The sequence below is a fragment of the Bidens hawaiensis genome, unplaced genomic scaffold (genome assembly GCF_021521415.1).
Source record: "Bidens hawaiensis isolate Kalapana, Puna unplaced genomic scaffold, B.hawaiensis_p1.1 tig00068460_1, whole genome shotgun sequence".
Taxonomy (NCBI): domain Eukaryota; kingdom Viridiplantae; phylum Streptophyta; class Magnoliopsida; order Asterales; family Asteraceae; genus Bidens; species Bidens hawaiensis.
In genome coordinates, this window is record NW_027502086.1 from 1 (window position 1) to 60,342 (window position 60,342).

Consider the following 60,342-nt stretch of genomic DNA (forward strand, 5'->3'; position numbering starts at 1 on the left):
GATGATTGATAATAACAAATACACGATTAAACTTAAAACAATGTAACCAAATGTATATGAATCCTTCTTCTTAATGGTGGTAATGATTGTTGATGATGATGATTAGTGGTGATGACCTCCAAACCTTCAAACTCTTCACTAGATCTTCAAAGTGAGTGTTAGTGTGTGTTTTTATAAGTGAAAATCGGAGAGAATTCTTTTCAAGGCACACTCTTCAAATGGCACAAGAGCCACTATTTATAGGCAATCTGGAGTGTGAAGCACGGCCCCGTGCTTGATGAGCACGCCCCGTGCATTTTTATGACGTGCCAGATTTGTTTTGTCTTTGTGTGAGCTGCAACGGCCCCGTGGTTGGAAGGCACGCCCCGTTATTTTAGTGACATGTGCTCAATTCTTCTTTGTCTTTTCTGTGTTCCCGTCCACTGCCCCATGCATGATGAGCACGACCCCGTGCTTTTGTTTCCTGATTTGTCATTTTCTTATTTCAGAAGCATGGGGCGGTTTATTGAGGCATGGGGGCGTGTTCCTTTGTTTTCTTGTGTTTTCTTCTGTTTTTCTTCGTCTTTTTGCTTGTTTCTTCGTTTGAGGCTTGGTTTCACCTGAATTTATGTTTTACTATGATAAGTAGTCTTTTATGCTATGTTATTGGATGGAAATTGCACTTTTTAGAGATTATTTGATGTCGAAAAGATGTATATTTATATGTACATCACATGGGACTACTCTGAGTATGAAAGATTACTGGAGACGTATGGCATTCCACCGGAGTGGGAGCCGGAGTTTCCTTCACCGGGCTCTATAGCCAGTTTATCTCCACCCGGTAAAATGGCAGTTTATGCCGATTACTTTTCCTGTGGGAATTTCCGTCTTCCTTTGACGAAATTCTTATGAATTTGTTGACCGCCTATGGAATTAATTTGTCTCAACTGCATCCACGTGCTGTGATGCGAATTCGACATTATGAATTCGTATGTATAGCACGTGACCTGGTGCCGCATGTCGATCGATTTCTGGTTTTCTACCGTCTTTCCATCTTGATGGTTGGTGTTCCTGCCAGGGATTCTACGACCGAAGTATTGGATACGAGGTCGAGAAGGTGTCCGCCGACAGGCGTAGCAAGTTCTTTTAGATTTCTGAGGATGTGGTACCTGTTGCCATGGTCTGCCGTCCGGTTAACTCTCGTCTTCCGGACGTTGTCACAGCTGCCCATGAAGGGCGTGATTGGTTCCGTATTCTAATGGCGGAACCAACACCGATGCGGGCGTTACCGGAGGAAGCCCTGGTGTGGGCAGGCATGAGCGTTTATGGGCCTCAGAGTTTATGGAGCCCATTTTTGTTGACTTGTATGAACGTAAGTTACCCTGCTGTTCTCCTCTTCTTTAAAGTATTTCATGATTAAACTTTTTATTCTTTCAGGTCGAGGTTCTATGTTCAATGTCCTTTTTGAGGATAGAGGTTGTGTCCGACATGGCATTCGAGATGCCGGGGACCTACCTATTCTTGAGAAGACCAAGTCTCGTTTCCTTTTTCCAAAAAAGGTGCGAGCTGAACCTATGTCTCTAACGCCACCTTTGAGACAGGTGCGTATGTTCTAACCCTCATCCGCTTATTGCTATTACTTCTGATGGGACGATCACCACTTTATTATCGAGTGATGATGATGGCGATGGTTCCGATTGTTCCTCCTCTCCAGAGGAGAAAGAGCCTTCTTCTATCTCCCAATTATTGGCAGAATTAGAGAAGAAGAGGGATTTTATGGCTTTTCAAGCAGGTCAAGCGGGTGCCAAGACTGCAGGTGCTGAGGCGGGACCTTCGAAGAAAAAACGAAAGACCCATCGTCCTAAGAAGCCACAACACTGTCTTGCTGATCGTATTGACACGGTAGAAGGTACATATTGCTTTTAAAATATTTTGCCGTTTTGGACTGTTTAGGTGAACGTGACTTTTGTGTAGATCCGTCAATCTTGCCGGAAAATGTGTCTGAGAGGTTGCCTACTCAAACCCCTCAAATGGAAAAGCAACCTTCTCCTCTTCCGAAAAAAGGAGGTAGAAGATCGACCTTCTACTCCGCCGAGTACTACCAACGCGGAAGATCAACCGACCTCTCCTCCAACTGATACTATTATAGAAGGGAGAGTGTCAACTCCTCCCGTTGACACTGCAGCGGAAGATCCAACTACCAATATGGAATGATAATCGTTTTGACTATATTTTCCAGGCTGGGGGTGGTACAGGTTTTCAGGGGGATGACCCGCCTGTTGATGTAGGAGGTTTTAGGAGTAATGAGACTCCTCCGCGCCCTCCTCCTCAATAGTCATCACCTTTCCCAACTCGCCTAGAGCATTCAGGTTCCCGCTATTGTAGGGATGCGAACTTGGGTGACAGCACGACTTGTTTGTCCCCCCTTGGGACATTACCAACGGATCCCGGTTCACTGACCCCAGGGTCTGTATGAGTTTTATGGAGCACTGTGCGCCCCCTGCTGAAATGTCATATCAACGTGATCTTTCCCGCCACGACCTTCATACAAACGTGGCCTATCATTTGGCAAATGCCTTAGCTGGTAGCCAAGAGGTTTTATGCGAATGGCGCACTCTAGGCGGGAAAGTGGGGGAGGCTCGCCGAGTTGCTGAAGCTGCAAAGAAGGAGGCTGGGGAGCACCGTGTCGCGGCTCAAACTGCTAAATGGAAGCAGGTCGACGCAGAGATGCCCTCAAGAGCGAACAAGATCGTAATGCTGCAGCTGCTCGCCATGGAAGGAAGCTTGTGAGAAGCAAAATTCCCTTCTTGAGGCTGCTCGGGCAAAAACTCAAAAGGAGAAAGATGATTTGGCCCTGGCGCAAGAAGCAAACTCGGCCCTAGAAAATCAAGTGTCTCTACAAGGTACTCGAATTCAGGAACTTGAGGTCGAGTTAAAGTTGTAGAGGGAGCGGAACGATCTTAAAGAAAAAAGTGCCCTTGAGGTTCAAACCGCTTACGACTCCATTCTGCAAGCTCATGAGAAAATGTCCGCGGAATCTCGGGTGCTTTAAGAACGAGTCGAATGTGCGGAACGAGATCGTCAGTGGTTTCTCACCCAGGGGATTAATGCTGTAAGTTATTTCCCCTTTGGATCTTCGTTGCTTACTTCTTATTCTTGATACTGAAACTTTTGTATTTTTATTCTTGCAAGTCGTCCGCCATATCAAGGGAAGCAAGGAGCTTACTGACAGCTTTGCTAATGTAATGACTGCTTCTTCTTCCCTTGTACGTGTGATAGGATTTCATGAAGGGATGAACTACGCTCAAAGTAATCGCTCATTCAAAGATTATCCTCTTCATGGCCTTGATGTTAAACAGGAGCGGAAAATACGGGTCGAGGAACACGATGATCTGCGCTTCCCGCTTCAGGACATGCTTCCGGAATTTGCTTCCGCTCATGACGGTGTGCAACAATTGAAGGTCTACTTGGACGAGGAGTCTGAGGATGACTCTTCGGGAGACACGTCATTGAAGGATCCGGAAGACAAAGCCACCTCGAACCCTTAGAATAGGTTTAGATGTTGTGACTTGTAACTTTTCTTTCTATATTTGTAATATTTTCTTTTGAATATTTAATGAAAAAGAACTTTTCATTTTTTGTAAGTGTCCAACTGTTTTGAAGGAAATATCCTTAGAAGATATTTTTGAATTTTGAAAGTCGAACAACTTGGATGACGTGGCAGGGAGAGAAACTTTTTTTTTCTTTTTTTTAGGGGCAAATGACAAGACGTGCATGACGTCTTTGACAGTCTGTCTATAGTTTCTTGAGTATCCCGCCTAACGTGTCACCATCTGGTGGTCCGTATTTTCTCTCACTCCTGGCACGCCATCAGTCGCATTAATTGCGATGAGTATAAATATATCGCCTCAGATGCCATATGGTTCTTATTGTTTTCCTACTCTTTTTCTTTCAATCCTTCAAAGCAAAAGAGTTTTCTGAAATTTCTTTCTTCTTCATATTCAATGGCTGGAGAAAATAAAGGGACTCCTACTATTACCGATGTCGTTGTGGCTCTTTAAAGGAAAGACTATGACGACGTTGTAAACGTTTATGGTTTGGCACCGGAGTGGGAGCCGGAACGTCCGGCTAACGGTTCCGTTGCCACTAGTCCTCCTCCGAACAAGATGGCTGTATATATAGACCACTTTACGACCGGGAATTTCCGTATTCCGGTAACGAAGTTTGTCCAGTCGATCTTGATAACCTATGGAATTCATATCTCACAGATCCATCCCTTCGGGATGCTGAGGATTCGACATTTCGAATTCTGTTGCCAAGCTCGTGACCTTGAACCCTCCGTTGGCATGTCTGCCGTTTTCTATAAAATGACCTTCCGCGATGGGTGGTACAGTTTTGCATCCATATAAAAGAGGGTTATAGGTACGGAATGGATCCGTAGCCTCCATGGTTGGAAACCAAAATTTTTCTGGATTCGAGAGGATGTTATTCCTTTCGCGATGACCAAGCGTAAGGCGGAGGAGGCCATGCTTGTGATTGTGGCCGCTGCTCATGAGGGTCAAGCATGGTTTACGACTCTGACCTCTACACCGACTCCTATGCGCCCCATTCATGAGGAGGCGATGGTGAGTGCGAGGGTGAGTCTGCTATGGCCATTTCCAACCTTGGAACCTTACTACGAGAAAACTGATAAGGGTAAGTTTAGGGAGCATCCCGTCTGTTATTTTAATATTTTTTCGATTTCTGACTGTAATCATTATCCGTGTAGGTGAGGGTTCCGCCTTCAGCACCTTGTTGGATCACGAGGGGGGAATGATGGTGCGCCGCCCTATCGACGAAAGGGATGCTCCTTTCCTTGAGCACACCCGCCCGAATTTTGTGTTTCCCACCGCTTTCCGCCCGGAACCCATAGTCTCCGAGGCGATGTATGCTAAAGGCGAGACATACGTTAAAGATTGCATCCAAAAAGGTGAGGGCATTCTAAAACCCCAACCTGTGACTGCTGTTACTTCTAGCGGGGTGATCGTACTCTTTTCTTCCAGCGAAGAGTCATCACTTTGTGAAGGAAGTTTTCCAGCTGATGTTAATAAAGCTGTGGATTCAACTGCAGGTCTTACCCGGCAGAGAGCTACCGCTAGCCAGGCAGCTGGACCAGATAATGTTGATGCTGCTGCGGTGGAAGGCCGTCCTCAGCCTGATGACGTTACCACTGAAGGTGAACGTCCCGCTGCTGATGCGGACACCTCTAAGGTGGCTGGCAAGCGTAAGGGTAATCCTGCCAAGGCCGTCAATAAGAAGAAGTCCAAGAAGGCGAAGCGTTCCGCTTTGGGGACTCGTTTGGACGAACTTGATGCAAACGATGCTTCGTTAGGTAATCAAGCTTTTTATTTTGCTAAACGTTTTTAATCAGAATGTTTCTAACCCCTTTTTTTTATGTTTTTCAGTGAACCTGGATAACCTTTCTGAAGGTGTTTCCAGACTGAAAAGTTCTACTCCTCTTCCGCCACCACCGCATGATAGTGCTAAGGATCCGATTGAGGTGGCGGATGACTCTCCTCTGAAGAATAAGGAGGTTGACAATACTGAACATATCAGTATGTCGCCTTCTTATAATGTTCATCACTTCAGGGATCAAGGAGGCGTGAACATGTTCCCTCATGCTGCTTAAAGCTCTCCAGCTCCTCAGGAGGAAGATCCGACTCCGCACCAACCACGCTGGTCATTACGTCGGGATTCCACATTCCGTGACGTGGACCTGTGTTTTGAATATTTACGGGAGAGTCTTCCTCCTGGTGAAAGGGAGCGACGTCGCCGTAGTATTCGCCAAGAATTGCTGAACTCCAATTCTTGTATGATCCCAGCGTGAAGAAGGTCTTGTACTTATCCGTAACTTCGCCTGAAACTTAAATTCGCCTGAAGCTTAACTTCGCCTGAGGCGAAGTTATCCGTAACTTCGCCTGAAACTTAAATTTGCCTGAAGCGATGTTGTGGTGAGGCGAAGTTATCATTAACTTCGCCTGGACCTTTTTAACTTAATAATTATTAGACGAACTTAAAGCTGAAGCGAAGTTGTTCCCAACTTCACCCCAACTTTAACTTCGCCTATACAGTCTTTATCACAACTTCGCTCATGGTAATAAGCGAACTTATGTTATGCTTTAATGTTCATCTAACTTGGTTCGCTTGTTGCAGAGATGGCTGCTGTTGCCGGTGCTGGAGGTGCAGGAGGAGACGATGGTGATAACCAACGGTAATTTTTCCCGGGTCACAATATGTACATCACCCTTGACCCGGAAGCAAGCGGCGTTGAGGATTACTTCGAGATTATTACTTTCCTCATACGCTCGAGGATTTTTCATGCTATCACGACGACTCTGCCGATATCCTTACCAAATATCGAAGACTTTTGGCAGACGGTAGAATACGATTGTCGTGTTGAGCCCCCGGTCATGCGAGCGACTGTGAACAATCAACAGGTTCAGTTCAATTCTGAACAGATTCGGGTGGCGTTACGGTTTGGAGAAGAGACGAGGGACAACCCAACTGAGTTTGTGGCTCCGTTTTGTGATGGAGCGTTTCTCCGAATGGGCTATTCTGGTCCATTAGGCGATACACAGAGACGGAAGGGTTTTCTGCTTGATCAGTGGCGCTTCCTCATGCACGTTATGATAGTTTGCATGTCTGGGAGGAAGGCGGGCACTGACGGTATGGGTGCGACCATGCAGTCCGCAATGACTGCACTTACTTACAATAAACGCTATAGTTTTAGTCAGATGGTCTTTTACGAGATCGATAGACAGAGAAGGGCGATGGCTCGAGAGCGGTTCATTATGTATCCACGTTTCATCCAGATGATATTGAACCATGTGGCTCCGAATCTACCTCAACGACGCCCGATCAGATACGTGGAATCTGTGAGCAAGCGTATCTTCGCTCAATGCCGCACTTCGAGTGCGAGGAGCAAGCCTGAGCGGCGTCCAAGGCATACTCCACTGTTTGGGTTTTTAATCAACCCAGAGTATGTTCCTGCTGCTGAGGACGAGTTCAGAGATCCTCAACCACGACAGGCAAGAGCAACTCAAGCTGCCCCTGCTGTGCCTGTTGTGTCGGCTGCAGAGGATATAGATCTTGACGCTGTCTTTGGAGGTCAAGGTTATTTCGATATGGATCAAGTTGATACACATGAAGAGGTGCAGGTCTCTGCTGCACAGGGTTCGGGTGTGAGTGTTACTAGAGCAGCAACGTCGATGGCTGACTCAGATTTGGATGAGATCATGAATGAAGAGAGACGGTTGATGGTGTCTCGAGAGAGAACGTTTGGGAAGAGAAAGAGAATGGAGGATGATGATGAGTCAGAAGAGGAAGAAGATATACATAAGCTGATACGACGTTCAAGACGGGAAAGGACAGGTGCAGGTATGGGAGCTGGAGAGACTTCAAGGATGGTACGTTTCGCTCCGGCTGCATTGTCTGGTATGTCTATCGTTCCTACTTCTGTACAGGTTACAAGTACAAGCGCTGCGGATGTTCCCGTGGTGGCTACATCATCTGCTGGCATTCCATCTACCACTACTATCCAGATGTCGACTCCGGAGATTGTGTCTCTACCACCTCCAACGCTTACTCAGTCGGTAGTAGCTGCACGATTTGTAGAGTCAACGGTCGTCACTACTGCAGGGTTATCAGGTATGGTACCACCTGCGGTTACGCCTGCTTCTGATTTCTCGCCTACGCCTACTTCAGACTCAGAGAGAATAGCTTCACTAGAGCGGATCGTGGCAGAGCAATCTAAGACTATTCAACGCCTAGTAGAAGCAAATTAACTACAGTCATCCCTCCTGGTTGAGCATGGGAAAATTATAGATGCATTGATGGAGTTCTTGGCATCTCAGGGGGAGATGAGCTGTAAAGGCGACGAGCTCAGGACGAAGAAGAGAAACGACAGAGACGATGATCCCAATGCATCGAAAGATGCAGGTGGTGAGCTGCCAAGAACTTCTCAAGCACTTGGTACTTCCACAGCTGAGGGGGAGTCTGCCGACGCGGCTAGTGGTTCTGGTGGTGATGATGTGGTGTTGGTTGATAATGAGAATATAGGTGATGACGTGATTGATGCGTTGAGGGAACTAGATGATGATATGTTCAGCGATGATGTGTTGTTTGATGAAGATGTGCTGCCGAGTGATGTGATTGAGAAGATCGGTGAGCAGATTGAGATTGAGAATGAGATTGAGGAAGGAGAGATAGTAGAGGAAAATGTCGAACATGACATTCCAGAGGTTGAGAAGGCCGATATGGGTGATCAGACGGCAGTTGAAGATACTGAATGGGAAGAGCAGCCGAGGTGGAAGGAAGGATACGCTCAATGGTTCGTCAAAACGAAGAAACCGGCAGTCCCTACCATGTTCAAAAAGAGTTACAACATTAAGGGCTATGCTGAAGCAAAGAAAGGGATTATATGCTGGATTTATGATGAGCAGTTGCGGCTCTTCGTGATTAAACGATATGATGGAGTTCAGTACCTTAGAAGAATGTTGAGATCGTTAAACACACTGCCTGAATGTGAGGTTAAAGACTTAGCCAGATTGGGGTTGATCAATCGAAGTGATGATAATATGGCTAGAGTCATAGGGAAAATCGTATGGAAAGAGAGCATAAAGGAAAAGAAGTTTGAGCTATTGAAACCACAGAAAGGGAAACTTGTTGAAGACAAGGATAGAGGTTTGAGAGCTGATGGAAAGCCTTGGATGGTTAAGAAGTATAAACCAATCCGGTGCCTTAAAGAAGTACCGATGAAGCTTATGCCCAAGGATGTGCTCAAAGACCTAAAGTGGTGGTTCGTTGATTGTGAGACAGCGGAGGCAGTGATGGAAGATGAGGATGAACAAGAGATTCTTAGAGTTTACGATCCGATGCATCTTGTTAACTTATCGCAAGCTGATCTGAAGGTGCTTAACGAGAAGAAAATCTTTTATATTCCAGCTTGGAAGGACGAAGCAAGAAAGTATCAACGAGTTGTGTCGGTGTGTGTTAGAGAAGGAGTGCACGCGTGAAGATACAGGATTACGAGACAAGAGCTGAAAGATCAAGATATGAAGCTACTGCCAAGGGGGAGTCTGTTGGTGCATAAATGTCAGTAGTTCATATGTCTAATGTTTGTAATCAACTATGTAATATTGTTTATGTATTTGTTTGTTTAAAGCGAAGTTGTTGACAAGTTCGCTTAGGCGAACTTGTTAACCAAGCGAAGTTGTTGACAAGTTCGCTTAGGCGAACTTGTTAACCAAGCGAAGTTATGGACAACTTCGCCTGAGGCGAAGTTGTCGTGTATTTATATAGGTTACGGCTTAGTAGTTCAAGAGTGAAGTGTAAATCAGTGAGTCAAGTGACGTGAGGTCGAGAGTCTGTAACTGTGATTATATCACGTGTTGAGTTATTAATATAACGTGTGTTTGTTCGTATCGTATTCGTGTGTTCGTGTGTTTGTGTTCTACGTCCGTAACGATCTACACAGGGATTCCGCACCTGTGTATATCGGGATATCTCGTGTGATCCGTCTAGGGAACCTACAGTTTGTTCTGGACCCATCTTTCGTTTCTTCTGTACAATTGGGGTGATTAACGGAATCACCCTTAACTTGTGTTCCGAAATGCTCCACGGGACACCGGTCATGTCCGTGGGTTGCCAAGCAAAAATGTCAATGTTCTTGATCAATAATTGCTTTAAAAAGGTTCTCACTATTTCCGAGATAGCGGGTCCTATTGTAACTGTCTGGTCTGGAAAATTTTTGTTCAAAACCCATTTTTTGGATTCGGTCCTCTTAGCTTGTCTTGGAACCTTGCTTGGTCTTGAACTTTCGGTTGTAATACAATGTCGGTTTACATGAATTATTGCCACACCAGTGCGAGTTGGAACTCCTACTGCACCATGTGCTATAGACGGGTGGGCATTGAAATCTCCAATTGCTTCTCGTCCCAAGATAACGTCATGTTTAGAAGTTGCTGGTAAGACCAAAAATTCTACTTCCTCTGTTATTGAATGTACTCTGTCACTTAGTGTGACCGGGAAAGTGATGACACCCCGCGGGTGCATTATCTCTCCCCCGAAACCAGAAACAGGAGCATGAATTGGCTGTAATATTTCTTTGTCTTCCTCATCCAGTTGTTCAAAACATTGTTCGTACATAATATCGGACGTACTACCTGTGTCAAAGAACACATATTGTGACCGATAATGACCAAACTCGGCAGTAATTATCAGTGGGTTTTTGTTGCACGGGCCCCCTTTAATCTGAGGAAAAATAACGGGCTCGTTTTTCCATTCTTCGTCCAAATATTCCCTCTTTTTTCCTTTACCCAAGTGTCCCCCTTGAATCATGTGGACATTCAAATCTTTGATTTGCCTTTTGGCCGGGCCCTGGCTATCCTTTGCGGGAGGTTTGCCAGTCCCTCCTCGTACGCCTTTGACCAAATGTTCAAGTTTACCATTTTTAACAGCTGCTTCAATTTCATTTCTGAGAGCCACACACTCATTCGTGTTGTGTCCAACATCATTATGATATGAGAAATGTTTTTTTGGTATCAAGGAATGACTTCCGCGGTATTGGTTGAGGTTTCCGGAAAATCAGATTTTCAGTAGTGAGAATTTCTGAGGGAGTCTTTGATAGCTGGGTCCAACTGTTAGTGGAGCGAGTTGAAAAATTACGTTTACCCTTGTTGCCGATCAAAGATCTTGCATCAAAAGGTTTAGGTGTTTCCGCACTAGGCTGAAGTCTTGACCATATTGGTCCCTTAGCTTGTCTGTTTGGTCTCGGAGTTTGAAACTCGACCCTTGGGGACTGCTTTTGACTACTGGAACTTAGAGTTTTTTCAGTTCTTGCGAACAATTTTGATGCCTTCATGATTTCATCCCATGACTCAGGCATTCCGTCCTTTCCCGTTAGGGTACGGATTAAGGCATCACTGTGGACGTTCTTACAAAATGCTCTGCGCAGCATATCTTCACTCACTCCTCCGATATTAAGGCTCTCGTTAGTAAAACGAGTAATGAAGACCTCAATAGACTCATTATTTCGTCTTGTAACATCTAGTATTTCTGAAGGATCACGGGTATGTTTCTTTTGTTGACTAAAATGCTGAGAGAATTTTGCTACAAAGTCTTTCCAACTTGTAATCTTTCCGCATGGCAATTTCTCAAACCATTCTCGTGCCGCCCCGGTGAATGTTAGTGCGAACATGTGACACCAGTATGGAAGAGTCCAACCGCTGACTCCTCCAACTGCTTCAAACCTTAACAGATGATCGCTAGGATCAGTCATTCCATTATATGTTCCCACAGATGTTGGAATTTTTGCATTAATCGGGAATGGAGCTGTCGCGATGCTCGGAATGAATTTTGATTTTTCCGCGAAGGACTTCGGATGATATGGTTTGGAAAAATCATATTCAGCATTGCTATGATACTCCGCATGGCGGACAACTGGGCGCGGATAGCTAGCTCCTCCGTACGAAGGGAGACGGCTATCTCCGCTATAAAAACTACCATCCGGTCGATAAGATGAGTCGTACCCGTCCAGTTCGTCCTCATAAGATGGCACCCGCATATCTACGCGGGGACGAGGACGTAACCTTCGGGTTTCGCTCGTGTTCCGCTCCGGTGGCAAACTGTACTGGATGTGGCTTCCCCCTTATGGGAGGAGAAATAGATCTCCTGGGAGGCTCGTCATACGTCAGGGTCCGGCTATGGAAACGCTCATTCCGGACCCGACGTTCATACTCTGCTTTCAAACTTTCTTGTTGAATACGAAGCCACTCGTCTGGAGATAAGGTTTCTTCAGTCCTGAGGTTATGACGGTGAGCTCTTCTTGGATTAGAGTCATCGGAATCTTCTTCCAAACCTAACTCCGACTGATTTCGATGGACTTCTCTTGGAACAAGCTCTAGATTCCTTATATTAGAACCTCCTGGGGCTGTGACGTACCCCAAGTCAGTAGTTGGTGTAACAATGTTTCCGGTGTCTACCGGGGTAACACTCTCTTGTTGAGTAAACAACCCCCGTGCCGTCGAACCATCCAAGGAAAAGATTCCTGGATTGACGGTTTCAGCTCTTGCAACAGGGGTCGAAATTCAGCAAACACAGACGTTGCTCCTTCACGTGTTTCAAGGTTGAGATCACGCAGAGGTTGTGCTTGATTCTCCGTCGGCCCTTTAGGTAACTGACTCATATCGTAAAGAGAACGGAAAACTTTTTAGTTGTTCTAACAAAAGCACGGATGGCGCCAATGAAGAAACATGGATCTATTCCCCACTAATGGGTCCTAGATCCAATGAGTCCACAAGGTAGGATACGGGTACTGCCAACACGATATGAATACAATTCCTAAAGTCCAGTGACGTGAATCCCGCAAAACAGAACACCGTGAGCTCATTACGGGAAGGACAGGGGGGGGGGGGTCTTCCCATAACCACCCTCCGGCGTGAGAATAAGTACCGTTCTTACGAAGAGATAAAGTACTTAGTAAATCGAGAGAGTACAGTGATGGTCGATAAATACCTCATGATGATTGAGAGGGTATTTATAGCCGGAGGATGTAAGGAAGTGATTGGGCCAGCTGTCCCTTTAGAAGATACCTTATAACCATCTGGACGCGTGTCCTCACATGATAGGTTTAGCTTACACGCTGCATGTGCATGTATAACAACCTGGAAACCTGTCACTTTATTATTGGTTGATGAGGTAACATTGGCCATGTGCACGGTTATAACGACCTTGTCACGTGTCACTAGCTAATTGGCTAAAGGGTCACGTATTGCCCAAGAAAGCATCTTGGCAAGTCTTCTAGAAGGTAATTGGTTATTGACAGCTGTCCTGAAGCATTACCTTGTAGTTATTTACGTGGAAGGGTATTCCTTCATGCGGGTGATTTTTGAGGTTGCTGTGAGGCTTCCGCATATGTTATGAGGGTGTTTCTTCCTCAGATGTTTATGCGGATGGTTTATATGTCCGGCGGGTGCCTTATGAGGGACTTCCGATTGACCCGCGGGTATTTCTTACGGGTAATTGGGTCCCTTTGGTACCCTTCCTCTATAATATCCCTTAATTCAACATGTATTTTTGAAAGAGGGGTGGTACACGTGGAAACGATAAATAAGACATGTGTTTTTGAAAGAAGTGACACGTGGTACTGGGCCTCGGATGACAAAGAAACTTAATTCAACATGAAGAGTGTGAGATTGGATTTGGAAACATTTAATGATGGTACATGTCCACAATGGTTGTTTCCTTGGAATAGTTGGGTTCCGCTCAAAGTCAATTATTTCGCATGTAAATTAGAGTTAGATAGAATGCCGACTAAAGAAGTCGTGGTGTTCCGAGGGGTGGAGATGGTGGATATGAATTGCGTTAATTGTGAGCTCTAGGTGGAATCAACGTCTGATCGTCTTTTTTCAAATGGCCTTAGACTGTGATGATTTCGGACCAGGCAGGGCATTGGCTAAGATCCCATCACCAGTGGACGTTGACATGGTGAAAGATTTGTTTGAATTTGTAAACAATTAAACGGGTAAAGACAAGATGAAACTGGTGCAGGCGATTTTTTTGATAACGATATGGATAATTTGAAGGTATAGAAACGAGACGATCTTCAAGAAATGTCGGGTACGTGATATTAACGTGGTGGAATGGATCAAGGAAGATGCAATATTATGGTTAAAAACTAAACCTTTGGTTTTTATCTCGTTGTAATTATATCCTTGTGTTCGTATTTTCGTTTGTTGTTATTGGTGTCCGGTGGTTTGGCCTATTTAGGTTTTCCTTGTGGGCCGTGTTAACGTAGAGGCAAAAGTTCTAATATACTAAGGTTTGAGGAGGTTGTGGGTTCAAAACTCACTTCCAACAAGGATTAAGAAATTCACCTTTCAAAAAAAATAATATATAGCCTAATAGCCCTTAAAAATAAGGGTATATAAGGGCTTTTCATTTATTCATTAAATAATCATTGCATTTGTCCTTATTTAAAGGATATTACTTTATTTTGCAATTATCCATAAGCCAACTATCCAATTGTAATTGTTGGTATAAATATTTATTTTGCAATTGTCCTTACGCATAGTTATTTCTTTTTATAAGCCAAGATGCCATGTACCACGCCAATTCTTTCTTTTGTAATTCGAGCATGTGACATACCACTCAACTCTTTCGTAAATGCCTAACTGCTATTTGAGTATCTGGTCAACATCACGAAAATCAATTTAGCAAGGAATCACCCACGTAATCAAATGTATTTTATGTGCAAAATTAATGATTTGCACGTTGCATAAATATGCACAAACGCATGTGAGTGCTTGATACATGATAGTATTTAAAATAGCAAGTATGTGAATATTTGTAGTTACTTAAAAGAGAAAATGAACAAAATAACTATTTTAACCAACAAAATTCAAAGACTAGTCAAGGTTTTGAAGAAATATGTCATAAAATAATAATTAAGTTTCAAAAATATTATAATAAAGTCACTTACGTAAGTTGTCTTTAAATCGGATCAGTAAATCTTCAAATTGAGCATCAACTATATTTTTTTGTGTGTCTAGAAAGCAATGGGGAAGAACACATGGGGTTGATATTTGCAATATAAGTAGTTATATTATAAAAAAATGTTAATTATATTAAAAAAACTAAAATTTACGTTACTACTCCACAACATAAAAAAATAGATAAGATTTCTCATTGGAACAAAAACACAGCATGTTAAAATTTATAAAATTAATAATTGATGACCGTCAAGTCATGCAAAAACATCTATAAAATTCTAGTAATATGTTCCCTTAACTACCGAGGGTATATAAGATGTCGTACCCATAAGAAATCAGTGGAAAGTACTAATCAAGCTAATTGTTTATCAAGTAATTATATTGTGGAGGACAAAAGATGTTAAGCGGTTTAAAATAAGTTTGTTTGTGAAAAAATTAATGAGAAAATAGTAGCAACCTTGGGCTTTAGATTCAATAATGTAATAACCTAGCTTTGTTCATTGAGACTTCCTTAACGGGGACTCTACAGGTGAATTGGTTTTAAGTGATGGTTAAGAAACTAAACTTAACGGGTTCTATTACATAATCAACAATCCAATTAGAATTTGTCAATCTAATACCGGTTATGAAGTACTAACCACGAACGTTATGATATTGTTTAACTTTCAAAACACAAGCTAAGTTTAAGAAAATCACGCGATTATAAAAAAAACGAGTAAAGTGCGAAAATTGTCCTTGAGGTTTGCTCAATTATGCGAATTTAGTCCAAAATATATTTTTTTTTGCAATTGGACCATTGATGTTTCCCACTTCTTGCCAGTTACGTCCAATTTGCTAACTCTGTTAACTTTCTCCGTTAAGCCAAGGGCAATTATGTCCTTTACCTCTTTGTTATTAAAAAAACAAAAAGTGAAAATAAAAAACCCTAAATAACATCTTTTGAGGTTGCAGTGTTGATTAGGGGATCTGGACCATCTTTTCCGACAACCGGCACCTTCTCCGGCCACCACCATCTCTCAGCCTACTCATTTTCTTCGTCTTCAGCCACACACCATCTCGACACCTTGATGGAAACCATATATCTATGCTATGTCGGCTCCACCACCACAACTCTCTCTCTCTCTCTATACCGCCGGTCATGAACCACCGTAGCCTCCTCATATCTGTTCTAGATAAAAATGAAACCGACAAAACGAGATCCTTGATACGATAACCGACCTTTAATCCCAACCCCTTTATACACAAGCCCATCAAACGCTCATGAACCCTAATTGGAAGGCTATTAGATTCTTCTAACTTCTAACTGAAACCCATAAACCGTGGGTGGTACTGCCGACCCCGTCCACTAAAACCGCTGGAAAATCGATGAAATCAAAAACCATTGGGCCATGAACATGAACAATGGAGGAAAGATTATAATGTAGAGAATGTGGGTGACGGTAACGACTATTGGGTGTTTGGCCTAGCTTTTTTAACCAAGCTTATAGTTTTCTTAGCTTTTTTTTAACAAAATAAGCTTAACTTGGTGTTTGGCTTAGCTTTTTAAGCTTATGCTTATTAGCTTATATAAGCCCATTTGAAGAAGCTTATTTAAAGATGGTTTTTTAGCTTATTTGATAAAAGCTTATTTGTTTAAGGGTGTAAATTACTCATTTGTCCTCAAATGGTGGTGGATTAGTAATTATTACTCCAACAAATTAAAGAATGTTGGATTTAACAACCTATTAAGACACATAATTAAATTGTAGAATATAAGTTAATCCAAACACTTAAAAAGAGCTTACCAAATCATAGAAAAAAAACCTATAAGCTAATTTTATATATAAGCATGAGCTTCAAAATAAAAGCTAAGCCAAACACCCATTGAAAAGAGAGAATTGATTTGGGTTAGAATTTTATTTTAGAAATTTGATTGGATTTAGAAATTGAATTCAAAAACATTCGTGGGTATTTGGGATAAAAAAAAAGGAGTAAATTGCATTATTGCCCCTAAAATTAAATAAATTGAAAAGACGGATATACCCCTGACTTAACGTTAAAAAACTAATGGAGTTAATAATTTGGAGGAAAATGGCAAGGAGTTGGAAACGTTAGTGGTCCACTTGCACAAAAGAAACTTTTTGGACGAAATTAACATAATTGAACAAACATCAGGGACGATTTTGGCACTTTACTCTAAAAAAATCTTAATCTCAAACCATGAGTAAAACTGTAATCAAAAGTTTCTCACATGTATCATACATTTGGAGGTAATTATTAAAAAGGGTTTTAGCCTAGAAACATGATGAATACAATAAACTTGATATTGGATTGATTCACAAAGGATGATTGCTTGATTAGAATGTGTTGGATGGGGGTGGATAACCTCTGTAAATCGTCCAAAACGGCTATGGAAAGATGTTTTTTCGATTTAGGGTTAGTTTTCCTATGATGCTGAAAAACGGATTCAGCACAAAAAATTTCGACAAGGGGTAGGGTTACGCCCTTAGTGCATATGGCTACCGAAGTAAAATGACATAAGGTTACTCCCTCGTCCAACCATCTTACGCCCCACATAACTTGAAGTATGTTTGGTTTTTCTAAGTGCAGAGCTGAGTTACGCCCTAGTGGAGTAGGCTTACTTCCCAGACAAAATGCTTGTTTCTTTTCATATTTAATTATATCTTCAATCTAAGCCTACACATATTTCCTCTTTAATAGTAATTGATTATTCTTCATCTACAAGCTTCCAGAATAGCTTGTTTAAGCTCCGATTACCTGCAAACTTAAAAGAACTCAAAGTAATCGTATTCGATATATATAGCATTTAAAATGTACAATCGATATTAAACATTATAAACACATCCTTTTACCCGCTCATCACATCCCCACACTTAACCTTTTTCGTCCCTAATAAAATTGCAACTGAATCATAATCAGAAATCGGTTTTCAAAACATTTAGGTTACTTGATTAATGACATATTAACACAAAAACAGCAATTAACGGTATTTTTCTTTCCAAAACATTTAAATTTCCTAGCTTGCGATATTAATTTGCGAAAATAGACCATCTCAAAACAGCATTTCCGCTACATTTATCCAAATAAAAAGAATATGCCAAGTACTTATGACAGCTTTGGAGTTGGTGGGCCAGTAGTAGAGGCAAAGCCTTTTGCTTCTTAAATACCGAAAGGTTTTGGGTTCAAATCCTAAAAAGTATAAAGAGTTGGCTAGGTAGCTTGGCATCTGGCCTTATAAATTGAATAGTTGTCTTAGAAGCCTTACATATTGGCTTAATATAAAATAAATAAGAGTGAACAAGGTAATTACAGCTCTTCAGCGATAATGAGTTGGTTAGCCTCAGCCCATAAAGCCATCCGACGTTTCGTCAACTGTCAGCAGTATCGTCTTCATGGAGGTTCGAACTCAGGTCGTGGTGCTCATGCTTGGAAGCCACCATCCTCATTTTGTACCTCAACAATAGTAAATTCTGGTGACTACAGGTTGGAACCACCCTTGATCTGTATTAATTTGTTTATTTGATATAACTTGATTCAATATTTTACATGTCATGCATCATTTTCAGATGGAGGAAGAATAAGGTGGTTGTTGATATAACTTCAACAGAAACCATAAAACCAGCTTCTCCAACTCCACATCATCTAAGAACCTACAAGCTATCAGTTATTGACCAATTATATGTTGATTGCTACACCCCTTTGACATTATTTATTCCAAATATGAATATAGCTAGTTCTACGGAGATTGTAAAGCGTCTCAAGAAATCGTTATCTGAGATTCTAAGTTGCTTTTATCCGCTTGCCGGAGAAGTTAAAGATAACTTCCACATCGAGTGTAGCGACAAAGGAGTCATTTTCACCGAGGCTCGAGTCAAGCAGAGCCTCAAAGAATTTCTACACAATCCTAAAGATGACGAAGTGAGAGCCTTGACTCCCAAGAGCCCTAGAACTGGAGAACCTTCAATAGGAAACTACATTGTTGGTGTTCAGGTTAATTGATTGTTTAACATATATGTTATCTAGCTAGCTAGTTGGTCAATAGAATTAGACATACATGCATGCCAAGGAGAAATATAAGATGGGGGCCAAGCCCCTAAAATATTTTTCAGTCTGCACTAAACACCTTAAGGTCGTGGGTCGAGTCTCACGAACTAGAAAGAAATTTGTCCTAAAATAAACAAAAACAGTAAGCTGGCCACACATTAAAATTACAAATTAATTACCATTTTTACAACAATGCAATCTTTACAATAAGCTTCTTTCTTTCATTTTATATAAATTTAATTTTTTTGAAGTATATTATTTCGTTTTGCTTTTTCTGGTTTACTAGATAATTTTTTAAAGATGATATGACACAAATCTGGCACATTTATCACTTCAATTTGCATATGTCATAATTCATCAGGTTAACATTTTCAATTGTGGCGGGATTGGCCTTTCAACGAGCATAACACACAAGCTCTTTGACAGGCATACATATTTCCTATTCATGAAAGCATGGGCTGCAGCTGCTAGAGGTTCACCAGAAAAGGTTGTTCCTAGTTTTATAGCTTCAGAGATCTTTCCAAGCAATCCTTACATAAGCTTTTCTTGGCCTTCCAAGTTTATGGCACACGAATCCGTTTGTACAAAACGATTCGTGTTTAATGCTACAGCTATCGCTACCCTCAAGGACCAAGCGGTTCAAACAAAAAAGGGTCCAACTCGCATGGAGGCCACAACTGCCCTAATTTGGAAGGCGGCAGCCAAAGCATCATCAGCGTTAAGACCCTATGGCCCACAATCACCTCATGCCTTGTTGTCTTATGTGAATCTCCGGGCAAGGGCTTCAACACCTTTGCCCTACGAATCCATAGGAAACATTATTCGCGTAGCCACTGGGATTTGTTTTCCGGAAAGCCAACTAGAATTGTCGAAGCTGATGGTGAAATTCGAGAATCAATTTCCAAAATTAACGCAGATTCCATCGAGTCCATTAAAGGTGAAAAGGGGCATGAGGCATCCAATGAAATAATAAGGAGTTTAATTGATCTGATACGTATAACAGACGAAGGAGATCGCTGTCTATTTGTGACCAGCCTGCTAAATAGTGGAATTTACCACATTGATTTCGGGTGGGGAACGCCTATATGGTTCTATGATATGAATGCAGGATTTAGGAGGATTGTTGCTTTGAATGATACGTTAAAGGGTGGTGGGGTTGAAGCCGCAGTGACACTGAGTTCCGATGAAATGGAGATATTCGAGAGTGATCCCGAGCTTCTTTCTTATGCAACTGTCAACACCAGTCCCCTGGAAAATGTTTAAAAAACAACATATTGAATCATTGATCATCCATTCTCTAAGAGTTCGGTTGTTTTATGAAATTAATGCATGTTTGAAGCTTTTCAAATTTAATAAATGCTAAATTAGTTTATGTTTGTTTTGCTCTTCATTTATTGTTGATAGTTTAAGACGAAATATTGGTAAGAGTTTGTAAGCATTTACTTATCATTCAACAAAACATAAGACAACAAAACCGTGTATACATTTTCGACAGTTTTGTTTAGTTTAGTTAATAGTTTTAGTCGTAAATAATCTTATTTTATGACATTTTTTAAAATAATTAAATTTATGGGGTACTAAAGCTATCAAGAGTAAAAGAATTCCATTCACCAAATACCAATTTGTAATGGGCTAGTGTCGGGTAACGTAGCGTTTCCTTTTAATTGGTCTGGTAGTGATTTGTACCAAACATGCACGTCGAAACCGTCTCCAACGAAAGAATAATCTTTAGGACGAGGTCCTCATTTTATCGAGACCAATTTATTCAGTTCTAAGAAATGAGTTAAAGAGTGTACAATGAAAATTAAGCGAAGTATTAAGCTGATTTTTTTATCCGTTAACATAAAGTAACAAACGATGTTATAGTTGTTAAATGAATAAAAATGGATGTTAACGGAGGTGAAGATAAGGGATAAGACAACTCATAATCGTTGTGAAAGTTGAAGGGCCAAAAACACCATTATTGCAAAGTTAACTTTAGAAATTTAATAAAGATGTTTATGATTTATTTATATATCCAAATGTATACAATATGTTAGACTATGAGTAGTGGGCGATAAGTTGGTTGGTTTTTGGGCGACAATGGGCTACAACACCCCCCCCCCCCCCCCGGCGATAAGTGTGTTGGGGGGGGGGGGGGGGGAGGGAGTGCTATAACACCACTACACCCCTAAAATGAAAATCGTTCATCTAGTGACGTGGCGCCACACGTCAAAAATCTCTTCATTTTGTAGTCCTTCACTAGACATAGCCTTATGGATATGCATGATGATAATTAAATAGCTCAAAAAGGTCGTAAGAAGTTGAGGGGCCAAGACTAGCCAAACTACTAAGGCTTAGTGCATGTCCAACACTACCATTTCATGAAACTTGACCCCACGAGCCACCGAACAACCATATATAGGTCGTTTGACAATTGTTTCACTTATAACACAATTTTAGCAGCATGAGGTTTAGCCCATATGGGTTGTGACACAGGTCGTATGATTGGCATACGTAGTATCATACCTACATGTACATGTCGTATAATCGCATAAACAAACTCAAAGTTTTTATCACTTGTCCTCTTCTAACTATTTGACAATTCCTACAAAAGCAAGGTAAAAATTTCAAATTTATGACACTAATGTGCACTCTCTACATAGAGAATCAAGATAGAGAAAGGACGAGGAAAACCTCCTTGATTGATCATATTGTTTTAACGTCCGTTCGAGTGTTGGAACGACGTTCAAGTTATACTTGGTGTGTCGGGAGTATAATGGGCACATTCGATTGGTAATATGAGGAACATCCAACAATTCATCAAATACTCTCGTATACTAGATTTTTAGAGAGCGAGCAGTTGGTGGAGTCCCACAAAAGACTATAGGAAGGGTAATCAAGAAGACCGGTGTCGAAATAACTTTTAAACCTAAGCCCAATATGTTATGTTTTGTAACATTCCAGGCGAATCCCACATCGGCCGTGGACAAGAAAGATTCTTGGATCATAAGTAAATGTCTCGCCTCTTAAATCACCAACGCATGTTGGGCTTAATGGTAATGGACGAGAGGAGAGCTCCTCAATTAAGCGTGCTCTGGTGGAACTAGTAGCAGGATGGGTGACCTCATGGATCGCCACATGAGTAACTAAAAACAAATTCGTGAGCTCTTCGTGGACAAAACGGACAATATTAATGGTATGAGGGGCCGGATGCTATGTAGTGTCCCAGTATTAGTCTAATATCTAGCTTATGGATACGCTTAATTGTGGAGTTACCCTCTCATCAAAAAAATAATAAGCCTCGAAATCGTGTTGGTGATATTCGAGGCTGGTCATTTCTTATAAAGAAATCATCTCTCCCTTGGACAAAAATATAATAGAATAGAGTATGATTTGTCTAAGGTGTTACAAACACCCCTCTCTCTTGAGACTCAACATTCTCGATGACATTTTCCGTCACAATATAAACTAAACAAAACATAAAAATAGTTACAAACACCCCTCTCTGTTGAGACTCAACATTCTCGATGTCATTTTCCGCCACAATATAAACTAAACAGAACATAAAATAGTGTCATTGATGTCGTTGGTATAATTCTATCCCCCGTTCCAACAATATTGTTCACGTTTTACTAGTACATCACCACTAGTTCAATGACAATTATATCATTTAACCAATAAACTCTACCTAGGCAGTAGTAATTTTTTTTAAGTTTTCTATTATTTTATATTTTACTTTATTGTTATGAACTAGGTTTACAACCCCGTGCTTCGCGACGGGATCGTTAAATTGAACAAATAAAGCATACAACAAATTATCATATGTAGATATGTAGAACAAAAAACCCGAAACGTTACAACTGCGAACCAACAAAAATTCAGTTAGTATCAACGGTACCGACACAAATTTGTAAACATAAATTAGTAAGCCAAAAAAAAATATTTTAAAGGTGATGTATCAAACGTTGAAACGCATATATAAAACCATGCAACAATGATATATTTTTTAATCATGAAAAAATTTTCGATCATTGTAAAGACGAACTATAAAAAATATGAAAGCAAAGTTAAAAAAATCGTTTAACCAACAAACAAAACATGTAAAATCAATACTTGCCCAAGTTTAGTTTTTAAAATTATAATTTGTTAAATATTTTAATTTATTGAAATAAAAAGTAAAATAAAAGAAACAAAATCATCATTTTTATTTATGGAATTATAGCAAGTGATTTAGTGATAATAATTAAAATATTATAATATTGAATAGTAAATGGAATAGTAGCATTGTGAGGAGGATTGAATCCTCCTTTTAATATATATATATTAATTTGTTAAAATTTAGGTGTTACACTATACAACTTTCTTAATCTTCATAATGATCCTATAGAGTCTTCAATTGATTATGGTGTAATTAGTTTGAAATATGATGGGTCATCAAATTGATATATGCTTATACCATATTCATGTACATAGATTATAGAGATAGGGTACCAAAAGACCCAAATACCATTAAATATCACTCGCAGGTCATGGGACCCCCTCATATTCCACCCGCGGGACATATAAATCACCCGCATAACTCAAAGACAAAGGAAGAGTAACAATTCATCCTAGAGACTATGTGTGGGAAGATCCAGACGCCCTCAGAAGTCATCCGCAGGGTTGTGTTCTCACCCGCAAGGAAGGCCAGAAGGAAACGTCATAGGACAGCTGTAATTAACCAACTTCCTTCTAGAAGATTTACCAAAATCATTTTTGGAGAACACGTGACCCATCAGCCAATGAATGGAGGACGGCTGGCCAGGTTGTTACAACCTTGCACATGGCTAGTGTTATCTCGTCCTATCACAGAGAGACACGTGTCCAGGTTGTTATAACCATGCACATGGGACGTATAGCTCAACCTATCACATGAGGACACATGTCTAGGCGGTTACGAGAGTATCTTCTAGACAGGGATAGCTGAGCCAATCATATTCCTACACCCTTCGGCTATAAATATCTTCACAATCTTCATGAGGTATTCATTCACTCTCAACTATCTACTCTAAATACTCTAAGTACTTTATCTTCACCGGAATAGTACTTATTCTCACGCCGGATGGTGGTAACAGGAAGACCCCCCTCTTATCTTTCCTGTAATGAGCTCACGGTGTCTGTTTTGCAGGTTTCTGTCATTGGACTTGGAGAGATCGGACTCGTATCGTTGTTAGTAGTTGTCCGTACCATACCCCGGGGACTCATTGGATCTAAGACATGTGAAGGGATTAGATCCGTATTTCTTCATTTTTATCCATTTACTTTCTCTTTATGGGCAATTTGGTCAATGTGATTCATGTCACCGCAAGCAAATAAATTGGGGTATAGTTCTTTTGCGCATAAGCATATGTTTACTTTCATTTCGTTGCACTAATCTTCTTCAAGAATCATCCAAATTGACTAATCCAACACTCTTGGTTTAATTTGGTGCAGATTGTCTTCTTAGTTAATTAGGACATTCTCTTTTGGTAGCTGTAGCGAGTGATGAACCTGTATCAATACCGCAATGAACTGAACGATACGGACAAGATTCCTGTGGATTTTACTAGGTACAATTTAGGTTCTTCCAAACTTTTAAAAATCTAAATGGTTTTGGTTAATTGTAACAAAATTTCAACTTTTCTATATGAATCATATATGTATACCTAACCATGTACGCCACCAATGACAAGTGAATTCGGTTAACAAACTCTCCAAACGAGCTCTTAATTTGGATTTTGTATAGAGATGCTACGTTGTTGATGGTTGTATATAGTGATGTATCATAAGTTTGGTCTTTATTATGCTTAAATATTCACTCGAACATTCAAAGCTGTTGTCGATTAAATAATTAACAACATATTTTCATCACATTAACAAACAAACATCCAAGATTAGTTAACCTAGTTTCGCGAGAATATCATTAAGACTAGATACAGCTGCAGCGTAACTCTTCTCCGCATCAGCCGGGCTTTTGATCTTTGCCGCGTGGTCCAGCTAATTCCAACAAAACATGTAAACATGTCACTATACAACTTACAGAAATGTGTGTCTTCATATATTTGATTATTATACAAAGCATTATTTGAAAATTTTAATTATTATTGTTAGATTGAGGAGGGTTAAAACTTACATCTGCAACATCTTGGAAAAGCTTTGCGGTGAGATCTTTGAGTTGTTTCTTCTCGTCCTTTGGCTTAGCGGCAATGATGGTATTGAGGTCAAACCGAAGGTATTCTGACTTCAAACGAAGATCGTTCTGGACATAAGGCCATGCCTTTTTGTCAATAAACTCTTTAACATTCACGATCTCTTTTGCTGATTCTTTTGCACGAGCTGCAGCCTCGGTAGGCGACAATGGCTGGAGGAAGAACCGGTTCTTTAACGGCAAGTCAAGGTCCCTTGCCTCATCCGAGTTTAAGGTTCCGGCTGTCAATAAACACATTTTCATTATTAGATCACTAGAGTGAAACTCGTGTATTACACGGGATTTCCACTTAAAAGTTACATATAACAATAAATATGATATGAGGCAATTTCATTCTATTTTTTATATTTGTGAACTCGTACCTCCCAAAATGTATTGGAAGGTATCCAAACAATTTCATTTGTTACTAAATTAATGTAGTCAACACATTACTAAGTTGATATTCCCGTTCACTGGACGGGTCAACTATTAGTTTAATAAGTAGTAATGGTCAATTTAAGTTAGGAAATATGTTATTTAAATAACAAAAAAATAAAGTGTTCTCAAACTTACATAAAGTATGTAATTACTATTAACAATGCATACATATATATAACACTTTATATATATATAAATACTAGTTTTTATCCCCCGTATTACGGGGGTCGTTTTATATTATTTGTTTTTAATATTTATCTATTTTTTGAATTTTATTTTTTTTATTGTATGAAAGTTAATAATATACTTATGGTTTGATATTAAATTGTTTAACAAATAAATGAGATTTTAGAACTCGGTTTAAAAACTATATGAGTTTGATGGGACTCAAGACCCGTTTATTTTTTTACTATAAAATTGGTTTTTTACTTATAAATAAAATATATCTTTTTTTAAATAAATCATATATTAATTTTTAGTATATCCCTACTTTATAGGATTCTCACATCAATAATTTGGTGAGATTAGTTTTTAATTTAATGAGATGTTATAACCCGTTTAAGAAATATCTGGATTTGATTAGACCCATACCCGTGAATTCGGGTCAAATGCATGAGAAGCCTCCATTTAAAAATCAAGCAAATCTGGTGACTCCAAAAAAAGGGGGAGCGGCCACGTTGCGACACATAGGATTTTTAGGTTTTCGTTTTACGGGAGTTGTTTTATATTATTTGTTTTTAATATTTATTTATTTTTTGAATTTTTGTTTTTTTATTGTATGAAAGTTAATAATATACTTATGGTTTGATGATAAATTGTTTCACAAATAAATGAAATGTTATAACCCGGTTTAAAAGCTATTTGGGTTTACAAGACCCATACCCGTGAATTTGGGTCAAATGCATGAGAAGCCTCCATTTAAAAATCAAACAAATATGGTGACTCCAAGAAAAGTGGGAGCTACCACATCACGACACATATGATTTTTATGTTTTCGTTTATATATATTATATATATATATATAATAAAAATCAAAGAGAAAATGAAATTCAAATTGTTGAAATTGGACTTCTATTTTTACTTTATAAATAATTTTTTTTTATTTCAACTCGTTTTATTAACGAAAAAAAAGTAGTGTTTATATATATCGATATAGAAATAGAAGGCAAACGAGCAACAAGTTGTGCCACATGTTGGAAACTTACGAAGTCCGCCAGAGGGTGGTGGTGGTGGGCCAAGTTTGATGGGTTTAGCATCAGCAAGCACGGCCTGAACGAAAGAACCGGAGGCAACTCCAGTGGCAATGAGGCCCAACATAGCTCTACGGCTAGTTTCGGTTTCACCCTGTCCCTGTTGGGCTCTTACAACTAGCCCGGTTCGTGCAACACCAACACGGCTATTCCCAGTTGTGGTAACACGGGTCGAGCCATTGAGCTGGAGACTACCTTCAAAGACGGCTATAGAGGAACCACGTAGTCCGGCCATTGATGCAACAGTTTGAGCCATTTGTTGTGTCTAGTTACTTGTGTTTTTGATACTATTTGTTTGATAATTTTAAATGAAATGAAGAAAAGAATATGTGCCTGTTTATTGGTTAACGCCTTATCTTTGAAATGCATTATTTTGGATATCCTGGATATGCTTTTGACCAATGAAACTTGGAATTTTTGGCAACATGGATGAGGTCTTATATGATTCCATTTGGATTTTGACACGTGGATTTCAAATGAAAGAGTGTTGTTGACAACACACATGCAATTAGTAATACTCTTATTTGCACTAGATAATACTTCCACTTGCAGTTGATAAATACTTCCAGAGTAACAAGATATCTTATTTATTTTTACAAAAGAAAACTTTATAGAAATATAATAAATTTTCGAGATAATACTTATTTACGTCTACGTGGTTTTAGGGTGTGAGTATTTTGTGCTCCTAAAAGTCAAAATGATACAATTGTGTTTGTAGTTTCAAAACATGTTTAAGTTTTTTCGGCTAATGTCCATCCAAAATCAACTAAATGACTAATTTACCCTTCTATAACGTTTATTCAAATATTTCATTAAACTTACTAAATCAAAACTAGATTTCAATTATGTCATATGATTGGTGGCTTAATGGCATAAACAAACCATACACCCAAAGGTCTTGGGTTTAAGTTAGAGAATTAGAAGAGTAGTGTCTTTAAAAAAAATTTATATTATCTTAATTAATATATATAGTTTTTGTAACTTTAAAATTTTTTCTAGTTTTTATAACTTTTAAATATTTTCTATTATTTGTTACTTATAATTCTGAAATCCAAATTATTTCTTATTTCACCAATAACTGATAACATCTAACATATAAATCTTCAGAGAACATGTTGTTGACTATTTCTATTCATTGATTACAACATGCTGAAGTTACTAACCCATGGAATATATAGGTTTCTAATATAGTAGACATAACTACTAAGGGATTTTAATGACTTCGTGAGCACTGTGCTCAACATAAAGACTAAAGATTTCTATTATTATTTTCCCTTGATAACCAACAAAATTAATGATAAACTTTTAATTTTAATAATAAAAAGCAAACAGTTGACAAATTAATTCATTGTTCATACGTGCGTGTGGTTTATTGAATTTACACCACCACCAAAAAGAAGAATGGCCGGACCCTACAAAATTATAACGTTTTCTAGGGAACAATGTTTACAATTATATACGGGGAATTTCTATTTTAAAGAATGGTTAATGTTTCTTTTAAAATTCAAGCAAATCAAATAATGTCAAGTCACAAGTGTCACCGGCACTATTAGCTACCCACAATATCTTTTATATAATATAGGAAAGTAACGTGAATATAAATGTAGCTTATCTATATCTATCTATACTATATATAATGAGTGAAAGATGGGCAAATTAAGACGGTATATTTTAAGGGATTTACTATTGTTTAAACATAAGGTACAACCTAAAATGAGGGTAAAGTGATAATTGAAGCATTAAATCTCACTAGTTTTCCAATTCTCTTAAAAATAATTACAACATTTCTCCCTCAACTTTAATAAACTTTTGTAAATATAAAGAATAGTTATAAATTTGGTCCTTCATTTTTTAACCATCTGTTCTTTATATTTTCATTTTTAACCCAAATACCCCCACGATTTTATCAAAAACACACCTCTTCATGATGGATTCTATAATTCTAGTGTTGGGAATAACTCAGATCAAGTGTATGGTGTCTCCCAATGTAAGCCAAATATATCTTCAATTGTTTGTGCCAACTGTTTAAAATCATCCTTGGTGTCTGATGAATGCTTTGAATCCCCGGAAATAGAAACTATGTCGAGTTTCTGTACTACAAAGATCTCTAATAAGAATATATTTGGAGTATGGAGCAACTCATCAAGTGCTTCGTTTGGAAACAAAGGATTGGACGACCCGGTAGTGTTTTCTAAAGGGTTTTCAATGATGCAAGATTTAGCGAGCACTGTTCCTTATCAACCGTTAATGTATCAAGCCGTTGAAATAGACGTTGGGGCGGATGGGAAAAGGTATGGATTGGCGCAGTGCGGAAGAGATTTGAGTAAGTTAAATTGTCAAAACTGCTTGGAGGATAGATTACTCGGATACAGATCGTATGTGGAAAATAGAACTGGATGGGAGATTCTTGGGAGCAGTTGCAGCATGTGGTATTCTGACGTTTCGGATGCTTACAAGAGTCTAGACGTGAATACGGTTGGGGTGGCCCCTTCGTCCGTGCCAGCAGATAATCAATTTCCTCCTGGAACAACTAGTGTTACCTCAGGTAAGTTGCTCCTATAAAGAATTTGTGTAAAAGGTATTTTGTTTACTTAAAATATATTAAGTTAAGGGGGAAAACCATATTCGGATTGGGCAGTAGGACAAAAATAGCAACTTAGCAAGTATATATAGGTGATCAAATCGGGTTGGTCAAAGGAACCGGAACCGGTTCAGAACCGGTTCCATTAGTCAACATCACTGTTTAAACCGGTTCCATTGTCGAACCGGTTAGGGAACCGAACCGGTTCCCCAACCCTCGGACCCGGACCGGTTCTGACCGGTTCCTAAACCGGTTCTTACACTGTAACCGGTTCCAACCGGTTACAGTGTAAAATATTATTTTTTTTTCGTTTTTCGTTTTCGCTGCTTGTGTAGGTGATGATTTGTGTTCTTCTGATTTCTGAAGAGGCTCATGCTACTTTTGTTGTTCACCCACAGAGCAATGGTAAACAACATATTGAACTTAATGCTATGAGTGTCAGCGTGTTTGAATTGATTAGTCTGTATCGTGTATCGTGTAATGGTGAACTTAAATCTGTATCGTGTTACATTTGTTGAGTTCGCTATGTATTATAGTCTTTTGGCTTACGCAAGTCAAATGCTGAATTATAATCAAGAGCGGTGTTATACGATTCGTATTTGTATAACATGTTAAATAAAAAAAACAATTAACATAAAATTCATTTTATTTACTTTAAGAAGTTCAAAAAAAAAGGTTACATGTTTTAAAATATTCAAAAACAAACTAACAAAACATTAAACTTATAAATATAAAGTTGTGACATATTATTTCTAGAAAAGCCTTCTTGTTCGTCGTAATTATTGAGTGGCGACTTATTCATCAGAATTACTTGTAGAAACGCCTTCTTGTTCGTCGTGCACTCGAACATCAAGTGGTGTTTCGTCTTCCAGAGTGGTTACGTGTTGAACACGATCGATTGAGTCCAAGTGATCCTTCAAGCAAATGCACATCTCCACCGACTCCGAATTCAGTCTTGTTCTTCTCACCGATATTACCCTGCCACTAAGAGAAAAAGCAGATTCCGAAGCTACCGTAGAAGCTTGGGCGGTTAGTAAATCACGGGCCATGGTGGCAAGAATCGGAAACTCGGTTTCCTTTACCTTCCACCAAGCCAAAACATCAAAAGTGCCATATTCCTCTTCGGATAAACCGGTAGAGAAATCATATGCACTATACCTTCCTAGTTCGCTTGAAGGGGTGTTACCCCTTTGTTTTTTAGCCGTTACGTTGCGAACGGTGTTCATAAGGCTAATCATGGGGTCTCGTACTCTAGTAGCATTTGAACTTGATGAAGACCCCCCTGGCGTAGGCATGTGTATGTTTGACCCATATTTATTTATATAAAAGTCATACATAAATTTAAAATTCAAGTTAAAATCATTTTGTGCCTCTGTTGAAAAGTTTGGGTCAACTTCATGCATATCTAAGGCTGACAAAATTTCGTCTATCACACATTCAACCCCCGTAACATTTAACATTGGGTTTAAAGCGGCGGCGCAAGTAAAAATCGGTGGCAATTCAAGAAAGTATTTTTTTAATTTAAACTTCATTGGTAATATGATGTTTGAAAACATTGGACTTTTATTTTCAAATTCTTTAAGATTGTTAACGATTAAAAATAACTCCGAAAGAACCAAGGGACTTGTCGGATAATACGTTCCCGATAGTTTCGTAGTTGATGTTTTAAAAACTTCAAGAAAAGTCGATAAGTCATTGATAATTTCCCATTTCTCATTTGAAAAGGGGATTACCAAATCATTCTCGGCAAGACTAGAATGAAACATTTGTAAAGTTTCTCTTTGTTTCAAAGCACTTTGAAACATTATGCAAGTGGAATTCCATCGATGAGGTACATCCCAATTAGCTCCCAAAGCTTTTCTTCCCGTATCTTTACAAAATTTTCTATAATCCATTTGTCTTTTTTTACTTTTCTTAAAAACTTCATGTAGCATTACTCTAAAATCGTTTATAACCGATGTAACCTCATCCGAAGCAAGTCCGTCTTGCACGATTAAATTAATGATATGTGCAACACACCTTGAGTGAAAAAATACACCATTGCAAATCGGCGTATATTTTAATTTTAATTTATCAACTGCCGATGTATTATTCGACGCGTTATCAAATGCAATTGAAAATATTTTATTTTCTAGTTTATAAGTTTTTATAACATAATCTAAAATTTCAAACAAATTATCTCCCGTATGTGGATACTCAAAGAGTTCGAAAGCAATGGTGCGTTTCATCATTTCCCACGATGACGGGTCTACCCAATGAGCGGTGACACAAAGATAAGATTCGGGTAGACCATGTGGATCCGACCAAACATCACTAGTTAAGTTTATTCCCGTATTTATATTTTCAAAATATGCAGTTAGTACCTCTTTGGCCTTCTTCCACAATTTTAAACAATAACGTTTAAGAGTATGACGACTTACGTGAGTGTATTGTGGTTGAAGCGTATCTCGAATCATGGCGGTTAAGCGAGGGTTGTCGAAGTGGCTAAACGGCAAAGCTTCTTGAATCACAAACTTCGCCATACGATCTTGAACTCGATCAATTTGGTATGTAAATATTCCGCCTTCACTATCCATTTGCGTTTGTTGCGACTCGACGTTCTGTTTCAACGCCCTGCAATACGGTCTTTCGATGTGTTTCTTCAAATTTGAATTCGAAAGTGGGTTTAATAAATCCCACAAAACTTGCACCGAGCCTTCAATGAATGGTCACTCAATTCAACCAAATCCCAATTGCACCAAATCTCTTGATTACGATTATGAGGTACAATACGAACGAAACTTGGTCCGGCGGTGGAAACTTGACCAACCGATGATTGTGAGGCAGCCATAACAACAAATATGAATATAGAAGAAGAGAAAACAAGAGATTAGAGAACTCAGAACGTTGTAATAGCGTTTTTTTGTATTTTTTTGCGTTCGGGTTTGCGTTTTGAGTGTTGTGATGAACCCATTACACCAAATACCTATTTATACTAGTAGTGGGGTGTTTGGGGAGCCAAAAAACGGCCATTTTTGACCCCAACGGTCAAAAAAAGGCCATAAAACCGTTTCCCAGCGGCTAGAACTACTCCAACGGCTAGAACCGGTTCCGAACCGGTTCCGGTCGAACCGGTTCCGGTTCGGTTCCTGTTCCTACCCGGTCCACCTCCAAAAATGTCAAACCGGTCCCGGATCGTCGGGTTGAAACGGAACCGAACCGATTCCTACGAAAAACGGGTAGGAACCGGTTCGGTTCCGGTTCGGTTCCACCGAACCGGTTCCAGGAACCGGTTTTGTTGTCCACTTCTACAAGTATATTTTGTTATGAACCTACATAGGAGCCCAAACAAGCCCAACCAACCAGCCTAGGTTTAAGATGGCCCAATTACAAAATAAAGGAATTATGGGAGTTACATACTTACACATATAAAGAAGGAGGGTAATCGGAAAGAATATGAACGAATCTTGTCAGAATGTTTTGGCTTCTTATTCTCATCTCATACTCTGTTAATCTGTTCTCCCATCTTCTTTCTAGTTCTTTATTAGTTTGGATTTCTATCTTGTAATCGTACAACTGAGAGTTAGTTAATTCAATAGCCGTTTTATATACTAATTCTAGTTGAATATCAGTTCACATCATATTGGACATGCTTTGTAAAAGAAACCCTCATGTTTCATCATATAAGACGTTGAGATGCTTTGAAATTGTATCCTACGATTAGATACTTTGAACTTTCCTGTCAAGGGATGACTTAATAGGCGTATCATTTAGACAAGCTTACATGAAATCTAGGAAACAAATTAGAGCATCTCCAACGCGGGAAGTACGAGGCTATCTGTGTCCCATGAGATTTCTCCGGGTATATGTATGAGGAAAAAAATGAAAAATGTGATAGTGTTGAGGCCTGGTAGTGTAATATTGGTGATCAGTGACATACACCTTTGTTTCAAGTTTTAGACCTCATCGTGAAATAGAAAACACTGGTTCAAGAACCCATGAGATGGAGAACATCTTGATCTCTTGGTTTAGTTAACGTCTTCTGAAGTAGATTTCCGAATTGATGTTGTAATAATTTATATGATATGACCGTTTTTATCAGGAACTCAAAGATGCCATGGAGGAATCGGATTGGGAACCTACATATGGATCAGTACTTTCACAATAATATTAGCAACGCTATATAGGTAGGGTACCAAAAAGACCCAAATACCCTTAAATAATGCCCGTGGGTCAATCAGAAGTCCCTCATAAGGCACCCGCGGGACATATAAACTATCCGCATAATCAGTTGATGAAGAAACACTCTCATAGCACATGCGGAAGCGTCATAGCACCCTCAGAAGTCATCCGCAAGAAGGAATAAACTTCCGCGTAAATGGCCACGAGGTAATGCTCCGGGAAGGCTGTCACCCTCTAGAAGATTTACCAAGATGCTTTCTTGGGTAATACGTGATCTTTGGGCTAATTAGCCAATGACACCTGGCAAGGTCGTTATAACCGTGCACATGGCCAATATTCCCCCGATAACCAAAGATAAAGAGACACGTGTCCAGGTTGTTATACATGCACATGCAACATATAGGTCGAACCTATCACATAGAGACACGTGTCCAGACGGTTATGCAGGCATATTCTTAAGGGACAGCTGGCCCAACCACCTTCCCACACCCTTCGGCTATAAATACCCTCTCGATCATCATGAGGTATTCATTCACTACCATTGTACTCTCTCAATTCACTTAAGTACTTATCACTTTATACGAACGGTACTTATTCTCACGCCGGAGGGTGGTTACGGGAAGACCCCCCCCCCCTCTTGTCCTTCCCGTAACGAGCTCACGGTGTTTTGTTTTGCAGGATTCACGTCACTGGACTTTAGGAATTGTATTCATATCGTATTGGCAGTAACCGTATCCTAACCTGTGGACTCATAAGATCTAAGGCCCACTTGTGGGGAGTAGATATGTGTTTCTTCATTGGCGCCATCCGTGCTTTTGTTAGAACAGTTAAAAATTTTCCGTTCTCTTTACGATATAAGTCAGTTACCTAAAGGGCCGACGGAGAATCAAGCACAACCTCTGCGTGATCTCAAACTTGAAACACGTGAAGGAGCAACGTCTGTGTTTGCTCGAATTTCGACCCCTGTTGCAAGAACCGACACTGCCAACCCGGGAATCCTTTCCTTGGGTGGTTCGACGGCTCGGGGGTTGTTTGCTTAACAGGAAGACGTCACTCCGGTGGACACCGGAAACGTTGTTACACCAACTACTGACTTGGGGTACATCACAGCCCCAGGAGGTTCAAATATAAGGAATCTAGAGCGTGTTCCAAGAGAAGTTCAATGAACTCAGTCGGAGTTAGGTTTAGAAGAAGATTTCGGTGACTCTAACCCAAGAAGAGCTCACCGTCATAACCTCAGGACTGAAGAAACCATATCTCCAGACGAGTGGCTTCGTATTCAACAAGAAAGTTTGAAAGCAGAGTATGAACGTCGGGTCCGGAATGAGCGTTTCCATGGCCGGACCTTGACGTATGACGAACCTCCAAGGAGATCTATCTCTCCTCCCATAAGGGGAAGCCACATCCATTACAGTTTACCACCAGAGCGAAACATGAGCGAAACCTGAAGGTTACGTCCTCGTCCCCGAGTAGATATGCGGGTGCCATCTTATGAGGACGAACTGGATGGGTACGACTCATCTTATCTGCCGGATGGTAGCTTCTATAGCGGGGTTAGCCGTCTTCCTTCGTACGGAGGAACTAGCTATCCGCGCCCAGTTGTCCGCCATGCGGAGTATCATAGCAATGCTGAATATGATTTTTCCAAACCGTATCGTCTGGAGTCTTTCGCAGAAAAATCAAAATTCATTTCGAGCATCGTGACGGCTCCATTCCCGATTAATGCAAAAATTCCAACATCCGTTGGAACATATAACGGAATGACAGATCCTAGCGATCATCTATTAAGGTTCGAAGCAGTTGGAGGAGTCAGCGGTTGGACTCTTCCATACTTGTGTCACATGTTCGCACTAACATTCATCGGGGCGGCGCGGGAATAGTTTGAAAAATTGCCATGTGGAAATATTACAAGCTGGAAAGACTTTGTTGCAAAATTCTCTCAGCATTTTAGTCAACAAAAGAAACACACCCGAGACCCTTCGGAAATACTAGATGTTACAAGACGAAATAATGAGTCTATTGAGGACTTTATTAATCGTTTTACTAACGAAAGCCTTAATATCGGAGGAGTAAGTGAAGATATGCTGCGCGGAGCATTTTGTAAGAACGTCCACAGTGATGCCTTAATCCGTACCCTAACGGGAAAGGACGGAATGCCTGAGTCATGGGATGAAATCATGAAGGCATCAAAATTGTTCGCAAGAACTGAAAAAACTCTAAGTTCCAGTAGTCAAAAGCAGTCCCCAAGGGTCGAGTTTCAAACTTCGAGACTAAACACACAAGCTAAGGGACCAATATGGTCAAGACTTCAGCCAAGTGCGGAAACATCTAAACTTTTTGATGCAAGATCTTTGATCGGCAACAAGGGTAAACGTAATTTTTCAGCTCGTTCCACCAACAGTTGGACTCAGCTATCAAAGACTCCCTCAGAAATCCTCACTACTGAGAATCTGACTTTCCGAAAACCACAACCAATACCATGAAAATCATTCCTCGATACCAAAAAATTGCTCATATCATAATGATGTTGGACACAGCACGAATGAGTGTGTGGCTCTCAGAAATGAAATTGAAGCAGCTGTTAAAAATGGTAAACTCGAACATTTGGTCAAAGGCGTGCGAGGAGGGACTGGAAAACCTCCCGCAAAGGATAACCAAGGTCCGGCCAAAAGGCAAATCAAAGATCTGAATGTCCACATGATTCAAGGGGGACATTCGGGTAAAGAAAAATGAAGGGAATATTCGGACGAAGAATGGAAGAATGCAAACGTTATTTTTCCTCGGATCAAAGGAGGCCCGTGCAACAAAAACCCGCTGATAATTACTGCTGAGTTTGGCCACTACCGATCACAATATGTGTTCTTTGACACAGGCAGTACGTCCGATATCATGTACGAACAATGTTTCGAACAACTGGATGAGGAAGACAAAGAAAGATTACAGCCAGTTCATGCTCCTGTTTCTGGTTTCGGGGGAGAGATAATGCACCCGCGGGGTGTCATCACTTTCCCGTTTACACTAAGTGTCGGAGTACATTCAAGAACAGGGGAAGTTGAATTTTTGGTCTTACAAGGCGTGTCCGAAAGATTGTTACCCGCTTCCGGAGATCGACTTAAAAGTAGACGTTGTGGCCCCATTTAAATTCAAGTGTTTCCTCGATGCCTACAAAGGGTATCATCAGATTCACATGGCAGCTGGCGACGAGGACAAGACAGCGTTCCGAACTGATCAAGGAACATTCTGTTACAGAATGATGCCTTTTGGATTAAAGAACGCGGGGGCCACATATCAACGACTGATGGATCAGGCTTTCAAAAGTCAAATAAGTCGGATGTTAAGGGATATCGAAGAAACCTTTGAAACATTACGAAGCATCAACATGAAATTGAACCCGGCTAAATGTTCATTTGGCATGGAAGAGGGTAAATTCCTTGGGGTCATAGTAACAGACGTGGGCTTCAAAGCCAACCCAGATAAGGTCCAAGCTATAGCCCGCATGCCTTCACCCTCTTCCCTCAAGGAAGTTCAAACACTTAATGGAAGACTTGTGGCGTTGAACCGATTCTTAGCAAATCACGCGGCCAAGTCTCATCCATTCGTGTCAACACTTAGAAATTGCCTTAAAAAGGCACATTTCAAGTGGACCGCGGAAGCTGAGAAAGCATTCTTAGAAGTTAAGAAATGCTTAATGGAGCTTCCTACTTTAACAGCACCATATGCGGGTGAACCCTTGACATTATATTTATCTGCCTCAGACATTGGCATAGGAGCCGTTCTGCTGTCTGATAGGAAAAATGTTCAAACTCCAATCTATTATGTCAGTAGAACATTATCGGACCCGGAAACAAGATATTCGATGTTAGAAAAGTTGGTTTTGGCATTAGTTTATGCTGCCAGAAGACTCCGCAGATATTTCCAGGGCCATCATATCAATGTATTAACCGGGTACAAGCTCAAGAATGTGCTGAGTAAACCTGAGTTGTCCGGGCGACTGGCAAAGTGGGCTATTGAATTAGGTGAACACTCGATCGAGTATAAGCCCAGACCAGCGATCAAGGGGCAGGTACTCGCGGACTTCGACACAGAGGTTCCGCAATACAAAGAACAAGAATGCCTAATCGAACAACAACCCCAAGCATCTCCGGAACAAGGGCAAGTTTGGTCATTGTTCACGGACGGAGCTTCCAGCAGCGAAGGGTCAGGCGCAGGTTTAAGACTAGTCAACCTCGAGGGGCATGAATTTACGTACGCCATCAAGTTGGACTTCAAAAGTACCAACAATGAGGCATAATACGAAGCCTTCCTGGCAGGACTGCGGATAGCGAAAAAACTGGGGGTGAAACATTTAGAGGCTCGGGTGGATTCTATGCTAATTGCGGGACAAATAAACGGAATATATGAAGCCAAAAGCGATGTCATGGCTTCTTATTTGTCACAAGAAAGAGTCTTGATTCGTCAATTTTCCTCCTTCAGTATTGTTCACATCAAGAGGAGTGAGAACAAATCGGCGGACGCTCTTAGCAAACTAGCTTCAATGAATTTTGAGCATCTCGCCAAAGATATTCGTGTAGAAGTTCTAGACCATCCATCCGTTCCAGAAAACCAAGTTCTGATAATTCAAACGGGCGTTGATTCTTGGATGTCACCATATAGCTTATCTGTCTTCCGGAACGCTTCCAGCAGGAAAGGCTGAGGCTCAGAAGATTAAGCATAAAGCTCTGAATTACCAGTTGATTGACGATATCTTATACCGGAGGTCATTCCTTGATCCACTGTTACGTTGCGTGGACGCGGAAGACGCAAATTACCTAATTCGAGAAATTCACGAAGGTATTTGTGGGTTACACACGGGACCAAGAATGACGGTTGCAAAGATCATGAACGGATGGTACTATTGGCCTGGCATGCATTTAGATGCTGTGCATGAAATCAGAAAGTGCGATTCATGCCAGCGTCATGCCCCCAACAGCCTGTGTCCAAAAAACGAACTAATTCCAGTAACTTCTGCCTGACCGTTCCAAAAGTGGGCTATTGACATTATGGGACCTTTCCCAGAAGCCCCGGGACGAGTCAAGTTCCTGATAGTGGCCATTGATTATTTCACCAAATGGGTTGAAGCCAAACCAGTTGCATCAATCACGGCTTCAAATGTGAAAAATTTCCTTTGGGAATTTATCATTTGCCGGTTTGGCCTCCCACAGGAGTTGGTAAGTGACAATGGGACCCAATTTGCTGATAGCGGATTGCAAGCATGGTTGAAAGAGCTACAAGTCATTCAAACCTTTACATCCATAGCTCATCCGCAAGCAAACGGTCAGGTCGAAAGGTCCAACTGAACTATCAAGGAAGGGATCAAGGCAAGGCTAGGGATGAAATGAACGGGTTGGGTGGACGAATTGCCCCATGTACTCTGGGCCTTCCGCACTCAAAAGAACTCCAGTAATTTGGAGACACCCTTTAGCCTGACCTATGGCACTGAAGCCATGATCCCTGCAGAGATCGGGATCCCATCCGCGAGGGTTCTGTTGATTGATAACAACGACCACGAACTCAGGATGAATCTAGACCTATTGGAAGAAAGAAGAGAACTAGCATTGATTCACGAGCACAATTATAAGCGACAGCTTGAGAAATATTACAACTCGCGAGTCCAAAAATGCAAGTTCGATACGGGAGACTTTGTCTTCCGCAATAACGAGGCTTCCGGCCAGGAGCCTCCGGGCAAACTAGCCCCAACTTGGACAAAATCAAGCAAGTACTAGCAAAAGGTGCCTATAAGTTGGAGAAGTTGGACGAGACTGAGGTCCCTCGAACTTGGAACGCAGCACAATTGAAGAAATGCTATATAAAGCAGTTTCGTTCATTTTTTACTTTTTAGGCCTGCGTGCCCATATAGATTAGCAAGTTATGCAATTTCTTTCTGTAAGGCTTCCGCCCAACGAATATAGAATGTCTAGTTACTTTCATGTTATTGTAAGATGTAATCTTTTATTGACAAAACCGAAGTTCCGGATAAGCACTTATATTATAGTACATAAGACAAAGTGCACCGGAAGAAACACAAAGACTTCTTATTTTAATCAAAAGAGATTACAAAACAGGAAGCAAAATTTACAAAGAGAAGTACATATACATATACGGGGCAGCATTTTCGTCTTCTGCAGTGTCTTCGGCTTCTTCATCGTCTTCCTCTTCAAGATCTAGCAACTCCTTTAGTTGCTCGATGGCATCATCCTTATCTGCGAGTTCCGATATATGGTCAGAGGGAGAAAACTTCAAAGTATCAAACTCCTTGGTCTTCTCCTCTAGGATGGACACAGTATCTTTGCCGGCCAACACATATTCCACTAGAGACAGGCCCTCTGAACTGAACTTATAACCCTCCTCAAAACCCATTTGTCGGCCCGCCTGCTCGGAGGCACGGAGGAGTATCGCAACACAATTCCCGAGATCATCACTGTTGCGAACGTCGGTAATAACCTGTTAAATCATACAAGCGTAAGTAAACACATGTAAACCCGAATCACTTGTATCAATAATAAGACTCGATACCTTGGGAATCGCTGTCGATAAAAGCCACTTCTTGTCCGCTTGGGCTCGGAGGAAATCCATTTTATAACCAACACATTCCAGAGCTTGGTCTCGATTCTTGGCATTCAAAGCGGACAAACGTTGATCTTTGGCCACTGAGTCGGCTTGAAGGGTCTTGATAAGCTCAGCTTGTTCATCCAATTGTTTCTGGAGAACAATCTTAGCTTCCTCAGCAGCAAGTTGTGCGGCTTTCGCCACTTCCATAGCCCGATGACTGTCTTGGGCGTCAGTCAGCGCTTTAAGAGCCTCTTTCTTGGCCTCAAGCAAGTTCCGCTCGGTTTCCTCCAACTCATCATTCATAGCTAACCAGTCCCGGTGAAGCTCCTGGTTAGTGGACACGGCATTCGCCACATGATAAGAGTTGGAGTCAAACAGTTCTTGGCGGATGCGGCGACGTTGTCGTTCCTTCTCTGCAGGAGGAAGACTTTCGTCGAGATATTCCTGACAAACATCCGCATTACTCAATACTGAGTTTCGCCGTAGCGACCACTGGGGATGATACAGAGCAGTATCCTCACCCACCTGAGAGGAAGAAGCTTGCCCTCCGCGTTTAAACACACTAACCCCACCCTGATCATGGAAGTTATGCTCTTCACGGGGTGGAGTTGTGTGGAACTGATCAGCTTCACCAACCACTTTGCCCCTATAAGGAGAAGAATCCGATAAATCGATCGGTTCTTGAATAGTGTTCTTTGGCGAGGTTGGTGGAGTTGAAAGTTCGGTAGCAGCAGAGTCCTTTAAACCTGAAATACTCCAAAAATAAAAATCTTTAAGCTACTAAGAAATGGTAAACAGAAGAGCAATCGTAAAGGGTCAAGTCTCACTTTTAGAAGCGTCTTGGGCAGCAAGCTCCCGAAGACGGGCGCCCAAGACCGGGACATCAACCTTAGCCTTCTTCTTTTTCTTCTTCTTAGGCGCAGCATCGGAAGCCTGCGCCTTCTATTTCCCTGCAGCTTTTGAAGCACCCACTTCCGCAGCCTGAGGTTCACCCTCAACGTATTGAGGACCATCTCCTCACCTGCCGACGGATCGGTGATGGCCTTCAAATCTTGCTTGTGGGTCAAACCTACAGACGAATGCGAAAGGTTAGTAGCACCAATCGATAACCCTCCCTCGCAGAGCGACGATTCTTCGCTAGAAGAAAGTAGTACTATCTCTCCACTCGGAGTAGCGGCAGTTATAGGTCGAGGTTGGGAAATACCTTCGCACTTTTTGACTAACTCCTCACCTTGAGCATACATCGCCTCAGAAACTATAGGCTCCGGACTCAGAGTAGTAGAGTACAGGAAGAAGACTCAAGTACGCTCCAAGAATGGTACATCCCTTCGATCAATTTCACGACGCACCATCATACCTTCCTCACGGTCCAAGAGAGCGTTGAAAACAGAACATTCTCCTACACGAGAAAACAACAAAGTTAGCACAAGAAAGGATACTGAGAACGAATTACCAACATACTTACGTCCACCGGTTCCCTCGTAATATGGTTCCAATTGAGGGAAAGGCCATAAACGACTCATATTCGCATGAACCATGGCACCTTCATGAATAGGACGCATAGGTGTAGGCGTCCGGGTCAGAGTGTCGAACCACTTGTGTCCCGTGTATTCAATAACGGGAATCTCAGGAAGTGGATCTTCCGGCTTTCGTCGAGTCATTGTAAACAAGATGACATCTTCCCGAGTCCAAAAGAACTTGGATTTCCATCCATGGATACTCCGGATCCATTCGAAGCCAATCGAACCCTTCCCGGTAGTAGCGAAGCCATACCACCTGTCACGATATGTCATCTTGTAGAAAATGGCAAACATATTGACGGATGGTTCATAACTGTGAGATTGAAAACAAAATGCGAAATGTCGAATCCATAGCATCCCAAACGGGTGAATTTGGGATAAATGAATTCCATATTTTTTCAGAACAGACCTTACGAATTTCATCATGGGCAATCGGAAGTTGCCCGTGGTAAAATGGTCAAGATATACCGCCATCTTCTTCGGAGGCGGCGCAGTCGCGATGGCCCCCTTTGTCGGACGTTCGGCTTCCCAGTCCGGCGGAAAGCCATATACGTTCTTAACATCCTCGAAATCTTTTTCTTTAATGTCACATCCTACTTCATTGATAGAAGGAGGATTTTTCTTCTGGGCAGCCATTGGAATCAAGTAATACAGGGTGGCTATAGGAGAGTAGAGTTCTCTTATATGAATGAGAGCAAAAATATGTAAGTGATAAGAAGGGATCGAAGGCATCAAGGCCTATTTATACTCATCGAAATTAATGCGACCGTCTGACTAACAGAAGAAAGAGAAAATAAGGACCAGGGGATGATTGACACGTCAGGCGGGAAATTCAAAAAACCGCCTACAGGCTGTCAAACAAGCAATTAACACGTCTTGTCAGCCACCGCTTAAAAACCTCTCTCCGTCACGTCACCAGTACTATCCATTCATGATGTGTTGTAAAACACATTGACTTTCCGTAGCATTTTTATCATGTTTTAATTGTTTTTAGTTTAATTATTAAGTCTTTTTGGTTTGTTTATGATTGATTTTACAAAGTTGAATGTTTACTTGTAGGTTGTGAAGTTTAGTGGAAAAAAGAGGCAATTTGGAAGAGTTTAGGGGCCTTTTTAGTCAAAGTTTTAAAGTTTAAGCAAGGCCCGGTCCAAGCCCACTAATTAAAAGCCTTATAATATATTATATTAAGATAATATCACAATTAATCAGCCATAACTTCTGCACTAAACCCGAAATTGAAAAACCCTAACTTTGGCAGCCACAATTCCGATCGGAACTCTTAGCCGCCGGCCAAAAAGAAAGAAAAAAGGAAGTTGTTTGGCGGCTGGTGTCTCTTGGACGGCTGGGGAAAGAAAGAAGGAGTCTTGGGCAGCTGCTAGGGTCATCAAACATCCAAAATCTAAGCCATAAACCTTTAGTATACATCTCTAAACTTTGTTTATCTTTCAATAACCTTAACTTGGATTGATTTAGTCTTTTTAATTAAATTGTTTTGCAATTGTTTGATTGTTAGACTTGTTATTGATTGAGTTTTGATATTGAATGGGTTTTATAATGTTTATGACAATGTTTGTGATGTTTTTATTAAGTATGTATGGCTGTCCAAAAGTGATGAGTAGCTAAACTAGTTTGTTCTACCTATGATAGATGATTGTTGAATGGTTTTAACTTGTTTAATGGATTGTTGATGTTCAAGACTTAAATTATTAATGTAAAGTTTAATTAAACCATGAATTAAATTGTGTGTGATGGCTGTGTTTTGTTTGTAATTACTTATAATCCTCTTGCATTCGTTAATTGAATCGGTTTTGGTTAATTGATTGCTTGTTAAGTTCATTACTTGGTGTTTTGGGTTTATTTGCGGGGTGATCAACCGTAGGGATAAGTGGGTAATATATCATATAAAATCAGTTAGAATACACCTTCTTTGAGACCGAGAGGTGATAAGAAGTAACATTGTCTCGTTGCTTTTACTTGTTAGAATTAAGACCGCGCGAGAGCGGGTTTTGTCTTGTCAAGTTTGAGTGTTTACGTGCAATTAGTTGGTTTAATTTGGGTTGTGTTAAATTGTTCCTCTATTCTTGGTTGCGTAGTATTCGTCTCCATTAGGATAGTGTGTCGAGGAGACCGAGAGGAGAGTCGTCATTTGAACACGTTAATAATTGTTTGTCCGGTTTGTTCTTTAAAATCAATTAAAATAAGTTAGAGATTGTTAGAGAGACTAAGAGGTAATTTAACTTTCTTAAACGAGTTTTGGTTATGTCATCTTTTATAACCGGTGTCTTGAATATTTTCAATCTGTTGTCTTGTTATTTCTATCAACATGATTCATTCCTAGGTAGACGTTTTTATTCATTGAATTTAAATCAAAGTTTTCTTAAAGTATTTTGTTAACAGTTTTCTTTTAATTAAGTTAAGTAGTTAAATAAAATCTTAAAAATCAAATAAATATTATTTTGGTAAGTCTTAATTAGAGTTTCGTAATTAAAAATGTTTTCACGTGTCTTTGCGTTCGACATCCGGACTTCCTTGATGCTATACTATTTATGATCGGTACACTTGCCGGTTTTGTGTGGTTTCTATAGGATTTTCGTTTTTATAAATTTAAAGCTTAATTGTGATTCGTTCTTTATTTACATTATACATTTTCACACATCAATTCAACGTGCACAAATTTAAAATTTGAAGAAAGATATTTTGCAAAGATCCCTTTCATTAGTATCAAAAATAGTGATTACAAAAACATGAAAAGAAAATTACAAGTTCGAGTTCTAGCCCCTACATCTACCCTATAGATTCTAAGGCGCCGTGCCTTCCGGAGCATTCTGGACCGCATCGTCCGCCTTGTCATCTCCCGACTGGTCATCATTAGACTCGTCATCAGATTCATCATCAATGTATACCCGCAACTGCTTCACTCCATCTTCGGACGAGGCAAATTCCGGAAGCATATGTTGCAGCGGAAAGATCAAATCATCATATTATTGGACCCGCATGCCAAGTTCTTGCTCCGCATCAATTTCGTAAAGAGGATGGCTCTCAACAGGTTGTCCGTGTTGGTGCATGATGTCAGTAGTTCAGTATCTTGTGTTTTGTCTGTGTCTGTAATCGTTTAGTCTTGTTTGTTTTGTGTCGAATACTGTTGAGTTTGTATGTTCGCTGATTTGTTTGAGCGAACTAAGGGAGTAGCGAAGTTATGACAACTTCGCCTAGCATGTTTGGCGAAGTTGTCGAGGTATAAATAAACCTCAACTTCGGGTTGTTGAAAAAAAAAAGGTTGTTTAGAAAACGAGTTGTTTGGTGATCTGATGTATCACGTGTTGGCGATTAGCAATATATCAAGTCTCAAGTATTATCTCGTGTGTTTATCTACTTATTTAACGTATTGCTTATCTTACACTTGTATCGTATTACGTGGGGATTCCGCACCCTCGTGTTACGAGATACTCCTGTGTAGATCCGGCTGGGAACCTACAATTGGTATCAGAGCATTTTGCTTGTGATTTTGTGGTTCAGGATTATCACACGGGTGTTAAGATCGTTCCGTTTGACTTTTCGCGAAACGATTTTACGTTGATATACCTCGTTTTTGTCTTTTGTCCTTCTTCCCTCATCAAATACATCTTCAATTCACCCTCGCGTCTCTCGCAAACAACCTAATTAAACCAGCAGAACTCGAGTGTTCATCAGGCGAACTTGCCGTCACAAAACGTAGGGTTTAAGCCCAGATATAGTTTTGGGCGATGTTGTTACTAGCGAACTTAAGAGCAGGCGAAGTTATCTGGCTAGCGAAGTTCTTTAGCGAACTTAAGAAGCCAGCGAATTATATCAACTTCGCTATTTGTGCACTGTTCACAGAAGTTTATACATTAGGGTTGAGTCTTGTTTCTTTCAACTATGACTTCGATAAACATCACAGAACTGGTAAAGATGGAGGTTGAAGCCGGTTCAGCAACTAAAGCTCCAAAATTACTGAAAGGTACTGATTTCGTTGCATGGAAAGATCGGTTTGAACAGTATGTGAAGTATCAAGACGCGAAGATGTGGGTTTGCATTCAAGACGGGTACATTCCTCCAACGTCCTTGTTTGAGGGTCGTGAACAGATTAAAAAATACAGTAAGATGGAAGATGATGAAAAGAAAATGTATGAGGCAGAGAGTAAAGCTCATGCAGCTATAACAATGGCTCTCCCACAAGAGATTCTTCATACCTTCAAGAAATACAAAACTGCTAGAGAGCTATGGGAAGCACTAGAAAATAGATATGAAGGTAATGTGGGGATACGTACTTCTAAGACAAAGCTGCTAAAAACTCAATTCTCTGTATTCAAGTATTTGAAAAATGAATCACTTGATGATATCATCACACGATGTAAGGCCCCGTTACCGGTAGCCCTACTTTCGTGTTGGATTTACTCATAAACGCAGTTCTAAATATCAGAGTTAATTAAAACATTCGCGGAACATTAAAAACTTTCATAAAACATTTCGTAACGATTCAAAACTTGTCTTAAACAACAACTTGTCTTTAAAAAAAACAAAGTAATTAAAACATATCACGTCTTGAGCCTTCTGATGCCAGCCTCTTATTCAATGCCACGTGTCTCCTCAAGTGAGCTGCCTCATTCTACTCACCTGCGTGCATACTAAAAGTCAGCTACGCTGAGTGAGTTCTAGTTAATCATACATTATACAAGACACACAAACTTATATTCTTTCATTCATACATTCATACTTTCTTTTGTACTAACTTGCTTTCATATCTTACGTTATAAAGAGCATTACGCCCTACATTCCTCGAGTATTATTAGGGCTCGGTACCCTCCTTCCTTGAGTATTATTAGGGCTTGGTACCCTCATTCCTCGAGTATTATTAGGGCTCGGTACCCTCCTTCCTCGAGTATTATTAGGGCTCGGTACCCTCCTTCCTCGAGTATTATTAGGGCTCGATACCCTCTTTCCTCGAATATTAGTAGGGTTCGGTTCCCTAGTTCTCGAATATTAGTAGGGTTCGATTCCCTCTTCGCTACCATACGACCATACATCATACCTCGAGTATTATTAGGGCTCGGTACCCTTTTCGTAACCATACAACCACCTTTCCTTCTTTTATTAACTTTATCACGTTCATACACATAAGCATACGTATCATACTTACCATATACATAGCGTTACAACCTGACAGTACGAGCAATATCCGAAGATCGTTCACGTACCATCAAGCAATCATTCATACATTTCACATTATTCACATAAGGCATACACTTATCTCTTAGGATAAGCGTATTAACAAACATATTGAGTATGCACACAGCCCTGAAAATATAACACATAAATGGGGCTAGAAACTCACCTGAATCCTGTTACGCTCTCCGTTAATCGTTATTCCCTTCTTGAGCTGTGCACGGCTAACTGTATAATATTTACATGTATCAATTAACTACTACTACTCATGTTGTATTTCTACCTTTATATAACCCACAACGAACGGGGGTCCGGGGGCAGCGCCCCTGGAAGCGGGGTCTAGGGGCGGCAGCCCCTAGCAGGGTCCAAGGGGCAGAGCCCTGGCTGGGGTCGAGCTGTCTTAACACATTTTTCATTAGGTTTTTAATTTATTTTCTAATTTGCTAACTCCAGCGAACTTATCATTAAGCGAACTTAACATTAAGCGAACTTAAGCATAGGCGAAATTAGTGTTCGGCGAAGTTAATCCTAAGCGAACATATGCCAGGCGAAGTTGAGCATTAGCGAACTTAGCCTTAGGCGAAGTTATCATGGGCGAACTTGCTTACAGCGAACTTGTCTACGGCGAACTTGCTGCAGCGAACTTAATCAATCAGCGAAGTTGATCAGTTATGCGAACTTGCTTGCAAGCGAACTTGCTTGCAGGCGAAGTTCGCTTGTAGGCGAAGTTGTGCAGCAGCCGCCGCTATTCGTCCTTAATCCCCAAAATCATCATCGTTTTACCGAGAAATCCATGGGTATGGTATTTGACTAACCCGCGATCATTCCTATGGTCGTTTTTGGATATGGTTTGACCCGAAAACACGTAAAGTTTGGACCTTTAAGTTCAAAAACGTTCAATACTAGTGTTAAGGGTTCATTAATCGAGCCGTTTCCATTTTCGGGTTCATTACACTCGTATTTATCATCAAGTTTACAACTTTATGTTTCGTTTATACCCGATCTACTCTCGTTCTAAGTTTCAATGCTAAAAGCTAATAAAACGTAAACTTTCAAGGGTCAAGAACATACCTTTAGTGCACTCTAGATCTCATGTAATAAAGATCTAATACCAACTAACGTTCGTTTGGCCTCAAGCCCCTCTCGTCTCTCTCGGCCGTGTATACGGTGGTGTGTGGTGTGTGTGTTTTGGAGTGTGTAAAGATTTATGAAAGATGGAAATGATAGTTAGGGTTTTAGGATGGTTTAAGGGGATATTTATATCCCATAAAGCCCATGGACCTAAGGCCCATTACCCTTAATCCATTTTAATTAATCCAAGTCCATGGTCCTTTCTTTATTAGGCATAAGTTAACTATTAACACACGATAACTAAACGCGGCTTTCTTTATTTAATATTAGAATATTTTAGGATGTTACACACGATATTATCATTTGATGACCGAACTAAGTAATTATTCCATTGAATACAAGGAAGAAGAGGTAGTAGAGAAACTTCTTGATGCTCTCCCACCGAAATGGGAAATGTACACTGTTCTGATGAGAGAAGATAAAGATTTTGACAAGATTAATTTGGAAACAGTGGTCAATAAGTTACGAAATTTTGAACTTAACATGGTTCAAAAGGAGACACCAACTGATCAGGTTCAGGATCCGAGAATGTATGGTGCTAAAGTCACTCCGAGCTCAAGTTCAAAATTAGAATCCACTGCCTACTACTCTAAGGGGGAATCAAACTCCACTCCAGATGGTCATGTGATTCTCAATATGGATGGTGACGTATGTTTCGTAGTAGGAGGGAGTAATTCCTCAAAGCCTCAAACTACAACTGGAAATTTCTCATCCAATGCTCCAAGCAATAACTACTCACAGATGCCTATGAGTGTGAAATCTGCTGAACAACAGTTTACCCTCTATGCATCCTTCATTGCATCTTATGAGAACTATATCAAAGGTAAAATAGTCGACCCTGCAACTTTGGATGAAGACTATGATCAGATCGATGCTGATGATCTGGAAGAGATGGATCTGTAGTGGCAGATGGCTATGATAGTCAGAAGGGTAAAGAGATTTATGAAGAAAACGGGTAGAAAGTTTGTTGGAGAAAGACCAGTGTTTGATAAATCAAAGGTTCGTTGTTATAACTGTCAACAAAATGGTCACTTTGCTAAGGAATGTACAAATGAGAGAGTCGAACGAAGTCAGATTAGACCTGCACAACATAATGGGGGTGGTAGTGAAAATAGGGCTATGGTATCTCAACAGAATGGTGGATACAACTAGAATTTACAAGTTGAGGAAGTGTTCGAACAGGCTAATTTGGTAAACATCGAAACTGGAGGAAGTGAGAGAGAGATGGGAGAAGATCAGGCATACATGGCAGAAGTGAACGATCAGCTCTCTGAGGTAAGTTCTGAACCTCATTGTGAACAATGTGAAAATCTGTCTGAACAATTAAAAACATTAACTGATCAGTTTGTTAGTTTGGATACTCAATTTAAAAACCTGAAAGAAGAACATCACTATTTTAAAACTAAAGAAAATAGTTACTCGGTAAAAATAAAAGCTAATGAAAAGGATATCAGAAGTCTTAAAGCCAGTCTAGCTGAAAAAATACAAGTAATTGATCTTAGTTATGAAATGTTAGAAGAAAAGACCAAACTAATTGCTGAAAAAGATAAACAGATAGCTGATTACCAGGTAAAAGTAGTGGAACTAAATAGAAAAATTGAACAATTTAGAAATTCTTCGGCATTGCTAGATCACATCATAAGTGTTCAACGTTCCCCGGTTAACAAAGGGGGAATTGGATTTTCTGAAGTTCCACCACCGTACAACAATAACTATACTTATGATCCTAGTGATCAGCAATTTGTGAATGTTGAGATTAGTCAGACGGTTCCAATCAAAGTATCTACTAAAGAAACTGAAGTTAATAACAGCGAAACGAGTAAGTCAAGTTCTAATGTTACGAGTTCCGTCCCTAGCTCTGTCTCATCAAATTCGGACAAGTCGTCCGAATTGGGTGAGATAAAGGAAGAGGTTGTGTTACTAAAACGAGGGTAGGACTATAAGTTTGATGCAAAGAAATCTTCTCTAAATCCGTTCGTCCCACCATATGTGAGACAAACGGATAGTAACGCTACCTCAACATCTGCAACAACTTCTGAGATGAAAGTTCAACAAAAACAGAAGAACAGAAGTTGTTTTAGATGCAACAGGATTGGACATCTTGTTGCTGATTGTCCTCTGAAACTGAGAAAATTTAGAGGTATGAGGTCTCTGAAAACTGAGAATAAAACGAATACTAATTATGATGCTGGTAAAAATGTGAACACACCAAATTTCAGTCATTGGACTAATCCAAGATTTCAAAGAAACCAGTCTCGTTTTTTCCCAGTAAACTACCAAACCAACAATTATAATTCAGTTAATTCACGAAGGTTTGGATGGCCTCAAAGCCAGTCTTCTTGAAGTTTTCCGTTCAAAACTTACAGAAACTATCCTCAAACTGACTTTGGGCAATCAAGGTACTGGATGCCGGATAACATATTTACCCAACCCAAGACCAGAAGGTTTTGGGTCCCCAGATTTTAATCTATCTCTTTTATTGTGCAGGAACAGTCAAACAGTGCTGTAAACAATATGTGGGTTGTAGACAGTGGATGTTCCCGGCACATGACTGGAAACAAGAAATTGTTACGTGACTGGAAATCTGTTCAAGGAGGAAGGGTTAGTTTCGCTGGAGAGAGTGGAGGAAGAATTAGTGGTGTTGGAACTGTGACGAATGGAAGAATAAAGTTAGAGAAGGTGAATTTTGTGGAAGAGTTGAAGCATAACTTGTTGAGTGTATCTCAAATTTGTGACAAAGAATACACGGTGCATTTTACTAAAGATGAAGCACTCGTTCTTTATCCTGGTTTGAAGATACCAGAGGCCTGGGTTGTGATGAAAGCTCCAAGAGAAAAGAACACGTATGTAATGGATATGAGGTCAACTGAGATGACAACAGAAGAGTCATGTCTTCTGTCAAAGGAAACTGAGTCTGAGTCAGAGTTGTGGCATCGAAGAATGGGTCATATACATCTTCGCAAGATGAATTACATTGTCAAGAATGGGCTGGTACTTAGGGTTCCCTTGAAGAATTTTAGTTTTGAAGATCAATGCTTGTCGTGCAAGAAAGGAAAGCAACACAAAAAGCCTCATCACTCCAAGAAGGTTAACTCAATTGTCAGCACCCTAGACCTACTTCACATGGATCTCTTTGGTCTTGTGAATGTAAAGAGTCTAGGAGGAACTTCATACTACTTGGTTGTAACCGATGATTACTCTTGATACTCTTGGGTATATTTTCTGAAAACAAAGGATGAGACAGTTCAGTTGGTAATTAACTTGATTACCAAGGTGGAAAATATTATTGGGAGGAAGGTTAAGTACATCAGGAGTGATAATGGGACAGAATTCAAGAACTATCAGATGGAGATGTTTTGTCTACAGAAAGGGATAGAGCATCAGTACAGTGCCCCATATACTCCACAACAAAATGGAGTAGCTGAAAGGAAGAATAGAACTCTAATCGAAGGCGCCAGGACCATGCTGGTAGATGCTAAACTTCCCGTGGTGTTCTGGGCTAAGGCTGTGGCTACAGCTTGTTACATCCTTAATCGTGTTTTAACTGTTAAAAAGAATAAATAAAACATGTTATGAACTTATGCATGGTAGAAAGCCGAACTTGAAAGGTCTTGAACCTTTTGGGTCCCCATGTTCGATATTAAAGACTAACTCTAAATTTGGTGAGAAAGCTGACGAAGGTATTTTAGTTGGCTATGTTGTTGGGACACCCAACAGAAGAGTCTTTAATTTATCGAACAACAAGGTTGAGGTGATATGTAACACTGACATTACTAGTTACAAATCACCAAGGCCTAGCATGGGACCGGCAGAGGCTTTCGACTATGATAAGCTATTCAAATCTTTTAATGTGCCTTACTTGGATTTTGCAGACACTGATGAGAAAATGGCCTCACAAATACTGTATGACGAGGAGGAGACCATTATGCAACGTCCACAATATGATGAAAATCAACCAACTTCGTCAAATGCAGTAGAAACTCCTGCTGTCTCGAAGGAAGATGAATTCTATAATCCATTTCACACTCAACATCAGTCTCACACTGATGAACTTGCCACAAATCTTGAGAATTATCTGGAAGTCAGTCCGATCCAGTCCACTAAAATTCACAAGAATCATCCTTTGGAAAATGTGATCGGTAACCCTTCTGATGGTGTACGTACTATAAAAAGTTTGGATGAACACACATGTGTTTATGCAAGCATTAAAGATACGGGTATTATAAATGAATGCTTGTACTCCTACTTCATCAGCTAGATTGAACCAAAGAATTATCAAATGGCACTAAAGGATAGCTCGTGGGTTGAAGCCATGCAGGAAGAACTGGCACAGTTTGAGAAGATGGAAGTATGGCAATTAGTTGAAAAACCGCAAGAAGTGAACGCTATCGGTACAAAGTGGGTATTTAAATGTAAGAGAGATGAGAAGGGGATAGTCATACGAAACAAGGCAAGATTGGTAGTGAAAGGGTTTAATCAGCAGGAAGGGGTCGATTACAATGAAGTGTTTGCTCCTGTAGCGAGATTGGAGGAAATCCAACTGTTTTTGGCGTATGCTGCACACAAAGAGATGAAAGTGTTCCAGTTAGATGTGAAAAGCGCATTTCTTTATGGTAAAGTCGATGAGGTGGTATATGTTGAACAACCCTCGGGTTTCCCTGGCCCAGATTTTCCTGATCATGTGTACAAACTGAGTAAAGCATTATATGGGTTACATCAGGCTCCTCGTGCCTGGTACGCAACATTGTCAGACTACTTTCTAGAAAATGGGTTTGAAAGAGGAAAGATATATAGTACGCTGTTTGTCAGGAGAAAAGGGGGAGAGTTTCTTCTCGTTCAGGTTTATGTGGACGACATCATTTTTGCTGCATCAAAAGTCACTATGTGTCATGAATTTGAAGCGGTCATGAAGAAGAGGATTGAGATTAGCGCCATGGGTGAATTAACTTTCTTTTTGGGATTGCAGGTAGATAAGAAGAAAGATGGCATGTTTATTCATCAAACGAAATATATCCATGATGTGCTCAAACGCTTCAAGATGGATGATAGTACCCCATTTGACACTCCAATCTGTGTCAACCACAAACTGGGTGCTGATTCCGACAGTGATGAAGATGTGGATCCCACTCAATATCGAGCAATCATAGGTTCCTTAATGTATCTAACCGCATCTAGACCTGACATTATGTTTGCAGTTTGTCTTTGTGCTCGTTTTCAGGCAAGCCCGAAGGAATCTCACATGAAGGGAGTGAAGAGAATCTTGCGGTATCTCAAAGGCAAGCCTAAGTTGGGATTATGGTACACGAAAGGGGGAGAACTGGATTTGGTAGCTTACACAGATTCTGACTATGGAGGTTGCAATCAGAACAGGAAGTCAACAACCGGTGGATGTTAGTTTCTCGGAGGAAGATTGGTGTCGTGGCAGTGCAAGAAGCAGACCTCAGTAGCCATTTCCACCTGCGAAGCAGAGTACATGGCAGCATCAAACTGCTGCTCCCAGGTTTTATGGATACAACAGCAATTGCGCGATTATGGTCTAAATTTCACTCAAACTCCTATTTGCTTTGATAACACTGCTGCAATCTCAGTAACTAACAATCCCGTTAAACACAGTGAAACTAAACATATTGACATTCGTCATCATTTTATACGGGATTGTGCTGAGAAGAAATTAATTGTGCTTGAAAAGGTTGATTCTTTGGATAATTTTGCCGATCTTTTTACTAAAGCGTTTGACCGATCCCGTTTTCAAAATCTTGTTGAGCTTAATGGGATGATCAATCCCGAGTAACCTTGTTTTCAGTAAAAAAAAAACCATCACTATCGCTTAAATTATGTCGGTTGCTTAAGTTTTAAGGACATATCTTCGGATATGTTTGGTCCTTACTTCTACTTGTAGATTATGAGGATAGCCATTAACCAGATGACTGAAAGTGACCGGGGCTGTTTATGATAGGTTTTTATTCTTTCGCTGAAAAATAGTCGTTCATACTTAGTTAGAAGGACACATACTCGTATGTGGTCGGTCCAGCTGATCCATTGGATCTGCAGGATAGCCGTTTACCTGAAGACGTTGACTTGATCGGGGCGATAGAATTTTAATTTTTTTTTTTGGGAGATGATATAGTTTTTCAAGTCTATAACTTCGTAAGAAGTTTCAATACGATGTTTAAAAGAAAATTGATCCAACCTTGGACAGTGATAGAAAAACTGATTTTGTGTGCTTAACTGGTGAAGTTATTAGGCCTAAAAGACTCTAGAACAGTCATTGTATGTTATGGTAGCTTTCTATGGTACGTAAAAGTAGAAGTGATACAAACTAAATCTTCTCGATTTAATGTGGAGAATCATTCTGAGTTGTGCATGTCTCCATATACATCTTTCCGAATGATAGGCAGAAAAGTGATTACCCAGTCATACACGAGCCCGTGAGTGTTCTGATTCCCGCGAAGATAGTATTAAGTACCTGCAGTGATCCAGATTCGGGACTTGCACTTGAATTCAATTATGAAGTTGTATAAAGGTGTTTATTAAAAAAAAACTATGGCTATTATTGTTAAGCCTTCTGAAGCTTATTTTATTACACATACCTACAAAGAGGCAAGATGAATCGGTCAAAGTACGAGATATAACGGGAAGAAGAATCCGAAGATCGATGTGTGCTTACAGATTAATCAGAGACTACGGGTCGAAGTCAACTCGAGGTGACTTGGGGAAAGCCAAATACGCCTTGAGAATATATAGAAGGCATTACAATCTCTCATGTGATGTCCATCTAAATTTTGAGCTTAATTGAACCTAATCCGTATCACAGAAGCGATGAAAACCGTACTAAGTTTTATACCTGCTTACAACCTGTTTCTGTATGTCATAATACCGCTGAACATGGATCTATGTGACAGCCACTTAATTAGTATGATTCCTGTTCGGATCTTTTCTAAAACATGCAGGTTCTCGTCAAGACTGAAATTTGATCCCGTTTAATTTATTACTCAAATTTTCGTTATGCATTTCGTTTTATTTACTTTTATAAAACTTGGTTACTTGGTTCTTTGATCGTTTTGTTTAAATCTTTTTCGCGAGAATTTTAAAAGTCAGTTACCCTTTGGTCAGATTTATATGTTTTTGTTTAACAATTATTGCGGGCGAAGTTATCTAATAGGCGAAGTTGACTACTTGGTTGACTTAGGCGAAGTTATTTTTAAGGCGAAGTTCACATAACTTCGCCTCTGGGGTTTCTCTAAACTATAAAAGGGGATTCGTTGGTCAAACGTGTCAAACTTTTTTCCAACTTATAACTCTCGGCGAACTTATACTGTCGACATTCACTCGAAACCCACATTATAATCTACTTCTTGTACGTGATTAAGGTTTGTAGGATCCTTGTAACTCGTAATTAGTTATATATGGGGATCATCGGTATCACGATGATTCGGTTTGTGGTCTTGCTAAACCCTCGTTTAACAATTCATTTTTACAGTGTTTAGTAACAAATTTTGGTTATCTGGATCTCAATCGAACAACCTCTTTCATGTTTTCATTCTCAAAATAGGCCAAACAAAACCACATATGGGTCAATCGTGATACGCCAATTAAGAGGAAAAGTTAGGGTTTAGGCGAAGTTGTCCTCAACTTCGCCATACGATTAACTTCGCCTGTTCAAGAGAATATTGATTAAGTGTACTGGTTTTGTTACTCTCTGTGTTCATTTCAGGGGAAGTTAAGCTACAAGCAAAGTTCACAACCAATTATATCATAACTACGCCTATGGTAAAGGGCGAAGTTATGACCTGTTTAGACAAAGAACTGACTTAAACTGTTTGTTGTGCAAATATGGCTGTTGTGGCAGGTGCTGGTGGTGCTGGTGGTGATGAAGGTGGTGATAATAACCGACAGTTCTTTCCGGGTCACAACATGTATATCACCTTGGATCCAGATGCTCGTGGTATAGACGATTATCGTGAGATCATTTCATTTCTCGTTCGGTCACGTATTTTTCATGCCATCACGACTACTCTTCCCATTTCACTACCAAATATTGAAGACTTTTGGCGAACAGTTGAGTATGACTGTAGGGTTGATCCTCCGGTTATGCGCGCTACAGTTAACAATCAGGTGGTACAGTTCTCAGCCGAACAAATACGGGTAGCTTTACAGCTCGGGGTTCAAACTACTGATGATCCTACTGAGTTTTCGGCCTCCTTCAGAGATGGTGCGTCTCTACGTATGGGGTATTCTGGTCCGTTGAGAGACTCTCAGAGGAGGAAATAATTTTTGTTAGATCAGTGGCGGTTTCTTATGCATGTGATGATAGTGTGCATGTCAGGTAGAAAAGCTGGTACAGATGGTATGGGTGCAACAATGCAATCGGCAATGACTGCTTTGACCTACAACAAGCCTTACAGCTTTGGTCAGATGATTTTTTATGAGATTGACCGTCAAAGACGTGCTGTTGCGCGGTAAAGATTTTTGATGTATCCGAGATTCCTACAGATGATTCTGAATCATGTAGCTCCTAATCCGCCACAAAGACACCCTATTTCATATGTGGAAAGTGTGTCCAAGAGGATCTTTGCGCAATGTAAGTCATCAAGTGCTCGAAGTAATCCTGAATTCCGTCCGAGGCACATTGCCTTGTTTGGTTATCTGGTGAATCCTGCGTATGTTGCTCCACCGGGTGATGAATTTCTTGATCCGGCACCGCAACAGGCCAATGTTCCTCAACCACCTCCTGTGGTTCAACCACCACCCGTGGTACAGCAAGCACAGCCTGCTGATCCTGTTGCCGCTCCGGAAGAACAGGTGGACCTTGAAGTTGCCTTTGGAGGGCAAGGTTTCTTTGACATGGAACAGATTCATCCAGCTGCTGAAGTTCAAGCCTCAGTAGCTGAGGCGTCAGGTGTAAATGTTTCCATGGTCACTGCATCTGTGGCGGATTCAGAGAGAACTAACTCTGACTCCTCTATTGATGATCTCGTTAAAGCCCAACAGATTCTTGCCAGAAAAGAAAGATTCAGATGATAGTGAATCTGATTATGAGGAGGACTTATATCGGATGGTACGAAGATCAAAGAAGGCAAGAGTTGGTGAAAGCTCAAGAGTTGGTGAAAGTTCGAGGGTTGTTCGTTTTTCTCCACCCTCATTATCTGGTATGACTATGGTTCCTGCATCTGTGACTGTAACAGTACCGATTACCACTGGTGTTTCTTTGGTGACAACGTCATCATCTTTTGGTACTCCTCCAACCTCGTTTCAGTTTACTGCTCCTGAAATAGTTTCCTTGCCACCTCCTACTATTACTCCGTCGGAGGTTCTTGCACGGTTTGTCGAGTCAACGTTGGTTTCTACTGCGGGGATGTCTGTTTCGATACCACCCGCGGTCACTATTCAGTCTACATCGGATATACCAGCTAGTTTGGGAATTCCTCCACCGTATGCTCAGGATATTTCTCACATGCGTTTTGATTTTGATGCTACTTTGTCTAATTCTGAGAGGATAGCGGCTCTTGAACGGGTAGTTGCTGAACAGTCAAGAATCAGTCTCATCTAAACTCAAGCTATCCAGAGACTTGTGGCAGAGAATCAGTTACAATCGTCTCTCCTTGTTGAATACGGTAAACTATTTGATGCTCTAAAACAGTTCTTAGCATCTCAGGGGGAGACGAGCTGCAAGGGTGATGAGTTGAGAACCAAAAAAAGGCAAGACAGAGACGATGATCCCAATGCATCGGAAGGTGCAGGTGGTGAGTTGCCAAGAACTGAACAAACTCTTGGGACTTCCACATCTCAGGGGGAGTCTGCTGGTCAGTCAGGCGGTACGAGTGGTGAGAATGTGGTAGTTGTAGATGATGAGGCAGTGTTGGGAAATGATGATGATGAGTCAGGTGATGATGTGTTAACAGCTGATGAGATTGGAAAGATTGGGGAACAGATAGAGATTGATAGTGATTTAGAAGAAGGGGAGATTGTTGATGATGGTGTAGAGCATGATATTCCGAATGTTGATAAAGTGAACTTGAGTCAGGATGCAAATATTCAGATGAGTCCCGAGTGGGAATAACAGCCGAGATGGAAAGAAGGTTGTGCTCAGTGATTCTTCAAGAAAAAGAAGCCTGCAGTTCCAACAATGTTTAAGAAGAGTTACAACATCAAGGGGTACGCTGAGTCCAAGAAAGGTATCATCTGCTGCTTGTATGACGAACAGTTGAAGTTGTTTGTGATTAAACGTTATGACGGAATTCAGTATTTTAAGAAGGCATTGAGATCGCTCAACACCTTGCCTGAGTGTGAGGTGAAAGATTTGGCTCGTTTGAGATTGATTAATAGGAGTGATGATGATATTGCAAGAATAATTGGAAAGATAGTATGGAATGAAGCGATTAAGGAGAAAAAGTTTGAACTTCTAAAGCCTTAGAAAGGAAGGTTGGTTGAAGATAAGGAACGGGGAATGAGGGCTGATGGTAAGCCTTGGTTGGTGATGAAGTATAAGCCGATTCGGTGTTTAAAAGAGGTGCCGATGAAGATGATGCCCAAGGATGTGTTAAAAGATCTCAAGTGGTGGTACGTTGATTGTCAGACAGCTGAAGCCGTTATGGAAGATGAGGACGAACAGGAGATTCTCATAGTGTATGATCCCATGCACTTGGTTAATTAGTCTCAAGCTGATTTGCATGTACTAAACGATAATAAGATATTCTACATTCCTGCGTGGAAGGATGAAGCCAAGAAGTACCAGAGGGTGGTCTCTGTCTGTGTAAGACAGGGCGTCCATGATTAAAGACGAGTGGTATGAAAGTTTTGGGATTACAAGACACGAGAATGAAGATAGAGATATGAAGCTACTGCCTAGGGGGAGTCTGTTGGTGCATGATGTCAGTAGTTCAGTATCTTGTGTTTTGTCTGTGTCTGTAATCGTTTAGTCTTGTTTGTTTTGTGTCGAATACTGTTGAGTTTGTATGTTCGCTGATTTGTTTGAGCGAACTTAGGGAGTAGCGAAGTTATGACAACTTCGTCTAGCATGTTAGGCGAAGTTGTCGAGGTATATATAAACCTCAACTTCGGGTTGTTGAAAAAAAAGGTTTATTAGAAAACGAGTTGTTTGGTGATCTGGTGTATCACGTGTTGGCGATTAGCAATATATCAAGTCTCAAGTATTATCTCGGTGTTTATCTACTTATTTAACGTATTGCTTATCTTACACTCGTATCGTATTACGTGGGGATTCCGCACCCTCGTGTTACGAGATACTCCTGTGTAGATCTGGCTGGGAACCTACAATTGCACGGGGATCCCGTTTCTGATGTGTTTTTGGCCGAACAGCCGCCGTCGGCGAAGTTATTGGGTTCAGGCGAAGTTGTCGCTAAAATTTTAAGGTTTTGGCGAATTTGACTTTTTGGCAAAGTTGACTTTTTGGCGAAGTTAACTTTTTTGGCGAAGTTGACTTTTTGGCGAAGTTGATTTTTTGGCGAAGTTGACTTTTTGGCAAAGTTAAAAAAAAAAAAATTTTAAAATTTGATTTGAGTTTTCGTCTGTATGGCCAGGTGTACACGATTATTGTGAGACCGAAAGTGTTGTTCCGATAACGAGTGAAACTTGGTATCTCTTGGTCTTACGTGTGAACAAATACGGGTCAACTCTAGATATGGAGTTGAAGTTGCGAATGAGATATTGATTGAAACTGGATATTGACACATGTTTGGTTATTTGGGTGTTTTTGGCCAAGAAATGATTATTGTTCGAGGTTGACCAACTGAAGAAAGTCAGATTTTTCGGGTTTTCGTCATTATTGGATCGTGGTCAAAGCTTATTATTTATGTTATTTTCAAGGCGTTCGAGAATTGGATCCTGAAAACGTGGGATACGAGCATCCGGGATGCTTATTTATTAAGGTGAAAATTTTGGAACAAGTTGGATTTAATCAGGAATTAATTTGTTTAAGTTCTGATCGTTATCCCCTGGTGATTGAAGTTGCTTCGGATTTATTAATGGTCGTGTGTGTTAGATTCTATCAAGGTGGTTTTGTAATGAAACTGATCACTTGATGTTGAGTAGTTGAAGATTGAACCTTATCTTACTATGTAATTCCGACTAGTTGGGTGAAGTTGTGGAGGGAGCACAACTTCACGTGTTGGTGAAGTTAGGAACAACTTCACGTGTTGGTTGAGATTATCGATTAGGCACGGGGATGCAGGTCAAAGATCTCGATCGATATAGTTCGGAAGGAGCTTACACTGAAGGGGAGATCTGATATGGAAGACGCCGGGTGATTGGTAGATTTGTGAAGCTACAAGACAGTTTCAGACACGGCTGGTTGAAGACAGGATGGATGTTGCATGTATATGTGAAGTTCAAGTTTGAAAGATCACAGTGCAATCGAGTCCTACCAGAAGAAGAAAACAGAAGATCATCAGTTAAGGGGGTGTCTGTTGGTGCATGTTTTGTAACAGATGATCTTTTGTGTGTGTTAGAATTGAGAACAAGCGTCAAAGGGGAGTCTGTTGGTACATTTTGTGACCGTCGCTATGCAATTCTGACCAGCGGAGACGAGGTGGTGAAGTAAGAAGAACTTCACCATAGGCAAAGTTAGAACAACTTCGCCATTGGCGAAGTTAAGACAACTTCGCCTACAGGCCCAAGCCCAAGCCCAAGCCCGCGAAGTTGGGGTTATCTATATATGTGTGTCTTGTTTAGGGTTTAGTATCCATCTCTATCTTTTCTCCTCTTCCCCCTTTTATTTATTTGTGCATTTTTT

At 40.4% G+C, this 60,342-nt stretch overlaps 3 protein-coding genes and 1 pseudogene across 3 annotated transcripts; 2 read left to right on the forward strand and 2 right to left on the reverse strand.

Moving 5' to 3' along the window:
• Positions 1-9,737: 9,737 nt before the first annotated feature.
• LOC143605168 (uncharacterized) lies at positions 9,738-11,581 on the reverse strand. The gene is made up of 3 exons (XM_077081388.1): positions 10,572-11,581; positions 9,862-10,492; positions 9,738-9,755 (listed from the first exon to the last, which is right to left on the reverse strand). The coding sequence occupies exons 1-3, from the start codon at positions 11,579-11,581 to the stop codon at positions 9,738-9,740; spliced, it is 1,659 nt and encodes a 552-aa protein (XP_076937503.1).
• Positions 11,582-17,829: 6,248 nt separating this feature from the next.
• On the forward strand, positions 17,830-19,873 carry LOC143605170 (epi-neemfruitin B synthase L1AT-like; annotated as a pseudogene).
• A 4,529-nt stretch (positions 19,874-24,402) lies between these two features.
• LOC143605167 (oxygen-evolving enhancer protein 3-2, chloroplastic-like) lies at positions 24,403-26,716 on the reverse strand. Its single transcript, XM_077081387.1, has 3 exons — positions 26,382-26,716; positions 24,685-24,980; positions 24,403-24,548 (listed from the first exon to the last, which is right to left on the reverse strand). The coding sequence occupies exons 1-3, from the start codon at positions 26,680-26,682 to the stop codon at positions 24,450-24,452; spliced, it is 696 nt and encodes a 231-aa protein (XP_076937502.1). The 5' UTR covers positions 26,683-26,716; the 3' UTR covers positions 24,403-24,449.
• Positions 26,717-28,334: 1,618 nt separating this feature from the next.
• Positions 28,335-33,177, forward strand: LOC143605169 (antimicrobial ginkbilobin-2-like protein; the record flags this gene model as incomplete). The annotated part of the gene is made up of 2 exons (XM_077081389.1): positions 28,335-28,971; positions 33,089-33,177. Coding segments are annotated over 2 exons (726 nt in total), but the record flags the coding sequence as incomplete, so codon positions are not given.
• Positions 33,178-60,342: the final 27,165 nt, after the last annotated feature.

Coding starts and splice junctions, on each gene's coding strand:
- LOC143605167 (XM_077081387.1), bottom strand. CDS start 26,682: ATGGCTCAAACTGTTGCATCAATGGCCGGACTACGTGGTTCCTCTATA. Junction 24,981..26,381: donor ACCACCCTCTGGCGGACTTC/GTAAGTTTCCAA, acceptor GTTTATTGACAG/CCGGAACCTTAAACTCGGAT. Junction 24,549..24,684: donor TTTTCCAAGATGTTGCAGAT/GTAAGTTTTAAC, acceptor TGTTGGAATTAG/CTGGACCACGCGGCAAAGAT.
- LOC143605168 (XM_077081388.1), bottom strand. CDS start 11,581: ATGCGGGTGCCATCTTATGAGGACGAACTGGACGGGTACGACTCATCT. Junction 10,493..10,571: donor CCTCAACCAATACCGCGGAA/GTCATTCCTTGA, acceptor TGTGGCTCTCAG/AAATGAAATTGAAGCAGCTG.